The sequence below is a fragment of the Salvia splendens genome, chromosome 2 (assembly GCF_004379255.2).
Source record: "Salvia splendens isolate huo1 chromosome 2, SspV2, whole genome shotgun sequence".
NCBI classification, from domain to species: Eukaryota; Viridiplantae; Streptophyta; class Magnoliopsida; order Lamiales; family Lamiaceae; genus Salvia; species Salvia splendens.
The window spans coordinates 31,094,728-31,166,816 of record NC_056033.1 but is presented as its reverse complement, the minus strand read 5'-3'; the positions used below and the strand labels follow the sequence as shown (position 1 = coordinate 31,166,816).

Genomic DNA, 72,089 nt, shown 5'->3' with positions numbered 1-72,089 from the left:
AATTAATGTCTAACAAAATTCAAATATTTAGACACTTTTTCATTTATACGTGGAGTGCTATGATATAAGTATATGTTCTATACACGGAATTGAAGTGGAAGTGGAATTGGAATTAAAATTCCACATACTTGAATTAGAAGGAATTGAATTATAATTCAATTTCAAATCCTTTGTTCGGTAAAAATGATATGCATAATTGAATGTGAAGGAATTGATATGAAGTGTGTGTGCAATGTATGTATATGTGTAGTATGTAGCGTACGTGTGGATGCGCGCGCACGCTGTGTAGTGTGTGTGGTGTATGTGTATGTGCAGTGTGTGCAATGTTTGTAGTGTGTGTAATATATGTAATGTGTGTTTGTGCATGTGATGTGTTTGTGTTGTAGTATGTGAAGCTACTCAATTTATAATTTTATAATTAACTATTTGGAATCTTAATTGTTTATTTTTGATATAAAATTTAAATAGTGAAATTATAAGGAATTGTGATTTGATTCCAAATCTAAATATTTTCTATAGTAACACACGCTTAGATTTCAAATTCAAGACTAAAATTCTAATTCCACATCCTCAGTTCCATTATACTGGAAAGAGCCTAAGTTAAGTAACAATCTTAATTTTCTCGAAACTTTCGACAGAATGATTCCAAAAAAATAATAATAACACGAGTAAATCTCATAATAGTGTCATGATTATCTTATTATTCCATTGTTGGGAATCACAATTACCGCTTCCGTCGGATATGCACCAAATAAACACATTACAGTAACATACTCCCTCCGTCCCGGGCTACTCGCCCCTTTCCTTTTCGGCACGGAGATTAAGGAATGAGTGTATAGGAAAGTCAAAAATGACGGCTGTAGGTGAAAATTTTTACTAAAAATGGAAAGAGTGCAAGTAACTTGGGACGCCCAAAAAGGAAATAAGTGCGAGTAGTGCGGGACGGAGGGAGTAGTAAAGAAAGAATCTTCGATAGTTTCTTGTCTTATATGATGTAGACAAAATCTTTGACAACTTTATATATATATTTTTTTTCATTTTCATCGACATGAGTCTCCAATTTGCAATAATTAAATTGCATTGACCCCAAAAATTCGTAGCTTCCACATCTGTGAATCTGAATCAGATTTGGAAAAATTATTACTTAAAATCAATTTCCACCAAGCAGCAAATGACATAACAACATGTCAAGATTAATTTTTGGATCGAGCCTACATGACTTTGGCTCGTATATGTTTATTTCTATTTTATACTATTTTGATTGATCAATAAAAGATAGCTACGTCACATTTAATTCTGACAATAAATTTAGGTACCCTTGCTGGGGTTGTTTTAAACGTTAAGACATCGTAGTAATTAAGTTGTCATGTTGTTTAGACATTAATTCTGACAATAAATTTAGGTATTCCCTCTGTTCCATAGTAATGAATGCGTTTTTTTCGACACAGAGATTAAGAAAATTGTGTTAGGTGAGTTAAGTAATGAGAGAATAAAGTGAAAAATGAAAAAGTAGAGAGATGAAGATAGAATAAAGTAAGAGAGAGTAAAGTAGATGTGGAGAAATGTGTTGACTTATACTAAAAAGGAAATGACTCTATTACTATGAATGTATCAAAATGGCAAAATGACTCTATTACTATGTAAATGAGAGAGTACATAACATGTGCAAACATCTAATTAGTAGTATCTGATTAAACATTTCCTAGTGATTTAATTTCACATCTATTTTTTCTGAGATAGATTCGCAACCTCAAATTCGATTTTCCTGTTTTTCAAAGTTATGTATAATTAGCTGTCTGTGCAAGATCACATAAACCAAAAAGAAGAAATAATTAATTAATATGCAAAGCGAGAATCCTCAACTACTATTCTGGATTAATGAGCAGACAGAAAATTAAGATACACATAATTAAAGTGTGTCTAATTTGTTAACTACGTAACTGTATGCTGGTTCCAAATGGGGATAGGATCCCCTGCTGTGGTGAAATACACAGCAAGGGCTGCTGCCTCTCCCATAAAAATTAAAATAATATTATATTTATTTAATTTATTTATTTAATTTATTTGATTATTTTAATTTTATGGGAGAGGTAGCAGCCCCTGCTGTGTATTTCACCACAGCAGGGGATCCTATCCCTTCGAAATGTGGCTATTGAATTGAAGGAAAAAGAATAATATAGGACTTTTACAAAAATAGTTTCGAAATAGATAAATTTGCCCGGTTGTTAGTGGTTATGTATGTCAGAAAATCTACAAACATGATTACATATTTACATGTTGTCTTGTTGATTTATTTCATTCACGGTCGAATTGTTCAGCTTTTAACCTTCAAAGTCCAAACCACTAAGCATAATATATAGCAATTAATTGACCATCAATAACAATTTTAAGATGCAAGTCAATATTATGCCAAAAAACATACTCCACAAATTTAGTACTATCGTGATTGACAATCATAACAAAATATTGGAATATTTACAAAAATCTTCCACCAAATATTCCTAAATTGTTATTTAAATAATAAAATCACAGATGACATCTGAATTTGATGGGCTCGATTCGAGATACATCCCCCTATTCAGATACTATTATTCTTTCTACGTATCATCACCCCATTCCATAAAAGGAAATTAGAATGAAACCAAAAACTTGAGTAATAACTAGTAATACTCAAATTATGAACACTGCCAAAAAATAAAATACTACTAATTAATACCGCCGCATGTAGTGCATTGCTAATGCAGTGCATGTACAATATGTATATATCGACAATAATCCTATCTAACATATATTCATAAAAAAAAGGCAATGGCTTTTCCGAATCGAGTGTTCGAACAACAAATGCCCACGGATGTTGGTAGTCTATTTAGCCTCAGACAAAAGAAAAAATAAAAATGTGGAAAGTGATAATCTATAAGAAAAGTGATGGGTGGTTGTGAATCGTGATGATGTGTATTTATTTTGCACACGTGGATGAGTAGTGCAACCCATCCATTGATGTACACATTGGATACCATGCCCGTGACCTTTTTTTTCTTGTCTTATTCTATACTAGTAGTACTATTAATATAGTACTCCCTCCGCTCCGATCCTCTATAGCTGAGTCATTTCCTATTTTGGCAAAATGCATCAACTTTTCTTCTCTTTTACTTTATTCTCTCTTACTTTATTCTCTCTTCATCTTTCTATTTTTTTCCTTTTCTACTTTATTCTTCATTCACTTAACTCACTTTTAACATAATTTCTTAAATTCTGTACCGAAAAGAAACACCTCTACTACAGAGAGGGACGGAGGGAGTATCAAAATTATACTAATATGCATGCTTATGATTTAAAATTGTAAAAATCATAAAACTGGTTCTATCACATATTTTCTTATTCACAATTGAAGAGAGGGTGGGTGGATGTCTCCTATTAGCTGAAGTTATAATTAATTTGTCACCAATAATTACTTTTTTAGCCTACATTATTGCCCTTATGGAATATTTTAGTTAATTCATAAGAACGAATTTATTGAATCTACCTAATATTAGGGCTGACAATTTTCGACACGACACGATAATCCGACACGAATTCGCATGAAATTATTGGGTTGGGGTCAAGTCTTATTGGGTGCGGTCCTTATTGGGTTGACCCATTAAGAACCCGATAATTTCGGGTTGGGTTGGGTTTGGGTTGGATGCGGGTCGGATACGGATAACCCATTAAGATATAATAATATTATTTTTATTACTATTTTAAAAAATATATATTACTTTACTTTTTTAATTTCTTGTAAATTAGGTTTAATTAGTATAAAACGAATTTTAATCGTGTAAATTAGGTTGAAAAATAAGGTTTAATCGTGTAATATCAGGTTTTAATCGTGTAATATTAGGTTCGGGTCGTTATCGTGTCGTGTCAACTCATATTATATCGTGTCGATAACGGGTTCGTGTCGGGTGCGGGTCGTGTTCGGATTTGAAGGTAACAGGTCGGGTTCGTATTCGGATTTACAGTTTCCTTAACAGGTCGGGTTCGGGTTTGGCCTTATTGAGTTGGATCGTAATTAGATTGACCCGATAACGACCCAATCCGTACGATTTTCCAGCCTTACCTAATATAGCTACCCTCAGTTTCATTTAGGGATGTTAGTTAAGTCAGTTCATCAGATTTCAGATCGAATTAATCTTGTGCAGGATGATTGAGTTGTTAAACGATACAATTAACATGTGATCAGTCGAAATTGAAAATTAGTCAAATTTTTTAACTATGAGAATTTTGGGATATATTATACATTCAATCACTTACCAGCTTGTACCTATAGAGTGCCCTCAAATTTCTTTTAAATGCAAATATATTTATCCAAACTATTACTCCACCCGTCCCACAAAAAATATCACATTTTCCTATTTAGTTTGCCTCACAAAAGATGTTGGAAAAAGTTCTTTCTCTCACATTAATATAAATTATTTTCTCATTCTACTTAACATACAAAACACCATTTTTTCAAATCTCGTGTCATTGCCCAAGTGTGTCATACGGATGGAGTACTATATTAGTCAAATTGCATGTGTGACCAACATCGATTAGGTGGATACCAAATAGTAATATAGTGGACGATTTGTATAACCTTTTTCGCTTTGTCACTTCTACTTGGTAGAAGAAAATCAGCCTTAAGGTTTTGTCGTAAATCTTTACTGAACAAATCGAAATTGACATTTATTTTTCTGAAATAAGACAGCCACATCAAATTCACACGAAAAGGGGGGGGGGGGGGGGGGGATAAAAACAAGAGAGTTGTCTCGTTTCATGCTTTCCCCAAAGCCCTTTTTCACAAACTAACAAAATAATCATCAAAATAAAAATTCATATTCATATTTGTGTATATTTTGTAGTATATGTATGCATACTATCGATGTCATTTTCACTAAGGGGAAACAAAACAAACGACAAACACTTTTAAGACATGCTAACTCTGTCATTTGTGGTTATATTTGTCGATTATCAAGAAAAAAATAATTTCCCTCTAAATACGAATAAGATAGCTAGAGACAATGGTGGATAGATACAAAAGGCAATAAATTTTTAACGAATTCAATTAGGAATTTTGCAAAGCTTATGATTTGGCGATGAGTAACATATCGAAGCGTGAAGATACGGAGAGAATTTCGTTCACACATTATTATGATGTCTAGTCTTTATTTCCAATTGATTTGGGTCCAACTTATACGACAAAAATTGAGAGGAAAAGATTAATTTAAATAAGAAACAAAAATATTAATGCTCCGAAAATATATACTAGTAAGAATATCTCATTTTGGCTTTAGACGGTAACAAAAAAATCTCGTTTATAAATTCAAATATAAGGTATTTATGGAAGCCCATAAAACACAAGTATTTAATGTAGCCCAGTGTGGTTAGTTTGGGCCGCCAATTCATGCAAAATAATTGCACTGCATCAATTTATTCACTCAACTTTATACTCCATCCGTCCAATTAAATATGCAATATGTGAGAATCGGTATGAGATTTTATGTAGTGTTGTTTTATGTGTTAATGAATAAAGAGTAAAGTAAGAAAGATGAAAAAGTAGAGATAGAGCTGTTTTCATTTCAAGAAATGTTTCATTTTTAATGAGACAATCCAAAAAGGAAAACGTTTCATTTTTAATAGGACATGCGTTAAACAAAAATGATCGGCATTCCATCATTTCTAAATATAATTAGGTTTATCATAACAGAACCACCATCTTTCTTGGATACGCAGATTTTGAGAAATTCCTTCACGTTTCTTTTATAATATGGCTATGTTTGATAGTAGTATCATGATGAGTATGGCATGATAGAAAACTTGTTAAGGGTGGGAATACGGGTATCAGTGGATACCCGATCCGAAAAAATCGGGTATCCAAACCTGAAAATCATCTAAATTGTCTACCCAAAACCCAACGATATATTTTCGGGTACTCCAATACCCGCTCCGGGTATCTATACCCGACTCTTTACATGTGTTAATAATAACTAGAGTAAACTTCAAAAACAGTCCGTGGACTATGGGTTTATCTCGCCCATAGTCCTTGGACTTTAAAAATATCCCCAGACAACCCTGGACTAAGGCTTTATCTCGAAATTGGTACTTTTGGCCATTTTTGGTACGAAAATGCCCTTTCGAGTGGTTTGGGCATTTTGGACTTTTCAACATTGTGCACTATTCATTGATGTCAGCCTCATAATTGTTTTTGCAGGTGTGTAATTAATTGTGTCACTTTTTATCTCTCTCTCTCTAAGAGCATCCACAGCGGTGAGCAGGGTCCGTCCGTCCGTCCGTGTCGCTGGCAAGGAGACCCCTGTCCGCCGCTGCGCTCTTGCCGCTGGCACGGACGTGCCAGCGAGCAGGACGACGTGGCACATTTCTATTGGTCGTTGGCATTTTCTTTTTCTTTTTTTTAAAAAAATTGAAAATAATACCAAAATTTTTTTAAAATTCGGATTCCCAAAAATATATAGATTTTATTACCATTTTTTTGAAAATTTTTTGAAATTTTTTTAAATAAATTTAATCCCAAAATTATCTATAAATACACGCATTCATAATCCATTTGGGCGAAATTCGGCCACGAGTAGTGGGTTTTTTTTTTAATTTTATGAATTTAATTATGTAATTTTTAATTTTTAGGATTTAAATTATGTAATTTTTAATTTTTAAGACTTTAATTATGAAATTTTTAATTTTTAGGATTTTAATTATTTAGTTTTTAATTTTTTTAGTAATTAGTAATAGTATTTTGGGTATTTTTAATGCATTTTAATATTGTGAAAATATTTTTATTTAAATTGAATAATAGAATGGTGGGACCCTTGAGCATGTCCTTGCGGAAGAGCACGGATGTGGGTATTGTGCTCTTGCCTAAGAGCAGGGAGTAAAAGTGGGTCCGGGCCCACATCAGTGCTCGTTGGCAAGAGCACGGATGTGGATGCTCTAACACCCTTTTAAATACATATACTCAATTCTCTCTCCTTTCTCACTTCTCTTCTTCTTCCTCACTTCTCTTCTTCTTCCTCTGCTTCCTTCTTCTTCCCTCCGCAAAATCTCGACTGAATTATTCTTCTTGCTTCCCTCGAAATGCCGAGAGACGTGTCATATCTTCGTTGTCTGTTAAAAAATTGGGTGATGGAGGAGGAGGGAATGGTTGTAGGTGGCTCCGATTTGAGTACGTAAATTGTATGTGCCGGCAAAGAGCGATTCTCAAAATCGTTGTCGATGCAAGAAAGGAATCAAATGGAATGTTGTATTTCGTTTGTGAGAAAAATGGTAAGGTTGGAGGCTGCAATTATTTTCAGTGGTGTCATCCGAAGTGTGTGGATTTTGAAGGCTGCAATTACTTGGTTGGGCACAGTGGACGTGAAGAAGTTAGATGAGAAGACGAAGTTGAATCTGAAGTATCTCCAAATTGTTGTGAAGGTGGAAGTAAAGTGAAAGATTGTGTTTTTGTGTTAATTGCTGGGTTTTCCTTGTTAGTTTCGTTTGTAGCCATTACGGTGAATCTGACTTGGCTATAAAATGAAATATGGCGAAATGGTTTTTCTTTTCTGCGAAGGGTATGACATGGGTATTCCTTCGACAAAAAAACTGGGTGGTAGGAGCACTACATTGGGTTGGAAATATGAATCTTGTTGTATACGATACCTAAAATAATATCATATCGGGCTGGTAATGTTAGTGTAATGAATCTTGTTGTATACAATACCTGAAATAATATCACATCGGGTTGGAAATGTTAGCTGTATACAAAAATAATATCATGTTTGATACCTAATAGTAATATCGGTTGTAGTCCCGAAAATAATATCATGTTCGATACCTAATAGTAATATCAGTTGTAGTCCCTAATATCATATCGGGTTTAAAATAATATCATATCCAGTCCCTGGCAGAGTAATGGACATTTTGGACTTTTGAAAATTTGGACTTTTTTAAGCTGTCAACCTCACTCGGATTTTGCATGTACTAGCATATATACACATAAAGGTAGGTAATGGGGTGATGACACGTAGAGAGAGAGAGAGAGAGCAAAATTTGAGTGACTTTCGAGAAACCCTTCCATCTTCCCACCATTTTCAACCTTTCATCTTCCTTACCTCACACAAACCCTTCATTTTCCCTCTCAGCTCACTCTCTCTCATCTCAGCTCACTCTCTCAGCATCTCGCCTTCATATTTCCACTCTCACTCCTCTCTCTCGTGACTGTTTAACAAGAAAATCGCCGGTGCTCACTCTCCGAGAAGGTCGTATCATCGGCTAGAAAGTCGAAGGGGACGAAACCGCAATCGTGATGCCCCCGAAAAAAGGGGACGAAAGAAGAAGAACGATAATGGTGCTGGGCCGAGTCGAAATACAAGGAACAATGATTGTGCTGGCCCTAGCCATCATCCTCAGGTGATAATAGACATTGATGAGGAGACATGACAACTCTGTGGTCGAAATATCTCCATCTTCCACCCGAAGCGTGAATATGGTACACATTTTATCCTTTAAAAGTGTTCGACTATATCCTTGAAAAAATTAAGAATCTGTAATTATGTAATGTTGAGGTTAGGGTTTTGTGAAAAGTTTTCGATTTTATGCACCAGAAAAAGGTAGACATTTTTTAAATTAATGGATTTTGTTGGTTTGCGTGACTTTGAACAGAGAGTAGGCCCGATTGTCTTACGATTGCCCTTCATCACCATGGTGTGTTCTGCACTGGAGATTACATTACGGGAATGTTAAACTACATCGACTACGTGAGCATATTGGAGTTTGACCTGTTCGAATTGGCAACTATGATGGTCAGAGTTGGGTATGCAAGATACGCTATATGTGAGTCTTATTATTTTCATCCCACGTTCAATGATGGTTGCGTGGGTATTCAAATTGGGCATCCTCCTGATGCGCTTATCGAAGAAGACGATGTCCCTCGATTTAAGAAGGTTGCTTCTACCTCGAAATCAAGGCTCATTCACGTTTACGTGGTTGAGATCACACCTGCAGATGCTCGGGCACGACAACAGGAGGACCAAGCTGAGTTGTTTAAACAATATATGTACCAAAAATCGACTAGTGTTGTGATTGAAGAAATAGAGGAGCTGACTTTGGTTGTACCGAAACCGGCTAGGAAGAAGGCAAAGGTTAATCCACAAATACCTATGTTAGGGTGGTATGAACATGACGTCGAGTTTGAGGACTACTTCGTTGATAACTTGGTGAAAGCACGTGAGAGATGGAAGGCGAAACAAATGGAAAATGAAACCGTTATAAAAAATCTGATGGATGAGTTTGCTGTGGTTCAGGTACTGCCTGACTTTTTTTTTTGTTGTGTTATATAATATATATATATAACTACCATATCTAAATGTGGATATTACCTTGTAAGATGATGTTGGTGATGTTAATATTGGTGATGCTATGGAGGAAGATAGTGTTGATGTTGTACAACAGGTATTAAATGTGGTATTTTTCCATATAAGTTAACTGCATATTGATTGCTATGCATGTTGTAGGTTGACAAAGTCCATGGGGTAGGAGGATTACAAGAACACGTAGACCATGCAGTTGGACAAGCTAATGAAGTTCAAACTGCATCTGATGTAGCACAAGCCCATGTTTATGAGGTACTGTGATTTTAGTTTGAAATTGAATTGAATATTGATTTGTTTGTGTGAATCACTGACTTTGTATGTAATTTTATATTACTTTTCATGCAAATTGATTTTGACATTATGTACTTCTAAGGAGGATATTGATTGATGTGTTTAACAAATGCATTTTTGTTGTTGTTGACTTTGTAGCCAACTAAAGTAGTTGAAGAAGTTGTTGTTGAAGTTCAAACTTCATCTGTTGTAGATGTGTGTCATGTTGATGAGGTACTGTCATTGATATTGAGATTTAATTTTAGGATTGCATAGTTACTAATTTGGCTATTATGTTGTGCGGGTATGCGTGTTGTAGGTTGATAAAGTGGTTGGAGTAGAAGAGCTCCAAGCTGAAGTTGGAGCTACAGTTGGAGATGAGGTTCAATCTGTTCATAGTGCATCTGATGAAGCCCAATATAATGTTGATGAGGTAATGTTACTGCCTCTCTCATTGATATTGAGATTTGTTTTGGAATTGACTACATTATGATATGATGTTACTAATGCAGAATGTTGTTGAAATTATTTTGTATGCATAGTAATTTGGCTATTATGTTGTGTTGGTATGCTTGTTGTAGGTTGAGAAAGTGTTTGGAGTGGGAGGACTACAAGATTAGGTTGGACCTTCGGTTGGAGATGAGGTTCAGGTTGGAGATGAGGTTCAGGTTGGAGATGAGGTTGAAAAAACATCTGATGAAGCCCAATATCATGTTGATGAGGTTGTTTTGAAATTGAATTGTATTTTGTTTTGTTTGTGAATCAATGACTTTGTATTTATTTTTATATTAGTTTTAATGCATATTGATTTTGACTTTGCAGCCAACAATAGGAGTTCAACCAACTGATGAAGTTCAAACTGCATCTGATGTAGATGTGTCTCATGTTGATGAGGTACTATCATTGATATTGAGATTTGATGTTTGGATTGAATTGAATACATTATGATTGTTATGGTTGCATAGTTACTATTTTGGCTATTATGTTGTGTTGGTATGCATGTTGTAGATGGAAAAAGTACCTGGAGTGGGTGGACTATAAGCTCAAGTTGGACCATCGGTTGGAGTTGAGGTTCAAAATGCATCTCATGAAGCCCAACCTAATGTTGATCAGGTATTGTTACTGGCCTATGATTGACTTTGATATTAGTTTCGCAATGATATTGTATTAATTTTGATATTAGTTTTCATGCATGACATATTGATTATGATATTATGTACTTATGGGTTTTGGTTGTGTTTGCAGCCAACTGAAGTAGTTGAACAAGTAGATGAACCAGAATCAGTAGAATGTGTGGGTAATGGACAAACAAAGGATGATTTGTACATGCTAATTATGGATGGTTTGGAAGATTACGGGCCATTTAAATCACACTAAGAAGGGTAGTTTGTGCCAGACTTTGTTGAAGCAGCTGCTGTGTTTGAGGAGTATCTTGGGCGGCTAAATGAGTTGGATGTGGAAAACCAGGTTGGAGAAACCGCAAATTGGTCTGAGGTTGGGGAGATTAACACAGATCTCAACCTGGGTGGACAAACCACAACTTAGCCTGAGGAGGTGAACAATGTAGGAAGAAGCTTTGCGCCTGTGGTTGAGGAGTTTACTACCAAAGAGGCAAACCAGGGAGGAGAAAGCAAATGAGAAACCAATAATAGGGCTGAGAAGGTGGATGTCAACAATGGAGGAAATATAAACTTGCAACTCGGCCAGGACGACGACGTAGACATAGGCGACTGCCCTCTGCATAACAAGGGTTATGATATGCATAGTGATGATGACTGCGAAGACTACGACCAGTTCATTTCTCTGGCAAGCATGTGTCGTGATGAACAAATGTTTTCATCTTACTACGATGAAATGCAAAGGCAACGAGCCGCAGCCGCAGCCGCAGCGAATGCTTCCTCAAATCAGAGTGCGGGCAGTAGAACATCAAAGACAACTAAACGCCGTAAATTCTCTCATGTGGTTGATGTTCACAATAAAGATGACAGGCGACTGGCTGATGAGGTTGACATGCTAGAGGATGTGGCCAATGCCGAGGTGAGGGATATATATTCCGACGATGAAGATGAAGAACCTAGGCGCAGGCATGCTCCTGTGGTTAATCGGCTATTCATACTCACTGTTGAGTTGCCACAGTTTAGTGTGGGGAGATATATTCACTAGAAGAGACTTCTTTAGAGAGGTCCTCCAACAGTACGGTGTGATGTCGAAGAGGCCCATTCATATCAAAGTAAATGATGATACAAGATTGAGAGCTATGTGCCGTGGGGCTGATGGTGAGTGTACTTGGTTTGTGTACATGCATAAGAGCATCCGCAAAAGGGCGGACGATAGGCCGCCCGATGCCTCGGACGTGCCATCGTCAGCGCCCTATAGATCGTCCCCGGACGATAGGGCATCGTCCCCGCCATCGTTCGCCCACTGTGGGAGACGCAGATGATGACGCGGACGATGCAACACATTTAGGGCGGCTTATAGGGCGCCCCACTACAGGTGGAAGGGTAGGAGGATAAAATGCTGACGTGGAGGTGCATAGGGCGTCCCTTAGGGCACCCCACTGCTAATGTTCTAAGGGAAAAAATGGGGACTATGTGTTGCAAACTTTGAATAGGAAGTATATTCACACTTGTTCAGAGGTTCAAGAAAATAAATGGATCACGTCTAAGTGGTTGGGGAAATAGTTCACAAAGAAGATCAAAGCAAATCCGCATATTCCGTTGGTTGCAATCAGACAATGTGTTGATGAGCAGTTTGGTTCCAGACTAAGTCGGATGAAGGCCTACAGGGCTAAGGGACACGCACTCGAAGGCATATTTAGGGACATCGAAAAGCAATACAAGAAGCTCTTCTACTATAAGAATGAGCTGCTTCGAAAGCACTATGGCTCCAATGTTCAGATACACTATGAGAATCATAGACGCATACCAACCTCTAGTTCGAGGTTCCTCAGAATTTATATCTGTCTCGGGCCACTGAAGATCGGATGGATTCGGTTCTGTTAACCAATCATCTTCCTTGACGCATGTTTTTTGCGAGAAGTATCCCCAGAGTGAACACCGGTTCTGTGTACAACATATGTACAACAATTTTAAAAAGAGGTTCTTAGGTAAAGAGTTGAAGAAAAGGATGTGGCAGATATTTGATAGCACAACGGATGAGGTTTTTGAGAAGCATACAGATGAGCTGCAGGTGTACAACCAAGCTGCTTATCAGCATTTGGTGGGTGCGGCTTCAAAAGAAAATGGTGTAAGGCGTACTTCTCTGGACATGCAAAATGTGACACACATGTGAATAACCTTTTAAGTTTATTGCACTGTTTTGGGTATTGAATCTTTAATCAAATGGTTTTAATTGTGGACATTATTGTGCAGCTGAACAATATGTGTGAGACGTTTAATGCTAAGATCGTCAAAGCACGGGAAAAACCAATTCTCACGTTATTGGAGGAAATTCGAAACAACCAACTCGAGCGGATCCAGATAAGAGGGCAGTGGGTGAAGAACTACAACTATCCCGTACCACCAGTCATAAAAGAGCTTCTTGACAAGGCGACATCCAACTCTACTTCATGGAGAGCCTTGTGGAATGGCGAGAATGAGTACCAGGTCTCAGGGCCTGCTGGTCAGTTTGTGGTGAACATGCTCAATAAGACATGCACATGTAGGCTTTGGAAAATAAGTGGGATCTCGTGCGTGCATGCTGCAGCATCAATTCTGAAGTGTAAACACCCTCTGACTGATTATGTTTCATCATATTACTCAAGGTCCACCATGGCGGCGCTATATGGGCATGTCTTGTACCCTATCAACGGTATGGAAATTGGTCCAGGTGTTCGGAGGTTGCTTTTGAGCTGGACTCTCCAAACACAAAAAAGGCAACGTGGGCGCCCAAGGAAGCTGAGGAGAGAACAACCGCATGTAACAAAACTTTTTCCGCTTATATGTATCATATGTGGTGTTCGACATTGAGTAAGAATGCAAGTTTTATTTGCTGACAGGTACGTCTTCATGAGAATGGGGTTGAATCGCTACAGCGAACTGCAGTGCTCTCCTGCGGCCGGTGTAGTCAAGTTGGGCATAATAGGCGAACATGTCAGAACGACCCTTCAGTACCCAACAGCCGAGGTAGTCAAGAAAATGCTCAACCAGGTGTTCAGGAGCCAGCCGCGTGGACTAACCGACCTTGTGGCCCTACTACGGAGACACCTGCTGGTCCTAGCCATCCTACTTCGTCATCAACACATGTTCGGAAAGCTCAGAGATGTGGTCGTCGGAAGGCGGCTGATTGAATTGAATTGGCAGACTTTATGAAACTGTGTTTTTTGTGAATGGCATTGCAAACTTAATCGTATTTTTTTTGCAAATCACATACAGTCTGTGTCTCTACCCTTTACTACTTGTGTTGCTACTCCTTTTTGTTTGTTTTTGCCCATGGACTAGTAAAGGGATGTGCAGACTGATGATGATTTTGGTATGCATTTACGTAGGATTGCATACATAAATTAGGAGTACCCTTGTATGTACTTAAACCTGCTACTTGATGTGATATTATTTTGTACGAAGTATGATATTATTTTGAGCTATCCACCACCTCTCAGATTACTATTTGTACGAAGTATGATATTATTTTGTTGCCAACAACTGCATCTGATATTACTATTAGTACACAATTTGTTATTATTTTTTGTATTATATACTATTTCTGCATTAGCTTTGAGATTAGTTTCATATGACATGTGATATTAACTATCACTACCCAATTTGGTTTGGTTTTACTTTCATACTGTATCTGAAATTATTTCGTATGTTACAATCAACAGTTAACATGCATTGAATTCATCTGTCTTCTTGCTTCCAACTTCCAACTAACTCAGTTAATGATATGATACATTATCAACCAATATAAAAACCTGTACAACCAAGTACATACGCATAAACACAACACAATGGGGACAAGCGGGAATCCAAATCCAGTCATTGGTGGAAAATTGTCTGAGGAAAAGTTGAGAAGTATATTTGCAAGATTAAAACGACCTCAAAATGCAAACGAAACGAAGCCGTCACCATCCAAAACCGAGATTCGTTTCTCAGCACTTGTCTCAGAAACTGCTGCCAATGTCACAGTTGTCTCTAGCTCAACTATGACAGCGACGTCGAACAATCAACACCCATTCTAATGAGTAGTGGAATGGGAACAATGGGTGGAAGATGTCGAACAAGATTCATTCGAGTAGATGTCCAGCAACATCAATTTAAGTAGGATTTCCAACATTACCCATTTCAGTAGCCACTATATTATTACTAGGTACGATGGGTTGTATTTCTAGAATTCGTGTATTACCACACGTCGGACCTTTCAAATGAAAATTTAAATGCTCATTTCATTCTTCTACTTCCGACAACGTTAATTTCATATTCTTCAAAAAAATTTCAAATCAATTTTTCATTCACTACAACATCAGAAACTTCAAAGTTCATAAAATTTAGACCTTACACCTTGCAAACACATAATCAAATTAAATTCACGCCATTTCAAATTTTCGCCAAAAATCACATACTGCAATCTACTTATCAAACCTACTTGCTCAAACTTTCGTCCTCTCCTCAAAAATTAAACCCAGCCAGCGAAGCGTGCCGATTTTTCCCAGCCCCACTTTCGTCCTCTTCTCCAAGCCCACTTTTGCTCCGATTCTGCCCAACAAAGTAAAAAACCGCACACTTCGGATAAACACCACCATAAATAAACCTTGCAACATTTCATGTCATTTTCTTGTTTCCGTCGATTTTTTGCGGAGGAAACCAGACCAGAGGAACGAAGAAGAGAATGGAAGAGAGATAGAGGAGACAGGGTGTTAAAGAGAGTGAAATAAAAAGTGACACAATTAATTACACACCTGCAAAAACAATTATGAGGCTGACATCAATGAACAGTGCACAATGTTGAAAAGTCCAAATGCCCAAACTTGTCAAAAGGGCATTTTCGTACCAAAAAAATGTCAAAATGACGAATTTCGAGATAAAGGCTTAGTCCAGGGTTGTCTAGGGACATTTTTAAAGTCTAGGGACTATGGGCGAGATAAACCCATAGTCCAGGGACTGTTTTTGACGTTCACTCTAATAACTATAAAAAACATCAAATTTTATATTATTAATATAAATATATAAATATTTAAATTGACTAATATATTTAATGTTGCATTTATTTTATAGTATAAAACTACAAAAAAAATGGGTCCGTTTTATTTTAATTATACGATTATATTCATGGGGATTGGTCATGCTATATGTAAATAAAATAATAAAAGTTATGCATTTAATTAAATTGCAGAAACAACCAATAATATATTTCAAAAGTCAAAATAATTAACTAAAATATAAAAACCGCATGAGTTGGTTATGCAATACGTAAAAGTCATTAAACATCTAAACAAGCAAAATACAGAAGCAGTCATTGCTAAATATAGAAACCCAAAATGGCTAAACCTAATTTTAAAAATGCTTTAAATAATAAATTAGATATTCGGGTAATATTGATACCCATTCAGGTAACCCAATTCCCGATTTATCTTAAATTTCAATACCCAATCCCATAAAAATAGATATTGGGAATCCAATACCCGACGGGTATTGGGTCGGGTACAGGTAAACCCAATACCCGATATCTGTATTCCCACCCCTAAATTAAATTGTATGCTATCTTAGTTGTTGATCATACCTGAAATGAGAATTAGGTTTGGTAGCAAATTATACCTCATTTCCTATAAACAGAAAATTTGAAAATAGCACAAGTTTTAATGCAAACTTGATAAAATAAGAAAGAGAAAAAGAAAAAATTGGTAAAATAAGAGGAAGTAAGAGAAAAATAGTGAAATTAGTGTGTTAGGGAATTGTGGAATCAATTTTCTAAAATTAAGATTTTCTATTTTTAGGAAATATAACAGATTAAATCCAATAGAAAGTCACTCCTATTTCAATTTTTAAAAATGGAGATTAAATCCAATAGAAAGTCACTCCTATTTGAATTTTTTTAAAATGGAGATTTTCTTTTAATGATGATTAAAAGAAAGATGTGGGGGTGGGGGTCAGCAGTATGCGTGTCAGTGGACAGTGGGTCGAAGTTTTTTTAAACCAGAGCTTTCAGTGAAACAATCATTTTATGAATATTCTATTTTAGTAATCTGGGCAACTAAATGAAATCCTAATTAAAGGACAAATTAAACATACAAACGTGGAATTTATTAGGGTACAGATTGCATTTTTATATGGGCACCATGTAATTAGTGGAAGACTCACTTCGAAATTTCCAAGTCAAATCCCACTTTATGCGTGAGGTAGGGAACATTCAGAATTCAAATTTTAACGAGGAAGGGATACTTGTTATTTAGAAGGAATACGATTACAAAACTAAATTACTAATAATCTTTTTTCATTTAAATCGTGGGACTTACCCAAAAGTGACTACTAATAAAATTATAATAGTGTTGCTACTGTAGATTCAATAAATGGATGCAGCTAGACATGCACAAACCGAACTGGATTGCCGGTTAATCGGCGGTTCGGAACCGGAACCGACACTGGCTGTTCGAACCGGATGGCGGTTCGGCGGTTCAAGCGGGTCGGTTCAGATTCAAAAAAAGAGTGAACCGTAACCGGCGGTTCGCCGGTTTGAACTTCCAACGGTAGGATTCCGGCTAGAGCGTAGGTTTTCAGGCTAGGTGTGCAGAAAAACCGGCGGTTTCCGACGGTTCAACACCTTTTTCAGGTGGCAGCGTATAGGTGGTAGTGTATAGGCCTGAAAACCAGTCAGAAACCGCCGGTTTTCGGCCAGAAAAAGTGGACTGAACCGGTTCAGTCCGAAACCGCCGGTTCAGGCGGTAAACCGGCCGAAATTTAAAATTTAATTTTTTTTATTTTTTCCAATTTTACTCCTATAAATACCCCACTTCCCCCATCATTTTTACTCATCCATTTTTGTGTTAACAAGGATTTCCTTCTCAATCTCAATTTCTCTATTCTCTATCCTCACTCTCTCCAATTGTTCAAGTTGTTTACTACTATATTTGTTGTTGTGTTCGTAATTTACCATTTATTCAATACTCCATATTCCATACTACTTTCATTTTGCATTATGTCTTCTCTCGTGGCGGACCGGGACGTGGTGATCGGGGCAAAGGAATTGCCCAAGATCAAAGTAGTCGTCCCCAAATATCAAAGCGACCTAGTCGTCGAGAAGTTATGGGAGAGGTTTCCCGAGTGGCGGCTGAACGCATGCAAGTAAGTTCTAAAAAATAAAATTATTTTTACAATTCATAATTTCATAAGATTGAGTTTTTTAATTTTTTTTGTGTTCCTAATTAAAACTTCAACTTATATAATATTTATAAATAGAAGAAGATCATATCATGGCCATGCTACTCGCTGAAATGCATCAAGGTGGGGGGAGGGGCACCCAACAACAAGATGACGAGTACGACGTGTCTATATCGTCGGACTCGGACACCAATGATGATAGATCTCATTCTCATATTCCGTCTAGCACCGGCGGAAATGAGGACATGCCTCCCCCTCCACCCACTAAAAAAGCATTGAAATCTGATATTTTTGTTAAACACTACAAGAAGGTCCCGGTGGTAATTCTAAGTCCTAATGATCCGCTCTCTCAAGAAGAGACATCGGCGTTTCATGCATATTGTAACTATTGTGATAAAGTCAACAAATTTGTTAGTGGTCGGGGATATGGCACCCTCCATTGTCATTTTGTGACAAAGCATCCGGTAGAATGTGGCACTGCCTCTACCCAAACCCAACTAAACTTCCAACCCGGTGGCTCAGATTCGTCAGGTACGCCTCTTTTTAAATATGATCCTAAAAATTTTGCTGAGCTTATGACTAGATGGGTTGCAATGAAGCATTTTCCTTTTAATGTTTATGATGACAAAAAATTTGAGGTTACTATGCAAAGTGGTTTGAACGTAGATGTCAAAAGAATAGGTCGAATGACCGTTCAACGATATACCGTTCGATAATGTTTGGAGAAAAAAGTTGAATTATCACGTTATTTACTCAACTTGGGACACAAAGTGAACATTTGCTCAGATGTGTGGACTGATTGTTTTAATAGACATTCATACATGGGCATTACGGTTCACTTTGTAGACATTAGTTGGACTTTGAATAAGCGTTTGATTGGTTTAAGAGAATTTGAGACGCCGCACACTGCACCCGAAATTGCTTATTTAATTATTAAAGTTTTGAATGAATTTCAATTATGCAATAAGATATTTTCTGTTGGTTTTAATAATGTAACTGCTAACACTGCAAGTATTAATGACTTGATTGCGGCTTTTGCTCCGGTTATTGGTGGTAAGTATTTTCATCAAAGATGCATATGTCATATTTTGAATTTATGTGCACAAGATGCGCTTGAATTATGACAAAAGCATGTTAGTCCTATTAGAACTGCAGTTAGATTAATCCATCAAAAGCCGCCTATTGGCAAAGCTTGGAAGAAGTATTGCAATCAAAAGAAGGTAAGATATACGAATTTTACCATGGATGTGTCTCATAGATGGAATTCGACATATGATTGTTTGAATTATACTTGGACGCATAAAGATTCTTTGTGTTGTTTTTTTAGAACCTATCCCGTTTCTGATTTATATCTGTCGCATAGTTGTTGGGATCATATCGTGACTTTATTTAAATTGTTCAAATATTTCAAAAATGTGACTGTTGAATTATCGAGTGTTTATTATTGCACTGTTGTTCGTGTTTTAGAGCATTGCATGTATATATCACTTGGTTTTAAAACTGCGATGAAAAATGCTTCATCTGCTCCTGAATTAATGTGTGTTTTATATTATATGTTTGAAAAATGGCTTAAGTATTTTAGTGAGATTCCAACGGTGTTTTTTATGGCAAAGGTCTTGGATCCAAAATGGAAATTAGCTGGTACCTCCAGGATTTTAGATTTTTATTATAACAATTTGAGTTCTATTGATCTTGTTCCACTTTAAGCATTGCAAGCGGATACCAATGACCAATTTAAGCGAAACATTTCAAATAAACCTCCCGGACTGGTCAATTAACCAACAAACCTTCGAGTTTAACTTGCGTGCTTTCTACACCGAATATGAAACAAAGTATAACAGTACCCACCAAGTCAGAAGACCTACCCCTTCTCAACAACATAACTTTGGCTTTGAAATTTCAAACCGATTATGATGACCCCGAAGCGCAATCCCAATTAGCCGACCTATACAACTACAGCACCGGCGGAAGGTCGTCCTCAGGTATGGTAAGTGAGTTAGATTTATATTTCGATTCACACTTTTCCTTGGTGATGAAGGTCCTACTCATCCCGCCCAAATCGACGTCCTCGATTGGTGGGGAACACACGAGAAAGATTTTCCCATACTTGCGTCAATGGCCAAGGAGATTTTTTCGGTTCCGGTTTCCACTGTCGCCGTCGAGTCCGCTTTCAGTGTTGGATCATGTGTGATGGATGAATCAAGACGTAAGCTCTCCGCGAAAAATATGGAAGCCGTGATGTTACTTGATGATTGGGTCAAAGCTGGCGTCAGAGAACAAGAAAATGATTGCGATGATCGTCAGGAGGAATCACAAGAAGAATTCACCGGGAATCAATCATAGGCCAACCGTCAACCGCCGGCCAACCCAAATAAGTAAGTAAGGTAAGAGAACTACGTGGGCTTTGATTCCCTAATGCAAATGAGCATTGGGGATACGTAGGCACCTCAACTTAAATTTTAAATTTAAGTTGAGCTCAAGTCCTTTTTCCTTTATATCTTTTTTTCCATTTGTTTCTACTTTAAAAATATGCAAATATAATTAAATAATTATATTTGTATATACTCTAGTCAATTAAATAGATTTCTCTATAAGAGCATCCGCAATGGCGCCCGTCGGGGCGAAATTCCCACCGGTGTGCGGGAATTCCGACGCTGACGTCCGCCATTGTGCATGCCCGCAACGGATACGGAATTCCCCCGAGGACGTAGCAGGTCTGCGGTGTTAAGCGGAATTCCGTGGGGAATTTCGCCATTGCGTCGACTCTCGCGGAATCCCGCTTTATTTTATTTTTTTTGTAATGTTTATATATACTGCTCGTTGAACTTCATTTCATTCGCACCACTTGTTTTAACAAGTTACTCTCTCTCTAAATTTCTTTTATAAAATAGTAATGGCTGGTAGTGGTAGTGGCCATCCTGAAGACATAATGGCTCCGATTTAGGCACGTGTGCGGGAGGCCGCGGCGAGGGAGGAACAAGCGGCCTCGGCGCTGGCGGTGCCTCGACCCATCCATCGTCGCACTATAGTACCCCGCGACCACCTCGCTGCCCACCGTCGGTTGTACGAGGAATACTTTGCGCCGGAGCCACGGTTTGGGGAGACCCTATTCCGACGACGGTTTAGGATGCAACGACCGCTGTTTATGCATATCGTTGGCGCTTTGGAGCGTCGATACGAGTATTTCAGGGTGCGGGAGGATGCAGCTTGTAAACCCGGTCACACGCCGATTCAGAAGTGCACTGCCGCAATCAGGCAGTTGGCGTACGGAGGTGCGGCGGACATGTTCGACGAGTACCTCCACATCGGCGAGTCGACAGCCCGCGATTGCCTGAAGTATTTTTGTCAGGGCGTTAGGGAGATATTCGGGGATAGGTATCTTCAGAAGCCTACCCCCGAAGATTGTCAGGCTCTACTGGATATGCACGGGTCTCAGCACTACTTCCCGGGGATGCTGGGTAGCATATATTGTATGCACTGGGAATGGAAGAACTGCCCCGCTGCCTGGAAAGGGATGTACACTACCGGTTTAAAGGCCAAGAATCTCACGATGATCCTTGAAGCGGTAGCTGACTATCGGTTGTGGATTTAGCATGTCTATTTTGGAGTAGCCCGGGCGAACAACGACATCAACGTCCTCCAGTCGTCGCCCCTTTTCAACGACAAGTGCATGGGCATCGGTCCGGTCGTCAACTTCGTCGCCAACGACAACCAACACAACATGGGCTATTATTTGGCGGATGGGATCTACCTGATGTGGCCCGTCTTTGTGAAGACGATCAGATGCCCAACGGATGCGAAGAAGGTATACTTTGCGCAACGCCAGGAGGCAGCGCGCAAGGATGTGGAGTAGGCATTTGGTGTGCTACAGGCTCGATGGGCGGCAGTGAAGGGTTCATCACGGGTGTGGTATGTTGACAGCATCGCCGACATTATGTATGCATGTATTATCATGCACAACATGATCGTCGAAGATGAAGGTCCAACACTGACCGATTGTCTCAATGATGATGCTGATGCTGCGGGTCCAAGCCACGACATGGCCACTAGCAATGTACGCATGGGGATACCCCATGACGACGTCGATCGAGTCCGTGCATTTGCCGACATGCGCCAAAAACAAGCTCACGTTCGACTCCAGAACTATATTATTGAAGAAGTGTGGCAGCGTATGGGTCGTCGTTGATGTAGTTTTTAATTATTGAAATGTATTTGTTTTAATTTGGTGAAATGTACTTTTCTTTTTTAATGGAATTTTTTCCCTATTTGTGTTGAAATTTTAATTACGTAAATTGTTTACTTCCGGAAATTATTTAATTTGTGAATTTGTGAATTTTTTTATTGTGGGAATTCCGCGGGGAATTCCGCCATTGTTCAGTGGGAATTCCGTATGACGTGGCAGTGCAGTGGGAAGTCCTTATGACGTGGCGGGAGGTGTTTTTGGGAATTCCGCGGAGAATTCCGCCGGGACATCCGCGCCACTGCGGATGCCCTAAGGCTAAATCCGGGAAACTTTTGACAATTCTACTATAATTGTTGATTATTATACTAAACTCAACATTTAAGGTTGAATTGCTAAATGTGTCCTCAATTTAGTTATGTAGAAACATCTCCTTCGCCGACTAAGAGTATATATACTTATAAATTTATTATTCAAAACTTCAAGTCTTTTTTGTAATTTATAATTAGCTTCGTTATAGACTAGTAGTCTCGTTGTATTTAAATTTTTGTTTAGATTTCAAGTTTTTTGTGATTTGTAATTGTCGTAACTTGTAATCTCAAAAAAATTGCAATTTTCATTGTGATTTTTTAAACTTTATTTACGCACATTTCATAGATAAATAAAATAAAAAAAATTACAAACCGCCGAATCGGCCCGGAACCGCCGGGGACCTTGGCGAGCCGGTTCAGGTTCAAGGAAATCTTGAACCGTGAACCGCCGGTTCCAAACCAGAACCGGCAGTTTTCGAACCGTGTGCATGCCTAGATGCAGCTATCATTATTGCAGAAGTGAATCCAAAGAATTAACTACTGCCGAAAACTTAGCCGATTTGGAAGGTTGATTAGCACCACTTTCCTCTCAATTTAATTAATGGATCATCATTTTGTTCCAGAAATGTCGGCAAGTATTTCTATTTAGATAATCCCTCCATTACATGTTAAAGAAATGCCTCTGTTAACAAGGAATGGAGGGAGGACATTGGAATGCACAAGATATATTATAAAGAAGACATTTTCAAGCACCTGCTAATAAAATCAGATGGAGTGAAATCCAATTCAATTGGAAAATTAGGTCACCTAAACACAAGGAAAAAATAAAGTCAAGATTCATGTGAACAGAGAAACATAGGATTCCAAGATTAATGAAATGTATTGTTTCTGGGGAATCCAAGGCTTGCAGTGAAACTACTTACATACAACTCTGAACAGAAACAAAAGAGAGAGAAGAAGAATACATAGTTTTTCAGACATGTTTTAGTTACAAACCTGTTTAAGGAATTAAACTTTCCTAAAATTAGAACACCTTCCATCAACATGCACAATTAAAAAAACCTTTAGAATACAACCACACCCAACAAACACCAAAACACATTAAACAGGACAGACATTTTATCTAAAACATATATATCACACAAGATCCAAATCAGAGATGAGAGGGGTCAAACTGCATTAGGCGATGTGTATTGTTTCTATGTTCTTGCTCAGCTCCTCCAGCTTCTTCAGCCTCATACGCTCGCTTTCACTCACCAGCTGCGCAGAGAAAGCATTCCATATTTATGTGTGATTAAAGGATTACAAGATTAGATTAAGGATTCCCCTCACCTCCATCAATCTAGTGATTAGCTGCACTTTCTCTTTGTTCTTATCATTGAATGCTTCTAGAGCTTCTTTGTACTCCCTCTCCTGCGATAACACAGTGAAGCCATACTAATCAATCTACTTTTCACCTAATAAACGGAAGAACTATGTTACTCCATTCACAAATATATCACCTTCTTCTGGCATGTCTGCCCCAATGGCTTTAATTCTTTGTTAATGGAGTCGATTTTCTTACGAACACCTGAGACTTCCTTCTTCATTGGATCTGAGAGGGCATCTAATTCCTGATAATCCATTAGAATGTGGTGTTAGTGATCAATTATGGTGACATAATGGTACTATTTCAAATGGCTGCATAGCTTTTACCTGTGCTACATCAACTTCTACAACAGTTTTCAATCTATATAGTAAAAGTCTACTACTTTTTCTCGAGAAAATATGCAGAGATATGATTAATGATCAATCAATTTTTATGCATATAAAAAATAATTAAAGAAGGCAGTTCTAATTTGTGAAGAATTAATGCAGAGGATCGTATAAAAAAAGTTTTCAAGAATTTTTTCTTGGTGAGTCTACTGATCTAGGATATGCATATACTCTAAACTAATAATCTAAAAACACAAAATTGAAATTAAAGAAGAAGAAGAGACAGAGAGGGCGAAAACCAGCTTAAAAATGAACATAGATCTGAGTTTGAGTTTATTAAAACAAAAAGGGATAAGAAACAAAAACAAAACAAAACAAAACAGCAAAACTGAAAATAACCGACCGTTAAAAACCCCTAATAAAGGGGAATATTAAAGAAGACGAAAATCCGATGGAAAACCTAAATTAGTAGTAAAATTGTAACCAAATTCATGGATCGTAAACACATTAAAAGGGAATTTTGAGGAAAAACAGGAAATTGAAGAAAAGAGTGAAACCCTAGGGCGTGAATTTTAGTCCCAAAGTTTACCTAGAGAGAGAGAGATAGACCTCACGAATGACGGCCAAACGCTTGGTTTCTTCTTCAATTCTGCCGAGCTGAGCTTGAACTTTCTCCTTAACTTCCATCTTCTTTTTCTCAATTTCCTCCTCCTTAGCCCTGAAAGTGGAGAGAGCGGATTTGGACATCTCCTCGTCTTCCTTGGTGAGAGTGCCGTTGAAGCTAATGCTCCCCGAAATCTGGCCCGACTGCATTGATTGCTGGTTCTCAAGAGTCCTCTGCATCATTGCTCTTCTCCTTCAAAAATCCTTCTCCTCTTTCCTTTTTTCTTCTCTCTTTCGCCCTTTTACTTTTGCTTTTGGAGTGATGAGAGAGAGAGGTTTTTCTCTTTGGTTTCGGCCTTTGCTAGCTTATTATGATTATTGAACAATGCGTGGGTGGATTTTTATCTCTATTTTTAATTCATTCAAATTCATTTTTTCTATAATCATAAGAGGCTCTGTAATTTTTCTAGTGAGATTAAATTATTGTTTTTTTTATTACGGATTTCACGTTTGACTTTGGTGATGGATCCAGATATCCATATTAAAATTCGGATTAATTAATAATTATTCATTTCATATACACGGATTCGTCTAAAACTGTAGGTTGATATAAAATTGCACGGCTCAGTTTGATTGGTATGTTAGTCCTTGATAGTTCTACTTATTCATGCTTTCATATGTTTGATTGTCATGTTACCACTATCTCTAAGCTCAAAAAAAGTGAAAAGTCCGTAGGTGGACTATCCATAAAATGGAGATTAGACTATACCACTAAAATGATGTGATAGTCAACTATTTCTTCCAGATAGTCAATATTGCCCACTTTCTCTTTCTCTCTAAGGGTATCCGCAACGCGTCTCGTTGCGGTCCCTATCTCGTCTCGGAGAGATGAGACGGCAGCGAGACAGCGTTGCGGGCTCCGTCTCATCCCCAACCCGTTCCGTAACTCGTCTCGGAGAGACACTCGGCGAGTTGTCTCGCCACGCGCGTTGGCGACGTGGCGAGCTGCAGTTTGTCCGTGACACCCACTCGCCGGCCCGCGAGTGGGCGTCGTTTATTTCTGTTGAAAATATATTTTTTTTTTTAATTCAGAAAAAATTTGAAAAATAAAAAAATCCCAAAATTATACTAGTCATTTATAGCCGTTTTTTACAATTTTTTTATTTTTTTTTTAAATTTTTTTTCAGTCCCCAATCACTTCTATAAATATCAAATCATTCCCACAAATTAATCCACAAAAAAAAACTCTCTATTCTCTCTCAAACACTCTACATTCTTCATCTCAAAACATTATTCTTCTCCCAAATTTAATCTATTCATGGATCCATTTGAGCAAATGCGTCGAATAATAGAAGAATCGCTAGAAGAAGATCGACGTAGGGAGGCGGAGGAAGTCGGGCCGCCCCAAAGGCGATCCCGGACTTACATCCATCGTAACTGGGAGGAAGTCGCCGCAAGGTTGGTACGTGACTACTTCTGTGAGAACCTGGTATGGGGAGAGACCTACTTCCGTCTTCATTTCCGCATGCGAAAATGGCTATTTATGCACATCGCAAATACGTTGGCAGCCCGGGAAGAGTTCTTGCAAGAAGGGTTCGACGCCGTTGGCCGTCCCAGTCACACGACGCTGCAGAAATGTACTGCAGCAATCCGTCAGCTTGCTACTGGACAAACGGCGGATGTGTTCGACGAATATCTGCACATTGGGGAAAGCACGGGGAGAATGTGTCTGATAAACTTCTGCAAAGGCGTCCGGGCAGCCTTCACCGACGAATTTCTCCTGAGGCCAAGCACGGCAAAATTGTCAGTTTCTGCTCCGACTTCACGACGAAGTACACGGATTCCCCGGGATGCTTGGCAGCGTCGATTGCATGGATTGGCAATGGAAGAATTGCCCTGTGGCGTGGAGGGGGTCATACACGAGCGGCCACAAAAGCACCCAACCCACCGTTATACTCGACGCCGTTGCCGACTACCGGCTATGGATTTGGCATGCGTATTTCGGGGTCCCCGGATCAAACAACGACGCCAACGTGCTCAACCAATCCGACCTCTTCACCGAAGTTTTGAATGGTAAAGCGCCGGCCATCAACTTCATCGCTAACAACCGGCAGTATAAAATGGGGTACTATCTTGCCGGCGACATCTACCCGAAGTGGCCAACCTTCGGGAAGACGTTCAACAGGCCGGTGAACGAAAAACATGCTCTTTTTGCGCAGAAGCAAGAGGTTGCTCGCAAGGATGTGGAGAGAGAGTTCGGGGTTCTCCAAGCTCGATTCAACATTATCAAAGCCCCCGCTCGTACGTGGTTTATGGAGAATATGGTCGACATCATGTATACGTGCATAATCTTGCACAACATGATTGTCGCCGACGAAGGACCTGAGGCGGGCAATTGGTTCAACCCTGAAACCCCGGGAAGCTCTACCGCAAGTAGTCCGCCTCGCAGTGGAGTGCATCCGTCTATGCAAGATCGGTTGTCTATTCGGGCAAGGAAACGTGATCCTACCGCCCACGCCCAACTCCAAGATGATCTAATGGAGCACATTTGGGCAAACTTTGGCAACTAGTAGAGTGCGCGGAAGAAATTAAATTATGTATTTTTAATATTTTTTAGGATTTTAATTATGGGTTTTTTTTTATTTTTTGAATTTTAAGTTGTAATTTTATTTTATTTAATGAAGTGTGTTTTTATTAATTGAATTTGTTGGAAATAAAAATAAAAAATGAAATTGAATGAATAGTTAAGGGATGAGATGGTTAAGAGACGGTTAAGAGATGAAGGGTTGCAGATGTTGTCTTTTAGTTAAGAGATGGAGTGAAAAGTACAGTTGAGCCCATGAATATTTAAGAGATGAGACGGTTAAGAGACGGTGTTGCGGATGGCCTGACTACTCATCTCTCTTCACCCTCACTTTCTCTATCTTCTGCAACAATTCTCTTCCTCCTCCTCCCGCCTTCCACATCCACGTTCTCCCCCTACCTTTCCTCGACGACGTTTCTTCTCAACTACCAAAACATTATAACAACTTTCAAAAAAAAATTCTGCACCCCTTACACCCCTTTTGAATTCCCCGTCGCCCCCGTCTCTCTCTTCTACAATTTCCTCCTCCGCAGCCCCTTCCCCAATCACAATCTCGAAGACGCGCACCTCTTCTTCGTCCCCTTCTCCCCACATCTCACGCTCTCTATGGCTCGTGTCGTTGGAGACCTCGCACCGACTTTCCCTATTGAACCGAAACCTAGGCGCCGATCATTTCTTCGTCTTGCCTGCCTGCCAGAATTGACTACTCATCCGACCGGAATATTCTCGAGCTCAAGAAGAATTCCGTCCAAATTTCTGTTTTTCCCATCGTCTCCAGCTAATATTTCATCTCACACAAGAACATCCATTTCCGCGTCGCTGCCTCCTTCCGGCGGATCACCGCTCGACCTCTTCCACGAAGGCTTCGATTTTAGGCTACTTGCGATGGGACGGGAAGATGGAGCTGAATTTGGTCATCGAGTTGAAATTGGATTCTGATTTTGTAATAGAGGAGATGACGGAGGAGATTGATTATAATTAAACTTGTGTGCCTTAATGAAAAAAATTATCACAATTTTGCTGTAATGATAATGGCAATAGTAATATTTAGTAATCAATCATAAGTTATCAAATTTATTTAATAAACCAATAATATAGTTAATTTAATTAAAATTTATATGGAGTATTTAAGATCTATAAAACAAATTAAATACATAAGGCTATTTTTGTCCTTATTATTTTTATCTATAAAAACTATCTTGTTAATCAAACAACATCATAAAAATACTATCACTATCTGACACTATCTCACTTTCCGCCCGAAAATACTATCTTAAGATAACTATCTTGTTATTTCCTAACATGGCAATCAAACGAGAGCCCTACCAGTACTATATATTTCATCAATTAATTTCAATTTCCTCATAACGAATATCGTGCTACTTTCTCTTGGAAATAGGCCAGTTTTTATTGAGAAATTTTTACCCTCTTCTTGGCAAATAAAAGAGTCGCTAGAAATTTTATCTTCTGGTTTATGAGTCTCATTTTATGATCTTCAAACTTTTCAATATTCCTTTTACTGTTTTACAAATTAAAAGCATAACAGTGAAATTACCCAACAACCGTAATTTTTTCAAATGAATTGACGCTTCTGTCAAATTCTTGAAAATACGGCCCAAATTTAAATCTCAACTGGCTGAACCTACAAAATATACCAAAGAAATTTATTAAATAGTGAGGTGGATGTTAGGATTAGGATTCCATTTATGCAATGCCCAAAGATTTTTTTTTTGGGATTCCATTTATGCAGTGCCCAAAGAAATTTATTAATATGGTACATGGGTATCATATTAGAGGTCCTTTTTTTATATTGTGATATTTTTGTACTTTTTAAAATTTTGTCTCAATTGATATTTTTGTCCATTGACTATATTTACTAGCATGCGTCATTTAAATGATACCTGAAATAGTATTAAATAGTAATTCGTTGGGTACATTTTTTTATTTTGATTTTTGTCGATTTCTCTTTTTGTCTATGTCTTTTTTATTTTTCTTGGCTTTTGAAAATATAATTAAATTTGATGAGAGAGTAATTTAGATGATTAGTGCATAGCTAGTTAAACAATGCAAAAGCCCATGTAATAAGAATAAAATTTGGTGAGAGAGTAATTTAGTTAATTGGGTAATAGGAGTAATAAAATAAAGGTGCATTAGTTAATCAATGCAAAAGCCCATGACTAATTCAATCATTTGAAGCCCATCTTCTGTTTTGGTTTTAAACCGCCGCTTTGTTTTAGTTTTAAACCGCCGATTCCTTGAATAATTCTTTTTTAATATTCTAACTAATCTATTTGAAATATTTGTCTTCCTTAAAAAAATAGATTAGTTTTATTATTTTAAGCTATCCTCTAAAATTAGATCAATCTAAATATATTACAGTAATTTATTTTTATAATTACACATTGCTAATAATATGGATCTCACAATTTATTAACATTAATTCCACTATCTTTTACTTATTTCTTTCTTACATTTTCATCTCTCATTTTATAAATTACAAATTAAAAAGTAATATATACAAGTTTGTCTATATTTTTTAAGAACGGAAGTGTAATTACAAACCACTCCCATATCTATTTGTGAAGAAACGTAAAGTTATGTAAGAGAAAAGAGATAAAAAGAAGAAAATCTTCTCTATTTTTTTGTGGTCGTATAAAAAAACATCTTATTTAGGGACGTCATCTGCTATAATTGCATCAAAGAGTAAGAGTGTCCACGATGGGGGAGCCGCGGCCCGCGGCTCGGTGCGCGGCCCGGTGCGCGGCCCCCCATTGCAGAGAGCCGAGAGCCGGGGCGCAGCCGGGAGCCGAGGGTAAGCCGCGGCCGCGGCCTTCACGCGGCTGAGCCGTGGGAGCCGCGGCCCTCCACTGCAGCGGGCCGCGTTTCGCGGCTAGGCCGCGGGATTTTTTTTTTTTTTTAAGTTTCGAAAATTACTTTAGAGCATCCGCAGCGGTAGCGGTTGGCGCCACCGCCGTCCGTGCCAGCGGCAAGGCGAAGGACCGCCACCGCTGGCACGGCGCTGCTCGATGTATCGAGCACGTCCGTGCCAGCGGACGCACACGTGGCGGTCTCCCATTCGCCAACGGCATAGCCGTTGGTTTCAAACATTTTTTTATTTTTATTTTTAAAAAATCGGATTTTTATTAAAAAAATCGATAAAAAATAAAAAAAAAATTTTCACTTCCCCAAAAAATTATATCCGTTTATAACCGTTTTTCCCCACTTTTTAATTTTTTTTTATTTTTTTTACCCCAAAAATACACACTTTCATCTATAAATACCCCCAATTTCACTCCAAAAAATTCACACTTTCACTACACAATTCTCATCATCAATCTCTCATATCCATTTTCATCTTCCTCTCACACCCTACAACACCACTATGTCCGGTAACGACGACAACCCAAGCGGCTCTCACGGTTGGAACCCCGAATGGTTCGGTTCGCAACCGTTTCATAGTCCGGAAACGGAATATTCGGCCCCTCCTCTCACCCAAGATTCGGGCGTTCCGAGTGGCTACCGGCCATACCCAATCGACGATCAAGGTGCCTCCGATGGGCGCTACGGGTGGACACCGGAGCCTAGGCCTCGCGCCCCTTCCCAAATGCCGAATCCTCCATCTCGCGCCGGTGTCCGCACACCGTACTCACCGGCGGAGATGGAAAGATTGTTCAAGGCGTACTTGGAAATCTCCGAAGATGCGGTGGTTGGAACGAACCAATCCGGCGATCACTTTTGGTGGCGCGTCTCTAGCCGGTACAATGCACACCGGCCACCGGGAACGATCGAGCGCAACGAGAGTATGGTGCGCAACTGCATCGGCCGAGCCAACGAAGAAATTGGCAAGTTCAACGGCTATTTCATCCAGGAGTCCCGGAATGCCGGGAGCGGCCGAAGCGAGGTCGACATCATCACCGCCTCGCTGAGCACCTACCAATCCATGAACGGTAAGTCGTTCAAATATCTTAACGTTTGGCAGGAGACGCGGACGCACCCGAAGTATAAGGGAGGCATAACATCCTCCTCTAGCGGCTCCTCCAAACGCTCACGGTCGGCATCCCTATCCGACGCCGGCGAAGAAGTGGCTAGCCAACTCGCCGAAGCTAACTTGGGTAGCCCCGATGCCCAACCAAGCGGTTCCCGACGCCGACCGCAAGGTAGGAAGAACGCGGCGGCCGAACGACGTCGCGCCGCGACTTCATCTGCCCCTGCTCCCGAACCCGCACCCTATGTTCCACCTCCACCCCCGAACAACTCGTTGTGGGCCCTTTTGGCCCAACTCAATATGGCCGATAGGTCAACTATGACCCCCACGCAACTTCAAACGCACGAGTCCATGATATTGGGTCTCCAAAAACAATTGGGGTTGGTGCCGCCGGATGCGTAGTCTTCCTCGGGTTATATTAGCCAATAATTATGTAATTTTTAATTTTTAGGAGTTTAATTATGTAATTTTTAATTTTTAGTATTTTAATTATGTAATTTTTAATTTTTAGGATTTTAATTATGTCTTTTTATTTTATTTGTAATTTGTTATTTTTATTGTGGTTTTTTTAATGAATTTTAGTATTATGAAAATGTTTTTGTGTAATTGAATTTTATATTAATTGTGCTCGTCCTTGCGGAAGAGCACAGTTGTGGGTGTTGTGCTCTTGCCAGAGAGCAGGCATGAATAGTACCGCCCGGGCCCACAACCGTGCCGCTGGCAAGAGCATGGTTGTGGATGCTCTTATAAATATACACTCCCATTTCCATTTTTTCAACTCCATTTTACTTCCATTTTGCTCCAATCTTTCCTTCCAATTTCTACAACCTTGGAACTATGGATTCCGACGATGAACAATTCCAACAAGCGGTAGATCTGGAGTTCCAAAATCTTGTTGCAGCGGTGCAACGTGAAGCCGACGAGGCGGAAGATGCGGCGGAGGCCGCGGCTGAGGCGGCAGTCCCTCGGCCATTCTATCATCGGCGATTTTTCGACCGTGATCATACCGGGGCTGACCGTCGGTTGATGGGGGACTACTTCAACGAGAACGCCCGTTATCCGGCAGAAATTTTCCGTCGGAGATTCAGAATGTCGCAACGTCTCTTCGTCCATATAGCGACGTGTTTGGCGCAGCAGTTCAGGTGCTTCAACTTGCGATATGATACCTCCGGCCGACCCGGCTTGTCGACATACCAGAAGTGTACCATGGCAATTAGACAGCTTGCATATGTCGGGCCCGCTGACATGTTCGACGAATACCTACAGATGGGCGAAACAACTGCCCTACAGACGTTGAGGCAGTTTTGTAGGGGCATTAAGGATATCTTCAAAGGGGAGTATCTACGGAAGCCATCGGCTGATGATTGCCAACGTCTGATGGATATGCACGGGACTGTACATCATTTTCCAGGGATGTTGGGGAGCATCGATTGCATGCACTGGGAGTGGAGGAACTGCCCGGTGGCTTGGAAGGGGCAATTCACTTCTGGTTTCAAAGGCCGACATCCGACGATGATTCTTGAAGCAATTGCTGATTACCGCTTGCGAATCTGGCACGCGTATTTTGGGGTCGCTGGATCGAACAAAGACATCAACGTTTTACGATCGTCCCACCTGTTCAATGACGAGAGCCGGGGTGAGGGTCCTCAAGTTAGATTCATGGCCAACGGCACTCAGTACAACAGGGGGTACTATTTGGCCGATGGGATATACCCTCGCTGGCCCGTGTTTGTGAAGACGATCCGACAACCCGTTGGACCGAAGCACACCTACTTCGCGAAAAAACAAGAGGGTGCTAGGAAGGATGTGGAGCGAGCTTTTGGTGTACTCCAAGCGCGATGGGCAATTATACGGTGTCCGGCTCGACAATGGCACGAAAATGATGTCGCAGACATCATGACTGCATGTATCATATTGCACAATATGATAATAGATGACGAAGAATTTGCTGCAGAGCGGTGGACACCGGAAGATGGTGCTAGTTCGAGCTCGGGTACTGCCTTGGAGCCCCTGCAGATGGGTGTACCACGTAGTAATGAATACTTGATCCAGCTGTACACCGACATGCGGAGCCAAATATCGCATTCATCACTGCAGGCTGATATGATTGAAGAGGTCTGGAACCGTAGAAGTAGCGTCGTAGAGTGATTTGGGTTTCCCCCAGTGTTTTTAAACTAGATCACTTTCGTTGTATAATTTTCCTATTTTAATATAATACAACGAAATTATTGTTACATTTTTTTTAGGTTGTGAATTTTTTTTGTTTACAATCCAAATTATTTTATTTTAATTAAATTTATAAATATCATAAATTTAAAGACTAATAAAATTTATTAGACATAAATTAAAAAATATTATTACAAAAGCAAACAAATTAATTTTATTTTTTGGAGAGGGCCACATTTCGTGGCCCTATTGTTTTTATACATTTCGTGGCCTTTACCATTGTGAAGGCTACAAGGGAGCCACGAATGATGGTCGGGCCACATTTGGTGGCCTTCAAGGGCCACCATTGTGGACACTCTAAGACTAGGACATCTGAGCGCCAAATTTCACTCTTTTGCATCTATTTCACTACCACGTGCTAAACGTTCAAAACAATGATATTAATATACACGTGAATTTCGTTAACGATATAAAACATGTGATTAAAAGGTTCCGATCACGATCCATGGGAAAATTCACTAATTAATAGTAGAAAACATATAGTAGACTCTATTATCTTACTCTCTACGTACAAGAAATTCATTTATGAAATAAATTAGGAGATTTTAAATTTTGAAGTTTATTTTAAAATAAAATACTAGGTCAAATTTCAAGTTACAAAAGTGTGATATAAGATATTCGAGTTCTAAATTTTACTAGTTAGCATTATTTTATGACCATGTGTTAAACTTTCAAATCAATGATATTAATGTTCACGTGAAATTCGTTAATAATGTAAAACATGTGATTGAAAGGTTTTGATCACTATCTACGTAAAATTCACTAATTAACAAAAAAACACGTAAGAAATTGAATTATATCTTACTAACTACATGAAATTCATTGGTGAAATAAAATAGGAGATTAAAATTTTATTTTGTGATACAAGATATTTTTATGACCACGTGCTAACGTTTACTCACATTAAATGTATTCATAAAATAAAATATATTTCATGACCAACGAATGATAAATGTTAGTATTATTTTTTTCATATATTATGACCACGTGTTAAATGTTCAAAATGAGATTATTATTACGTGAAAATTCACTAATTAGATAAATATGAGAGTATATTATTTTTCTATTCATGTGAAATTCATTAGTGAAGTATAAATTAAATTTTAGATATTATACACGCTAAATCCATTTACGAATATCTACACGAGATTCATTAATTAATAAAATTGAACATGAGATTAAATTATCGCACTTATAGATTCTTCGTGTATTTTTTTTTATCTTAATAAACTTGGGTGAGTTGTGGATATTGGCGGACGAGCATAAAAATATCATAATAGGGGCTGAATGATATACTTACTTCGTCAGCAAATAATGGTCTCATTAACTATTTTACTTCAATAAGTGATCTACACATTCCATTAACTCGTCTCAATCACGATTTATTATTAAATTATAACTCATATTCAACTAACGTTCTTTATTCATCGCTAATATAATTCTTAAAACTCAGACTAAGTCAAAGTAAGATAACTAATCACAGATAAAGAATATATTTTTTAAGTACTATGAACATCCACAGTGGGGCGGACGATAGCGCGCCCGACGCTTAGTCCGCGGACGAAGCACGGACGATAGGGCATCGTCCGCGCCATCGTCCGCCCACTGTGGACGACGCGGACGATGCAACGCGTTTTAGATTTTTTTTTTAATTCGAAAAATTTGTTATATATATACCCCAGCTTCACCATTCATTTATAACTTTTTGATTAACTTTTAAACTCTCAAATTACGCTATAAAATGGATTCTGGTGGGTCCTCAAGTCCTAGTAGCCCGATGATTGGAGATGGCGCACGATGGCTGGGTACACAGCCAGGCGAATATCGGTTGTTCGACGCCAGCACGCAGTACGATCCGGAGTTCAGTACGGATTCGTACGGTCTCTCCGACATGAAGCCGTCTCCAACTCACCCTGCCGCCACTTCCCGTTGCGTCGCCGCCCCTTCCCCCACCAGAAAGAAGCGGACCAAACACCCGGCGCACAAGTTGCCACCTCCGACAACTTGTGAAGAGTACGCCCCTGGCCGTACGAACTACCAGCCGGATGAAACCCTCGTCTTGGCGTGGTGTTGGGTAGATATATCGGAGGACCCGATATTCACGAACAACCAAAGGCAGCTTGCGTACTGGGAGCGCATCGTCGAGCGCTACAATGAGGCGAAACCGCCGAGCGCGTACAAGCGCCAACGGGAGTAGCTCCGCAAGCACTGGGATCAGGTGAAGAAGCAAGTCAACCTGTTCGCGGCGGAGTACGAGAAGTGCTCGAGGGATCAGGGAAGCGGCGAGAGCTTGAGCGACGTGCGCGATAGAGCGTTGTTCTCGTACCAGTCCATGTACGGCGACTTCAAGCATTTCAACATCTGGGCGCTCTTGAGGGACAAGTAGAAGTTCCAAGGCGGGATTCTGCACACATGTGCGGCGAAGAGGACGAAGACCACCGACACTGGTGGTTACACGACCAGCGAAAGCGGAACTCGTCCGGTGGACCTCAACCAAACGTGCACGGAGGAAGAGACTTCCGGCACACCGATGTCCTCCCGGCGGCGTCCCATAAGCGTCAAGGCTGCGAAGAACAAGGGGAAGGCAAATGCGATATCCTCCTCGGCCGCCGCCCCCCCATCGTCGATCCCGACCCCGACCCCTACCCCGACCCCGACGACACTTGCCTACGCGGATTTGGCAACGGCCTCGATGGCACGGACGTTGTTGGATACGCACAACGCCCTTATGAAGTGTACGGATCCGGCCAGAGCCGAATTCCTCCAGAGGTTGATCGATGAGTTGAGCCGGAAGTTGGGGATTTTGTTGGATAGTCAATTTTTTTTATTTCTAACCCGTGTAACTTTTTTTTTATAATCAATGAATTTTTTGCCGTTCTTAGTTAATCGTTATGTTTTTTTCTAAGTTTGCATTTATATATTTGAAAACATTTAAATTAATTAACAAAACAATAGTAAAATGCTTAGGGCGCGCTTTAGGGCGCCCCACTGCAGGTAGAAGGGGAGGAGGATAAAATGCTGACGTGGCGGTGCATAGGACGGGCTTTAGGGCGCCCCTTAAAGCGCCCCATTGTGGATGCTCTAATAGCTCAAAATATTGTTATATATAGTGGTAAAAAAAGGTTAAAATATTACTTGAGACAACTACAAATTATTCAATGTGAGCACGTCAAATTCTAATTCCAGGATAAAAACTCTAAGCCAACATCTTAAACTTAAACAAACTATATGTAGAATCCTATATGAATTAAACTACACGGTCAATGCATGACATGTTTTTTCATATTTTCATTCTAATTTTTATAATAAAGTGTATATTAAAAGTCAGATTTTTAAAATAAATATTTGTATAATAGAATTGTAAAGAAATAAAGGAAAAGAAAAGAAAATTTAAAAAGCAAAATTTGGAATTTACAATATTAAAGCCACAAAACCTTTTTTCCACATAGGTAATTAAAGAATATATAAAGTACTTAATTTATACTCACTACTCCAATAATCAAACTGACGCTACTTTCAAGGAATACAATTATTGCTACTAGAATTAACTTCCTATATAAATGTATAATTAATATAAATATTTTAGGTTGGGATAGGTCATCTTCTTCCCCAAGCCTGCTGTGAAAGCCATATATTTCCTAATTTGCATCTGTAAATTTTGAATTCTCAGATTCAATTCAGTGATTTCAGGTTTTCAGCCCCTTGTTAACATTAATCTAACACGATTTAGCCTTCAATAGCATAGATTTAGGAAGGGCTAGAGACCGTTTCTTTGAAAATTTCAAAAGATTTTAGCATAGGATGAAAGGAAATTTTTTTTGGGGAAGGGTTTAAGCCCCTCCTTGGCTCTTACTGTGTCATATTGTGACTTATGTCTTGCGAAAATATTTTAATTGCACAACATGCCAAATAATCAACTTATTTGACGATTTAAATGGTAGTATCAATTAAATAAATCTTCGAAAACAGAAAGTCAGAAGTAAAGCGTGAATTCAATAGCCAAATAATTGTTAATTCATGCATTTTTTTTTTCTTTCCCCCCTGTTTGCTTCACATTTTCATTAAACTTTTTGAAATTGAGGTCGTAAAGCTCGTGAATATCTGGCACCTAATGATTAAGGATTTCGTGTTGCTAAACTGTCTTTGGGCACAACTATAGTGTGAAACAAACTACTCAATAAAAGAAAATATTACTTCATCCGTTCATAAAAAATGATCTTATTTGTGGATGGTATGACTTTTAATGAAAAATTAGTTAAGTAAGAGAGAATGAAAAAATAGGTAAGGTAAGAGAGATTTAGAGAAAAATTAGCTAAATACTATTACTTCTATAAGATAGTGAAAAAAAAGTAAGTAAAGTATGAGAGAGAAATTTTTCATATTTTGAAATTAGACTATTTTAATTTAATGGACATTTTGAGATGACAAAATGGAACTATATTTTATGGATGGATGGAGTATTTATTTTTAAATACTAGAAATTAACCATTTTATTAATGAATTATAATCTTTCAAATTAAAACTCTGACCCGTCAAAATTTTGAAACTCAATGTTGATTAATTTAACTTACTATCATCAACATTATTTCGTTCTCTATAAAACTTAATTCTCTCTCTCACTGTAGCTAGATTTCTCAACACCTTAGCACGTTCTCCGCCACACCTTTCCTAGCGCCGCCACACAGCCCCGCCGTGTTGCACCCTTCTGTCGCCTCTTGCGTGTCGCCGCGCCTATATGTAGCACTCCGATATGATAATACATACGCAAAAAGGGGGAAAAATCAAATTTATTTTTTAACAAGAATCAAGTTACAGTTGCTTGTCTATTTCTCTAACAACTAGATTCCTTTATCAATACTTTTAATCTTATTCCATGTAATAAGTAGATTAATAAATTGGCATTATAATTAATCAGTTTATACCAAATCAAGTATATTAAACCATTTTATTCAATAATACCATACCAGTTTGCATGAATAATTTGCAAATAAATAAATTACTAATTATTAAGTGTATTTTTTCAAGCATGTGGGAGTTGATAGCCAACAACAATAGGAAAGATCGAGTCCATTTGAGAGACAATAATTAATAGTGATAAAACTAAATATTCATTTCCAAATCATAATCCGATTGACAAACCACAACAACATAAGAAAACAACTTAGAACTGAGACCCTTTTATCTAATTGAGACATACGGAAACTAAATGTTGATGATGAGCAAAACAAAACATGTTGGTGTGGCCTCCAATTCCATCTCACTTGTTGGATTTGTTGTTGGCCTTTGAGGAGCTGGTGGTGGACCTATTGAGATCATGAGGGATGGGGATTCCAGCTGCAGCAGCGATGGCGAGGAGGTGGTTGAGCTCGTTGAGAAGAGCCTTATTCTCTTGGCTTATAAACTCAGCCAACATCTTCAACTTCTCATTTTCCTGCATGATTAGGAAGTTCTCCATCTCCAATTCCGAGTTCAAGTCTTTCATTTTCTGTTCAAAGTGAGTGCACAAGTAATGTTAATTAATGAAAGAGAGAAACATTCTTGAAAAGTTTTGATAAGAATTAAAAAAGAGAGCAAAGTAGCTTTTATTAAAGATGGAAAGAGTAAATCCTAACACCTAAACCCTCTTGTTATAGCTTTTCTAAAAAGATCACCTTTTAGAATTAAGGAGGGGAAGAAGTGTTATTGGACTTGAAGAGCCTTTTCCTCTTGAAAGGAACTTTTGTGTAAGTGTGAGAAATGAGTCACATCGGCTCCATATATATAATGTGAAAAAGTTGGAAGAAAGGGAAAATCTTCTCTATTCACGTAGAAAGAGAGGGAGAGATAGAAAGGATACACCCAAAATAGAGAATGAGAGAGAGTGCCACGATAAGAATGCGAAGATGGGAAGTGAGTGTTTGCGTGGGTAGAGAAAGAGAGAGAATTTGAATGTTGTTGTTAACATTTTTCCATTATTAATATTATGATGATTAAAGATAAACAACATATAATCCTTAAATGGAAAATGACATAAATATAAAAAGTTGAGACAAAATAAAAATGAACTAATTACATCCTAATAAATTACTTATCTTGTGTTTGAAAATATCAAAGAAAGTTGTTATGATTTGAACTTATATTAATTAATTAATTTTAATTGAGTAATTGAAACAATACTCAATTTATGTAACAATGATTAAATTTTTATTAATACAATAACTATAATTTAATAAATAATTTAAAAATTACTATATATTAAGATTTTATTAATAAACTATGAATTAGAAAGATAAAATTAATAATTATTATAATATTATTATAACGCATAGTTAAATAATTAGATTAAAATTCGTTTAATAACTTATTAGTTTGTAAACTAATAATAATAATAATAATAATAATAATAATAATAATAATAATAATAATAATAATAATAATAATAACTGCTGTGAAAAATAAATAAAATTATATTAAATTTCCAAATATATAAGTGTCCTAAATTGGAAAAAAAGAATATCTAGAAAAAGCTGGGGAATCAAAATCCTGGAAAACTCTAGTATTATTTTTCTTGTTTTCAAGATTTTATTTACTTTTCCAGTTTCATTAAAATTCAAACAATCATCAGAATTTAAAAATTTACTCACAAATAGAAACATGCAAACAAACATGGCCTAAGAGTTTGCAATTAGGTGAAAGTATGGTACATACATATAATACATTTAAATTGGGTGAAAGTATGATACATATAATACATTTATATATGACCAAAGATTTCTCATTAAAAGCAGAAAACACACAGTGAATCCTCAATATAACTAATTGGTGCAAGGTGGCAATGCTTACCCGAAAAATTGATAGACGGTTTGGTAAAGCCATTAGATGATAATATTCAGTCTTTTTAATTGCATATTTTTCACTGTCAACTACCACTGGCTATTTCCAAATTCAAAATTCTAGTGTCTTGCTTTATTTAGAAATAACGATGATTAATGATTGCTTTGCATTTATTTTGAGATTGTAAAATTATGATGACTTGAACGTCCCAATTATTATTGAAAGGGGAGTGTGTTATAAATTAAGTTGTATTTTGTCGTTGTGCCTATTCTTAGTTGAAAGAAACGTGTGTTACTAATTAAGTTGTTTTTTGTCGTCATGCCTATTCTTATTTAAAAGGGAAGTGTGTTACTAATTAAGTTGTGTTTTGTCGTTGTACCTACTCTTAGTTAAAATGGAATTGTATTATTAATTAATTTGTATTTGTCGTCGTACCTATTCTTAGTTAAGATGGAAGTATGTTACTAATTAAGTTGTCTTTTGTTGTCGTACCTGCCCTATAATTGAATGCAAATAGCACGGTATTGCATGGTTACTTACCATATGCAAAAATAGTAAATGTGTAGACAAGCCCGCACGGGCTTAACTCAGTTGGTTCCTGGGTGGTAGATTGTCCCTAAGCAGACAGGATCGAATGCTGGCAGCCGCAGTGTGGGAGTTTCACCACTGTGGTGGCTCCTTGTGTGCTGGTTACCAGTGTAAGTTCCTCCCACCTAATGGGCCGCTGAGGTACCGTGTTTGAACCCCTCCATAGCGATGTCGGGCCGGGTTATGGGGGCGCCTGGGGTGAGCAAATCACCTTTTGTCCCCAAGTAAATGTGTAGACAATATAGGGATAGGCGGATAGCATATAATTAATTTAAATGATTGTACTTATCACATACGTATATTTTGATTTTATAAGTTTAGTTCTGATAGGTGACGTAACACAATCATGTGCGACGGTTACATAGATCTTATGACTAGAATTGGTGGGATGTTATTAATTCAAAATGGATTATTTTTTAAATATTTCCCTATAAGGATGTAAATATGTAATCAATTGCAAGTTGAATCTTTACTACAAACTAAATCTTGTCCATTAAATATAGGGAAAGGCGCACAAGATGAGCTAATTATTGGTAATTGGCAATGTCGACAAACCACGTGAAAATGTCAACTGGGGGCATATTGGGAAAATACATATTTTACACGTGAATGCCAATAAACCCTATGAAAGTGTTAACCGAGGCATATATACATATGATTGTCAACAAACCCTATGAAAGTATCAATAGCGTGTATGTATATGCCTCGGTTGACATTATCATATGATTTGTTACACACTAATGTCAACAGACCATATGAAAATGTCAACCGCGTGTATATATATGTCTGGATTGACATTATTATAGGGTTTATTGATGTAATATATTGCAGGCGAATGTCAGCAAACCCTTTGCAAATATCCACCGAGTGTATATATGTCGGGGTTGACATTTTCATAGGGTTTGTTTGTCCCACCTCAACCCTTATGACGTATACATCTATAATAAACAAATACAGCTTAAAGTAATTATATATCCAAAATAAGTCCACCCAAATACTGAAATTTCCAAAACCAACGTTTATCAGTACATATTTTAAAATATTTTGGAGTATAATGCGACCCTCTCATAATTGTATATGCTATACATTTTTCTATATGCAAATTGATGAGGATAAAAGATTGTCAAAATGCGTCAGCCGCCGACCCTAATAATACGTAGAGTTTGTGTAACTCACGCCTACCAAAACATCATTGATATCTTATTCTGAAAGTTATTTTTTATTTATATGAGACACCAATCAACATATATAAATTCCACCTTTTTTCACACAAATATTAACATATTCTTTAAGCAATACATGTAACATGAACAGTAAACATCATAAACTAATTAATATAAATATGCATATGCCTCTCTATTCAATTTATTATTCTATGACGAATCAAGCATGGTATCTAGCCGGAATTTTCAATATGCCAATATAATTTGAACTAATTAATATCAATATGCATATGCCTCTCTATTCAATTTATTATTCTATGACGGATCAAGCATGGTATCTAGCCGGAATTTTCAATATGCCAATATAATTTGACCTGAAGGTCCCAATATAATTAACCCGAAGGTCACATTGTGATTGACCAGAAAGTCCCAATGTGTTACATGTCAATCAAATAATTTAATCTTCAATACTGACAACTTATAAAACATCCACAGTTCCATTCTTAAACCATTCATTAACTACATTATTTATGGATTTCACATTACTTTTTACCTTATTTCTTCTCCATTCTTAAACCGTTCATTCACTGCGTTATTTATGGATTTCATATTACTCTTTACCTTATTTCTTAATAAAGTAATAACACTCAAAATCACTATTCATCCACTTAATTATTCATGTGTCTCACTTTTTTTTATTTTTTTATTTGAACCAATTTAATTAAAATTAAACAAGATTATGAAATCCTAAAAATGTCATTTTATTGAAAATCGAAAAATACATAAATGAACTCGTCAAAGTCGAAGATATATTTAGTAGCCTAGTGTGAGTTGTCAGAGTGCAGATATACACTTCTTCAATGTCATAAGACTCGGTCGACCGAAAGCTTCTGGTCATTGTTGGAAGTATTCATCAGGGACCACCAATGTATTTGCAATGCGCCAACATAACTCTCGGCGCATATGGCAACGGTGTCAGAAGGCGTCCTCTCCCTACCGTGATGGCTCAACAATATTATCTTCAATGAATCTTTCGGCGGCTTCCTCCTGATCACGATGGATGTGTTTGAGATATAGCTATAAAACACTAACCGGGCGTAATACAACCCGAGAGAGGATCGAAGAAAGAAAAAACAGAAACGAAAATTACAATTGAAAATCGAAACTGTAAAGATGAACTTAACTGAGTTGAGGAAGGCCTCTTTCCGCAAGACAAGATACGTCCCAGTAGTGTTCTCAGTTTTGGCGCGTCGTCCCTGATAAGGCTAATTTCATGCATCGGTCTAGGGGTTTTATTTCGTGAAATTACTGGGTCTAACGCACGATTTAAGCCAGGTGTGTGAAGATTTTCGCTAGATCCAGGAAAAGAAGAGGACGCTAGCATGGTCCTAGGAAACTGGCGAAAAAGTGGACATTATGAAGGAAATTGCTTGACGGAGGAAGCCTCGGAGTTGAAGGGTAGAATAGGGATTTCTACGAAGACTCTAGAAGGCTATGTCCGCATCTATAAAAGGAAGAAGCATGCAAGCTGGAGGGATCTTCTCGGTGGAGACCTTACTAACAGCCTGTAGCTTAGTCCATTCTCTTCACACTCTTGGGTTCTTTCGGTGGGAAATTCAGGGCACACTAGGGGGTTCACCTCTAGCTTTCATACATTTTCGATCTGGTTGTAACACCGTCCTTCTTTAGGGCGAAGAAACAATTTATTTTCCGCTTTCGTTTCTGCTGAATTCGCCGAGCTTCGCTGTTCGAAGCTCAGACCTCTTTTGTTTCTGGATATTTCTTACTTTTATGCAAGTTTCGTTTTCGTTTACGTCGATCGTGATGGTTCCTGTTGTTTGATTGTGTTTACTTGAATTCTGGAGTTGGATTGTTGGAGTTGGTTGATTTCTGGATTATTGCAGGTTAATGGTTGAATCTGGGAGAATGGAGCGGGTTTGTGAATGAATCGGGGTTTTGTCTGGTTAATGTTGTGGAGTTGTTCGTGATTGTTGGAATTTGGCGGTGATCGGAGCAGATCTGTTAAAATCGGAGTTATGGAGTTGATTTTGTTGATTGTTGAGTTTGGATTGCTTAGATCCGGAGTGGATTAAGCGTCCGACGTGATTCTGAGCAGGAGTGTTTAATTTTATGCCGCGCTTACGTGTTTTCATTTCATTTCGCCTAGTTTACGTAGATCTGGTGTATTTCCGATTCGTAGCAAGTTTCCGGCGTCCAAATTTCTATATTCTGTTCGAATCCAGGAGTATGCTCTGTTTTCTGCATTTACGCGTTTGAGTTGGTTAGGAAATTGCATGGGTTGGTTGTCTGCAGCTTTTACCGTACTTGCTATTTCTGGAAACATGGTCCCCACTGTTAGTTGCTTTCTGTTTAGCTAGATTAGGTAATTGTTTACTTAGTCTAGGGAGTAATTGTATCTTTCGGATTTGATGTCTGATTCTAGTAAGTTTTCTGTGTCCTAGGTCTAGCGTTTACATTTCTTGCCTAGATCTAGTGATAGTTAAAATCTCAACCCCTTTGCGTGGCAGCAGCCGTTTGTTTCCATAGTCTCTTAGCACTACTTTGCGAATCCATCTCTGTGGGATCAACCCCACTTCCCTATACTAATTCATAGTATTCGGGTTGAGGGATTTATTTTTGAAGGGGAGTCGAGTGTGTCCAACGACAAAAACACTGTAGTTCTCTTGAGTTCCTGGACCCAGTGATCCAGTGGATTTAAGGAGCGTTGTGTCTGGACCGAGCTTTGCATTAATTCTCATATGTGCACACTTGCTTACTCCTGAGTCTAGTCATTCGACATTAGAGTCGAGTGAGAGGACCACCACTTCAGTCCCCAAAGATAAAACGGCTACGTCTCGTTCGTTGCAACACTGCAGTTGGAACGAGCTCCGGTGAACTGGAAGAGGAAGAGGGCAGAGATTCGAAAAGACTATGCAGAGAGGAAGTATGCTTGTGATGGATATTCAGTGTGTGAAATGCAGTGGAATGGCTAGCCTATTTATAGGCCAATCCACCATGCAGGGTCAACCAAGCCATGAAGGCTCATCATGGCGCATTCGTAACCGTCGGCGGTTACAAGCTTGTGGCAGGAGTGTGCCTTTCGCGTGTGGAGAGTGTCGATTTTTCACGTGGCAGCTTTGACTGTGCCACGCTTGACGATGTTGCTGACTCAGCGGTGGTCTAAAAAGATTACTACAGGTTCAGACCCGAGCCCAAAGACCACCCAAAGACCAATTGCCAAGAGCCAAGATCCAAGTCCAAGTCCAAGTCCAAGTCCGAGTCCGAGACCGAGACTGAGCCCGGGCACGGGCCCGAGGCACGTGAGCGTGATCGCGATCACGAGCACGGGCTCAGGCGGGCGGGCGGCGGCGCGCACGTGCGCGTGTGGGCTCTTTCACCCATCTTGGTCCACTATAATTATTAAGTAACATAAAGTCACTTAATTTAAGCACATTAAAAGATGTGTCACTTCTCCTATGTGGATAATTAACACTAGTTAATTATTCCCTAAGCTCAAACTCCAAGCTTTAATTAAAAGCTAATTATGCCAAACTTTAATTCACTATTTCTCACTCACCGGAAATCGGATTTGAGAATGTGAATATACTACATTTATCTACGTAAAATGTAGATCAACGCTATATTATTTAATTTCACAAAACTAGATGTCTCATCACTTTTATTATTTGGTCAAAATCCATTGACCGAGCATATTTTATTCCATGATTTCTACAATCCCCCACATGAGTGGAAATAGCAAAATGCATATGTATGCAGACACAAGCGCAACCCTCGAGAGGTATATAAGCATAATGATATGTAGTTGTTGGTTTTGAACCCTCCATAGTTGACACCATCGGATACACAGGCGGCTTAGTAGCGCGATTCTTTGAACTAATCCCCCACGGCGTGCACCGAGACAATGGTGTTAACGCTTAAACACCTCAACCTCATCCATTCTCACGTTTTGTGTCCTTTGCGGCATTGGACACCACTTTGGGTTCATAAGTGTGTTATTTGAAGCGGCCTCACTTCACACTTATATAGGTGATTCCTAATCGAGTATCTTGCCCTACTCGGTCTCCTTGAGAACTCAATCTCCTCGAGATCCTTTAGGAGTCATTAAAAGTCATAGACTTAGCCTCACTACTAGGCAAGCTTTCCGACACTCTATTGCTCTCTAGGGAATAGATATAGTTGAGTGTTTCTCGTGAACTCTCATAGCTTAGTTGTCCCTTTGAACCAAGTTCTTGGGATCTCCAGTCATCATGGTTGGGTTACCACTATGACAATTCTTTAGTTTGTGGATTTCAAACTCATTCCCTCTAGCAACTTATTCATTTGATCACGGTTTAACCCTTGGTTAGCGGATCCGCTAGATTATCTATTGACTTCACATAGTCAATTGTAATCACCCCTGTTGTGATCAAATGTCTCACGGTGTTATGTCGTCGACGAATGTGTCGAGACTTCCTGTTGTACAAGCCATTATTCGCCCTTCTAATAGCGGCTTGGCTATCGCAGTGAATCATCACCGGAGGCACAGGTTTAGACCAACATGGAATGTCCTCGAGGAAATTCTTAAGCCACTCGGCTTCCTCACCAGCTTTGTCTAAAACTATGAACTCGGATTCCATAGTTGATCGGGCTATACAAGTCTGTTTTGTGGATTTCCACGAGACGGCAGCACCCCTAGTAGTAAAGACATATCCACTAGTGGAAAGTGAGTCTTTATTATCGGATATCCAGTTCGCATCACAGTACCTTTCAAGTACCGGGGGGTATCTTGCAAAATGCAGCCCATGATTTTGAGTATGTTTTAAGTATCTCAAAACCCTTACAAGAGCTTTCCAATTTTCTTTGCTTGGATTACTCGTGTATCATGCTAACTTGTTCACGGCGCAAGCAATATCGGGTCTCGTACAATTAGTCAAGTACATAATGCACCCTATAACCTTCGCATAATCTTTTTGTGCGACAGGTTCGCCTTTGTTCTTACTAAGGTGAACATTTAGCTCTATTGGCGTCTTAGCCGGCGTGCTGTCATAAGCATTGAATCTTTTTAGCACTTTTTCCACATAGTGAGATTGTGTTAAGGTGATTCCCTCAGATGTTCTTAGAATCTTCATTCCAAGAATTACATCGGCTAGACCCATGTCCTTCATGTCAAAATTTCTTTTCAACATGGCTTTAGTTTCGTTAATTATTCGGGTACTACTGTCCATGATTAACATGTCATCAACGTAGAGACATACTATAACATATCTGTTATTAGTATTCTTAATATAGACACACTTGTCAAACTCGTTGATTTTAAATTCATTTGATAACATTACATTATCAAATTTTAAGTGTCATTGGAGCGGCGCTTGTTTTAATCTATATAAGGACTTAACCAGTTTGCAGACCTTATTCTTTTGTCCAGGTACTACAAAACATTCAGGTTGTTCCATATAGATCTCATTTTCGAATTCACCATTTAGAAACGCAGTTTTTACGTCCATTTGGTGAATCTCAAGATTGTGCAATGCAGTAATCGCGAGAAGCACTCTTATAGAAGTAATTCTCGTTACAGGTGAGTACGTATCAAAGAAGTCATGTCCTTCCTTTGTTTAAAACCATTAACTACTAATCAGGCTTTATATTTATCAACTGTTCCATCGGCCTTAAATTTCCTTTTAAGGACCCATTTACATCCTAGAGGTTTAGCACCTTCGGGAAGATCAACCAACACCCAAGTGTGGTTTAGCAAAATTGAGTCAATTTCGCTTTGAACAGCTTCTCTCCAATGCAGCCCGTCTGGGCCTGCATAAACTACTTTCAAAGACGCTGGTTCTTCATCCAACATGAAGGCAATGTAGTCGGGACCAAAAGATTTTGGTGTTCTAACCCTATTGCTTCGTCTCGTTAGTGCCTCATTTGGATCAGGCCTAGCATGCTTGCGAGATTCGGGCTCTTTATCTAATGACTTAGAGCTCGTTATTTCATCATCAATTCTTGCTTCAGAATTATGTGCTACATTTTCTTGTTTTTTACAAGGAAATGTATTTTCAAGAAATACAACACTTCTTGATTCAATTGTTGTTCCAACAGTCACAGTCGATATTTCAGACTTATGAACAACAAATCTATATGCACTACTGTTAAGTGCATATCCAATGAAGATGCAATCAACCGTTTTAGGTCCGATTGAAACTTCTTTGGGCGGAGGAACCGGCACCTTTGCCAAACACCCCCACACTTTGAGGTATTTGTAGGATGACTTCCTTCCTTTCCACAACTCATAAGAAGTAATATCTTTTCCTTTGAGAGGGATTTTATTCAAGATATAGTTGGCTGTCAAAACAGCTTCCCCCCACATGTTATGTGGTAATCCTGAAGTCAGAAGCAGTGCATTCATCATCTCTTTTAGAGTTCGATTTTTGCGTTCTGCAACCCCATTAGATTGGGGTGAATAGGGAGCAGTTGTTTGATGAATTATGCCACTTGCGTTGCATAATTCTTCAAACGGAGCTACATATTCGCCTCCTCTATCGCTTCGAATCGTTTTGATTTTACAACCAAGTTGATTCTCATCTTCGTTCTTATAATTTTCGAACGCTTCTATTGCTTCATCTTTACTTCTTAAATGATAAATGTAGCAATACCTTGTGCAATCATATATGAAAGTGATAAAGTACTTTTTACCACCTCTAGTTTGCACCATCTTTAAATCACATACGTCCGTGTGAATTAATTCAATGGGTTTTGTGCTTCGTTCAACCGAGTGAAACGGCAACTTAGTCATTTTTGCTTCAAGCCAGATTTCACATTTATATTGGGTATCCACTTCATTAGCCTTTAGTAAATCTAAATTCACTAATCTTTTAATGGCTTTTGAATTAACATGTCCAAATCTACAATGCCACAAATTTGAACACTCAGTCAAGTAAGAGGAAGTATATGCTTTATTGTTATTAGCCAACGGCTTTGCAGCACTTCGAATTGCCACGCTAAGCTTGAAAAGTCCATCGGTTACATAACCTTTTCCGAGTGACTTTCCAAACTTGTACAATGCAAACCTATCAGACTCAAATACTAGTTTAAACCCCTTATTAACTAGCATTGATCCTGACACTAGGTTCTTGCGGATGTCTGGGACATACAACACATCCTTCAAAGTGATAATGACGCCAGGCGTCATAATGAGAATCACGTTGCCAACGCTGAGGATTTCGGACGATGCTTGATTCCCCATGTTGATCTTCCTCCCTTCAACAGCAGTGTAGGAGGCAAACTTGCTTCTATATGAGCAGACATGAGCAGTAGCGCCGGTGTCGATGTACCAGCCACCCTTGTTATCAACAAGGTTAACTTCCTCAGTGACCACAGCAATGAGGTCGTTTTCATCCCAGTCTTTGAACTCCTTCTCAACGACATGTGCTGTCGGCTTCTTCTTCTTGCTGCGGCAGTCTTTGGCAAAGTGGCCCGGTTTGCCACATTTGTAGCAGTCGCCTCCAAACTTCTTTGTAGGCTGCTTTCCCTTTCCTTTGTCACTTGGACGACTTGGGCGAGGGCATTTGTTGGAGGGATCGCCCCGCTCCAACAGGTTGTCCTTTGCATCAAAAGAGCCCTTAGCCTTTTGATCGATTTTTCGCACGTCTGCCTCAATGCGCAGCTTCACGATCATGTCTTCAAAAGTCATCTCCTTTCTCTTATGCTTGAGGTAGCTTTTGAAGTCCCTCAAGCTAGGTGGAAGCTTCTCAATGGTCGTGCCCATTGTAAAGTTTTCGGGCAACGCCATTCCTTCGGCAGCAAGTTCATGGATGATCATATGGAACTCCTGAACTTGTTCCATGACTGGTCTTGTATCGACCATTTTGTAGTCTTGGAACTTAGCTATTACAAACTTCTTATTACCCGCATTATCACTGCGGTACTTTCTCTCTAGGTTTTCCCACACTTGCCTAGAGGTGTTTACAACTGAGTATACATTGTACAAACTATCATCTAAAGCATTTAGAATAAAGTTTTTACAAAGGTAATCTCCTCTGCGCCATGTATCATAGTGGTCCATGACCTCGATGTTCGTCTCTTGGTCACTTGGCGCGGGCGGCTCGTCTTCTTTGAGGAAGTTCACGACGCCCAATGTTGTCAAGTAGAACAACATCTTTTTGTGCCACCTCTTGAAGTCCGAACCTCCAAACTTTGGCGGCTTCTCGGTGGGTGGCATCATTCTTGGTGCCAATGGTGACAGATTGACCCCATGGAAGGAGCCTATCCCGTTGCCCCCGTAGGAGCCAGTAGTTGGGTTGGGCATAGAACCCCCCAGGTTCGTGTTGGGCATAGTGTCCCCCACATTCGTGTTGGGCATAGTGCCCCCCGCATTCGTGTTGATCCCGAAAGATTCAACACTAGTATTGAACCTGAAGGCACCAACACTCGATCCATTAAAGGATCCGAAGGAACCACTAAAAGTGGAACCAACCCAACCACCAAAGGTGGAACCAGTGGACGCCCCAAAAGGGTTGTCCCAAACCCATGGGACAGTTGAAGAGGCGGCTGGGAAGCCAGGGGTCGGCATCATCGAGATGGTGGATGCATTGGCAGATGCACCGGTTGATGGAGTGGAGAAAGGGACGGCGGCGTTGGTGGCAGGAATATTGGATGCGGCGGAGGCCGGAGTGGTGGCAGCGGTGGTGTTGACGTTGGTCGACATTTCCAGCAAAGGATTAAGTTTCGAAAGTTTTATTTCATTTTCTGAAAGTCTAAGGTCTTCTGTTGTGTCTATCTCGTCTTGCGATTGTTGGAGATATAGCTATAAAACACTAACCGGGCGTAATACAACCCGAGAGAAGATCGAAGAAAGAAAAAACAGAAACGAAAATTACAATTGAAATTCAAAACTGTAAAGATGAACTTAGCCGAGTCGAGGAAGGCCTCTTTCAGCAAGACGAGATACGCCCCGGTAGTGTTGTTGATTTTGGCGCGTCATCCCCAAAGATAAAACAGCTACGTCTCGTTCGTTGCAACACCGCAGTTGGAACGAGCTCCGGTGAACTGGAAGAGGAAGAGGGCAGAGCTTCGAAAAGACTATGCAGAGATGAAGTATGCTTGTGATGGATATTCAGTGTGTGAAATGCAGTGGAATGACTAACCTATTTATAGGCCAAGCCACCATGCAAGGTCAACCAAGCCATGAAGGCTCATCATGGCGCATTAGTAACCGTCGGCGGTTACAAGCTTGTGCCAGGACGAGCCCAAAGACCACACAAAGACCAATTGCCAAGATTCAAGTCCAAGTCTAAGACCGAGACCGAGACCGAGACCCGGCCTGAGGCCCGTGAGCACAAGCTCGGGCGGGCGGCGCGCGTGTGCGCGTGTGTGGGCTCTTTCACCCATCTTGGTCCACTATAATTATTAAGTACTCCCTCCGTCCGGCAATAGGAGTCCCGTTTTTCCGTTTTGGGATGTCCGGGAATAGGAGTCCCGGTTCTACTTACCATATTTAGATAAATAAATCACTCTCCCTCAATTCATAATTTACCAAAAATGCCATTAAAAAAACACCCCCTATACACCAATTATTGTCGGCACTCTCTCAATTACACTCTCTCACTCTCTCAATTACACGCTCTCACTCTCTGACTCTCTCACTCACAACCGCGTTCCCCTTTCTTCCTCCGTGGAAACCCTAATCCACGCCTCCTCTTCCTCCTCCAAATCGCCGCCTCCTCTTCCTCTTCCCCAGTCGAGCGTCCATGGATAATGCACCCTCTCCACCCCGATCCCCCATCTATGGGTTGGATTCGGCCGGAAATCGCATCCAACTTCCACGTTGGCATCGTCCGAATCCGGCACCGGAGTGGACGTTCGACCCGTCGGAGGGGTCGATCCCGACGCCAATTGCGTCGCACCTGTCGCCTATCCCTACATACTCGTGGGAGGCGGGTGATTCGATGTCTACGGTTGTTCCTGAAATTCCGACGGTCGACGTACCTCCCTGGACCGATTCCCAGCCCCCAATGTACCTTGAAACCCCAGATCTTGAAGGTATGCCGTCGATGGTGGGTGGTTCCACCGTGATTCCCAGCCCCCAATGTACCTTGAAACCCCAGATCTTTAAATTCAGTTTTCCATGTCTTATTCCCACTCATAATTTTGGCAGCCAATGACCCAACAATTGCATTCCATGAAATGATCCTCAACGTGCTGCATTAATTGACAAATTCAAATTTGGCAGCCATCAATTTAATTGGCTATCTTGAATTCCATTGGCAATGCTCATTTTTTATTTAAAGTAAATTAGGTGGGTCCCAAATTCCACTGCCACACCCCATTTATTACACACTCCAAAACTTTCTTAAAATCCGTGCCCGGGAGAAATGGGACTCCTATTGCTGGACGGAGGGAGTAACATATAGTCACTTAATTTAAGCACATTAAAAGATGTGTCACTTTTCCTATGTGGGATAATTAATACTAGTTAATTATTCCCTAAGCTCAAACTCCAAGCTTTAATTAAAAGCTAATTATGCCAACTTTAATTCACTATTTCTCACTCACCGGAAATCGGATTTGAGAATGTGAATATACTACATTTATCTATGTAAAATGTAGATCGACGCTATATCATTTAATTTCACAAAATTAGATGTCTCGTCACTTTTATTATTTGGTCAAAATCCATTGACCGGGCATATTTTATTCCATGATTTCTACATGATGTATCGCCGAGTTCATGGTGCAGGAGAAAAGAAAAGTATGGTACTCTCTAAAATGTTCCGTAAACTCTATCAAATTATATAACTCGTTATCGGATGAATTGTTACCATCAGAACCATCCTTGAATTGAAAGAAAAAAAGGTATTTTAGATGAGTGAAAGATAGAGGTTTTGAGTATGAAAATATCTATAGATTAAATGAGATATTTATAGATGAGTTTAAAATCTAGTCTATAAATAGCTTGTTTAAGGTTCAAATTTCATTGCTTTTACTACCTCAATATGGGAAAAAGAAAATGTTATTTTATTCATGAATTACAAATTAACCATGTATTAATGGATTATAATCTTTCAAGTTTAACTCTGACCCTTCAAATTTTTTGAAACTCAATCTTGATTAACATAACTTACTACCTTAGTTATCAGTGGCGGATCCAGGATTTTCGATCTGAAGGTGCAATAATAGTTAACGATTTAGAGTTTCAAAATTCGACCGATGCTTTAATCATTTGATATCTTTTTTTCGATAATAAACTTCATTATTTATAAAAATGAGAATATTTATAGTATTATATGAATGATTTATTTAAGGTTGGCAACATATATTTTTTTATGAAGAATCATATTTTCAATTATATAAGCAAATTTTAGTCATTTTTCAAAATAAAAAAATAAAAAATTTAAATACATTAAAAATAGTAAAATATTTAAAAATGCATTAAAATAAATTATTTTTTTTTTGCAATGGATCGAGAAATAATAGAGATAAAATAAATGCATGATAAGAGAATATTAAATAAATTAATTAGAAGTTTTTGAAGGTATAATAAGAAAAAGATAAACAAAATTAGATGCATTCAAAATATTAAAATATTTAACAAGACAAAAGATGGAAAATTTTATTCATTAGCAAAAATATCATATATATACAAGAGATGTTATAACACATAAAGAGATAATAAAAGAAAGAAGACAGTGAATAGGACGAAAAAGAAACGGTCGTCCATGGGAGTCAACCCCAAGTGTACTGGATGGCAAGTTAAAATGTGTACCACTGCACCAGTACTAGCTAGCAATTTGTTTCAAGGGTTGTTCACTTAAATCAGCCACTGCCAGTTACTAGCATCAACATAATTGGTTTACTTATTAGTTAATTATTTCTTAATTCTCTAAAAAACCTAATTCTCTCTCTCACCATAGCTAGGTTTCTCAAACCCCTAGCACATTCTCCGCCACGCCTTCCTCGCGTCGCGTCTTTCTGTACCCCTCCAATATGATAACACATACTTCTGCATGTTTCTCTAATAAGAATTGAAGTTACATCTGCATGTTTCTCTAATAACTAGATCCTTAAATAAATACCAAATATAAGTAGATTCGTAAATCAATACTTCTAATCTTACACCAAACATAAGTAGATTAAAAAATTGGCATAATCAGTTTATACCAAAAGTATATTGGACCGTTATTCAATAATACTAGTATATCAGTGTGCGTGAATAAATAATTTGTAGAAATAATAAATTAATTACTACGGGGATTTTTTTCTAGTAACTGGTAGTTGGCTGCCAACATCAATAGGAAAGATCGAATCTATTTGAGAGACAATAATTAATTACTCCATAATACTCATTATTCATCAATAGGAAAGATCGAATCTATTTGAGAGACAATAATTAATTACTCCATAATACTCATTATTCATCAATAGGAAAGATCGAATCTATTTGAGAGACAATAATTAATTACTCCATAATACTCATTATTCATCAATAGGAAAGATCGAATCTATTTGAGAGACAATAATTAATTACTCCATAACACTCATTATTCATCGATAGGAAAGATCGAATCTATTTGACATTATATATTACAAGCTAATGTCAATGAATACTATTAAAATATAACCGCGTGTATGTATATGTTCAGGTTGATATTTTCATAGGATTTGTTGCCACTATATATTACAAGCGAAAGTCAATAAACCCTACGAAAATCTCCACCGAGTGTATATATGTCGGGGTTGACATTTTCATAGGGTTTGTTGACCTTATATATTAGAGTACACGCAAATGAACAAATCCTATGAAAATGGATCAATCGTGTGTATATATATGCCCCGGTTGAGATTTTCATAGGAGTTTTTTCATATTTGCGTGTATATATGCCCCAATATACTCTCGGTTGATATTTTCATAGGGTTTATTGACAGTAAGTACCAATAATCAGCTCATCTTGTGCGTTATATTTAATGGATGAGATTTAGTTTTTAAGTTATAGTAAATATGCAGTTTTATGTATAGTAGCACTCTACATGTATATTGCTTATTGATGGTGCGTTACATTGCTAGCTCACTCTTAAATTACTAACTGCAACTAAATGATAGGCATTGAATCATTAAATCAAGGCTCAAGATCATTCAACAATGAATATCAATATATTGTAGTATCAATTGGGGGTATTAATGTCAATTAATAAAAAGTTATTTATGATTAACTTTTAAAAAATATCTCCAAACTTTAAATTATTATAACTATCTTAATCTAAATTATTTTTCTACCCTACATATATCAAATTAAAGATACTTTTATAAGGATTCTAACGAGATCTCACTTGCATATGTTCTGATGTCAAAATTTAAAAAATTCCTTGAATTTCAAATTTTTCTAAAAGCAGCATAATAATGTAAATATAAGTATCATAATATGACAATGTAATACAGATACAATGTCAATGCTAAATTATGTTGACATATTCAATTAATCGTATTGATATGTTCAATACACTTTATTGACAATTTGATAAAAACCCTAATTTTGGTAGTTTTCTTATCTTTTTAAATTTGAATAATAATAAAATGAAATTACATATGACAATTAATAAATGATTAGATTTCTATAAATCTTATGATTTTAAATTAATTAGCAATTAAAAATTGAGATAGCAAGTCAATTCATATGCTTCTTGTTATATAGTACTAGTATAACTATTTAGGCCAACTAAAACAGGTAACCACCTTTCGAAATTGAGACCAACTAGCTTAATATTATGGATGAGGAGTCCAGTGATTCAAATCTTCTTTTTTGTATATTGCCTAATGCCTATATCTGATTCAGATTTTGTAAACAAATAGTGATATACTTAAATGTTTCATTATAAGATATGAGATTTATAGGAGCCATCAAAAGGGAGTATGTAGAATTCTAATGGAGCAACATGATGCTAATTAAGAGAATTATAGTCTAACTTATGGTATGTATAATGTATTTATGTTTAAACATGATGCTAATTAAGAGAATTATAGTAGTACTATAATTTATGGTATGTATGCTGCAATGTTTAATATATTCGTAAGTCTCCAAAAGTAGGGGTGGGTCGGTACGGTATACTGTACCAAGAACGACATATTGCATACCGTACCAATTACTGCGGTATGATAAAATATAATATCGATACCATATTGAATTTTTGGTATACAACAATCCGGTATACCGAAAATTCCGTATGTTTAATTTTTTTAATACTATTACCTTACCATTATTGCGGTATACCACACTTTTATGGTATACCGAAGTATGGTACGGGATACCATAAAACCGTTATGCAAAATAAATCTAATTTATACATAAAATATTTAAGTAGGATTTTTGGAGATTTTTTTTGTTAATTCTATTTTATATATAAATATAATATACTAATATTTATATAACATTTTAACATATACCAATTTTTCGGTATGCACCAAGAATTCGGTATACCGCGGTATATAGAATCTATGGTATATACCGAATATTCGGTACACCACGGTATACCGCGGTATATACTGTAACTGTACCGAAATCTTTCGATACTGTATCATACCGTACTGAAAACTGGGGTACAACGAAAAAATGGTATTTTTTGTATTTTTTTCGATACGATAAGTGAGGTATTTTTCATATTTTTTCTCACCCCTATCCAAAAGTTACTCTTTTCTGCCCAATGACATGTTTTTAAATAGCTGAAATTACTAAATTAGACAAACTTTTAGACAACAGTTTGGGTGAATTATGCATCTGAAATTTGTAACTTTCAAGAAAGGGATTCTTTAACCAGAAAATACTTAGATAATCTCCGACCATTTATACTAAACCCAAATCCAATTTTTAAGTATACATCACATTATAAATTAATTTTACTCCAATCATTTATATTAAATTAAAATTTCACACCATTTTGAGCATATGTAACACAAAATTATTGTAGTGGCTCCAATACACACTCATATTATTTGGTGCTGTTCCATAGAAACAAAAATAGATTTATGTTAGTGTTATTAAAAAAGTTTTCTGCACAAAAAAACCAATGAGATTTGGTAGTATATAGCTAGAGATGGTCTTACAACTAAGATTTTTCAATGCATCCTTTTGGTGCTTTTAGCTTAATATACATACTCTAACTTATTGTATGTGTTCAAAGTTTGATTTGGTATTCATTCAACTTGTGTCTTTGATTACAATATGCACGCCTCCTTTAATAGGCTTGAGGAAGATATATACATGGAAGATTTACCCTAGACATAGAATTAAGAATTATACTAATTCCCTAATTTATGTGATCTTGGTCAATCTTTCCTTCTTCACTTGATTTCTTTCCAACACTCCCCCCAAGTTAAGTAATGGAATCACCCATTCTTAACTTGCCCAATACTTCATGGAAGCTTCTAGCATCGACTACCTTCGTGAGAATATCTGCCAATTGGTCTTCGGATCTCACAAAAGGAAGTTCTACTGTCTTGGCTTCTATGTTGTCTTTGATGAAATGCCAATCCACCTCCACATGCTTTGTACGGTCATGCTGAACTGGATTTTCAGATATATTGATTGGCGCCTTATTGTTATAGAACAACTTACACGACTTCTGTGAGTTTAGGTCCAGTTTTATCATCAACTTCTTCAACCAGAGAATCTCAGTCAATCCACTCTTGATTCCTCAGAATTCTGCTTCAGCACTTGACAATGCTACTACCTTCTGTTTCTTGCTTCGCCATGTCACAAGGTTTCCCCCTACAAAAGTGAAATAACCAGCTGTAAATTTCCTGTCATTCGGGTTTCCTGCCCAGTCAGCATCGGTAAACCCATGAATCTCTAAATGTCCATGATTTTCGAACAAAATTCCATGGCCTGCCGTTCCCTTCAGGTATCGAACAATCCTGAGCGTTGCTTCCCATTGAGCTACTTGAGGTGCATGCATGAACTGGCTTACTACTCCAACTGCATAAGCTATGCCGGGTCTTGTGTGGGACAAGTATATGAGTTTCCCAACTAGACGTTGATATCTCGTGCGGTGAGTAGCTTCAGCTCCTTCTACTATCTGCAAACCATGGTTCTGGACCATATGGGTGTCGGCTGGCTTACAGTCCAACAGTCATGTTTCGGTCAGTAAATCAAGAACATACTTCCTCTGATTGATGAAGATTCCTTTTTTTCGATCTCAATACTTCTATACCCAGAAAGTACTTCAACAATATCAAGTCCTTAATCTCAAATTCTGCAAACAGGTTCTTCCTTAGCTGCCCTATCTCTTCTTCATCATCGCCAGTAAGGCTCATATATATCATCGACGTAAATTATTAGGCATGTAATCTTTCCCTCCATTTTCTTTAGGAACAATGTATGATCAGAGTTGCTTTGCTTGTACCCATACTTTTTCATCACCTCTGTAAACCTCCCAAACCAAGCTCTAGGTGATTGTTTCAGCCCGTACAGTGTCCTTCTCAATTTGCAGATTTTCCCTCATTCAAATTCCCCAGCAAATCAAGGAGGTGCTTCCATATAGATTGGTTTTTTCAGTTCCCCATGCAGAAAAGTATTCGTCACGTCGAACTGATGAAGTGGCCACTCCTTGGCCGCTCTATCGAGAGAAGCACTCGAATAGTACTCATCTTCGCCACAGGGGAAAAAGTCTCAGCATAATCAATCCCATACGTCTGAGTGTACCCCTTTGCTACTAGCCCCACCTTGTATCTTTCAATTGACACATCTGGTCTTCGTTTGATAGAGAAGACCCATCTGCATCCCACAGTTCCAACTCCATCAGGTTTCAGGCATACTTCCCATGTATTGTTCTTCATTAAGGCCCGCATCTCCACTAGCATTGCCTCTCTCCAGTGGGAAATTTTCATGGCCTCCTTAGCCGTGTATGGGATCTCTTCTTCTTCATAGAGGGCTGTCTCGAACGCCCTTGTCATCTCGGTCAGATTTGCTTTATCCAAGTTCGCCATAGAGTATCTACTTTTCTTGCCAATCTTCTCAGGAGTGTATCTCTTTGCCGGGATTCCACGAGTACTCCTAGAAGGGAGTATGTATCGGCCGGTATCACCATCAATTGTTGCGTTCTCATTCTCATCTACACCCGAATTATCAGTCTAAACAACTGTATTATCTAAGCTAGTTTCAGGAATTACCTCAGATATCACTGGAGGAGGACTGGATTGGGGCGTAGGCGGTTGAGGAAGCTCTACGGCAGACGTGACTGGCTCGGCGATGACGCTAGCTTGCTCTGTTGGTTCGACGGTCGAGATGCTTGGGTATGGCACAGGCAAACTGAGGGGTCGAATTATTTCACACTCCCCCTGACCCCGAGGTTGGGTGTAATAAAAATATTCACTTTATAGAAAATTACAATTCATGGTTGTTATAACTTTTCTAGACCCCGGGTGATAACACCGATAACCTTTCCGATTTACCCCATACCCCAAGAAAACACACTTTAAAGCACATGCAGAAAATTTACCCCTTTCGTGTTTTGGTATATGTACATAAACTGAACAGCCAAAGATTTTGAGCGGAAGAGTAAGAGGTGGAGGAATATCAGTCAAGGATGAGAGAATCTGAACAGGGGTTTTCATACCTAATATTTTAGTAGGCAGCCTATTAATTAGGTAAACAGCAGTAGCAACGACTTCGGGCTAGAGAAACTTAGGAACATTTGAGTCAAAGAAAAGGGCTCTTGTGACTTCTAAGATTATCCTATTTTTCCGTTCCGCTACCCCATTTTGTTCAGGAGTGTGAGGGCAAGTAGTTCGATGGACTAACCCCTTTCCCTTAAAAAACTCTGTCATATCTTTGTTAACAAATTCACTACCATTATCAGATCTAAGGATTTTGACATTGGTTTGGAACTGTGTCTGAATCATCGTAAAAAACTGAGTAAATTTTTCAAAAACTTCAAATTTATGTTTTAGAAAATATACCCAAGTTAATCTTGTGCAATCATGTCCAGAGCCTTTGTCCTAGCGGCAAGGAGCTTAGAGATTATTGTATGAGATGTCAAGTTCGAGCCCTCTTGACATCAATTGTAATTTCCTCCTTTTTATAGGAGTTTATTTTTTTTTAAAAAATCTTGTGCAATCATCCTCAAAAATAAGAAAATACTTAAAGCCATGATTATCCAAAATAGGAGCTGGACCCCAAACATCAGCATGCACCAAAGAAAAGATAGTTATGACACGAGTATCATTTGATCTAAAAGACTGTCTGTGGCTTTTTGCCAAAAATACAAGACTCACAAGTAATATCTTTAACATGAGAAAACTTCAGAAAAAGTAATTTTAGATAACCCATGGATGGATCTCCAGTCTGCGGTGCCACAGCCAAGCTTCCCGATTTGCATATCCGTGAGCAAGCATCGCGTTGCCACCTTGTTGAGCAATCTCATCCACATAATAGAGGCATTGACGCTCAGTGCCACGCCCAATTATTCTCCTCGTCTTGATATCCTGTAATACACAGAAGTTTGGATGCATCAGTAATATACAGTTTAACTCTTTCGTCACATGGCTAATAGACATGAGTTTATGGGATAGTTTGGGCACATAGAGACAATTTTTGTGTTTCAAAGTCGGGGAAATTTCAACGGTTCTGCTCCCACTCACAACAGTCAATTCTCCATCAGCAGTTTGTATATGACTTTTGGTTGCCCCATCAAATTCAAAAAAATCATTTTTATCATAGGACATCGTATCAGTTGCCCCACAATAAAAAAAATCCAACAACTCTCCTTAGGGTCATTTTTACTCTGGGCAACACAAGCAATTGGAATACATTCTAAAGGTGCAAAACGATTAGGACTCAAAATGGATTTTTCAGATAATTTTGGGGTCCTATTTCGAATTTCATGATTTTGGGGTTTAAATTGCACACAGCTAGAATTATAAAGGGTGGAAGTCAAATATATCATGCCATGGGGTCTAATTTCAGAATCACAAATATTTGAAGGACTAAGGAGTAAATTAATTTGGGGATTAGGATTATTCAATCCTAATCCGATACCTCCAAATTCGGCGCCTCATTTCCTCTCTGCAAACGCCGCCTCCCCAATTCCTCCCCCGTCACCAGCTCTGCCACCTCCACCTGGTTGTTGGACCACCTCCCCCGTTCTCCCTCGGGTGAAGGCAACCTCTCGGTTGTCCGTTCCTTGCGGGAACATTCCGCTGCCATCCTCGACTCCGACCGTCAATCGAGCTTTTGCCTTTTGATTTTCATCTACCACTCCGGGAATCCGACGAGGAGAAAGCATGTTTCCCTGGTAAGCTTGTTCTTTCCACAGTGTGAACACCACATCTTCGATTTGTCGGGTTTGAAATTTCCTCGTCGGTTGGGCGGTTGAGCGGCAGTCCGCGACGGCGGTTGATTTTGGCATTGTTGTGGTTGATTTCGGGCTGTGAATCTAAGTCCCCACCTGGCCCGATGATGAGTCGTCGCTGATTGCACCGGTCTGGTGATCGGAGTCTGTTGCAGGTATCATTTTGAGCTGTGTAGCCTCTCTTTTCACCATGCTGTATGCGGTCTCGGCTGAGGGCAGTGGGACTTCCTTGAGAATGTCCCTCCGAATTCCGTCATACCTTGAGTTCAGTCCGGTCAGGAATTTGAACAACCGCCGGGTTCCCACATAGGTTCGGAGTTGGCTTATTCCTTTATCGCAGCAATCCACCGGCTGGTATTGACATCGATTGATCTCGACCCAGATGCCATGAAGGTGTCGCCAGTACGTCTTGAGCCCTTTCTCTCCATGTACAATTCGACATGCCTTCTCTTCTAGATCGTACAGTAGGTACGGATATGCGGTGCTTTCGAAGGTTGTTTGTAGGCTCTCCCACAGGGCCTTTGCAGTTTGATGGTGTGCAAAATCGACGACGATTTCAGTTTCAACGTTGTCGATTATCCACGAGAATATGATCATGTCGGCTTCCTCCCAATCTGAGTAGCCTCGCATTCCAGGTTCCGGTAGCGGCGGGGTACCGGTGATATATCGGTTTGCCCGCCTCCCTACAATCGCTACCCTCATCAGCCGTTTCCATAAGGGGTAATTCGTCCCGTTGAGTTTAACGGCTAGAGTAACGTTCTTACTCATCTTCAATCGTGCATCTTCAATGTTTGGTTTTTCTTCCTTGTTGTTTAACATCTTTCTGTGTAGGTTGAAACACTCGCCTTCTTGGCTGGGAAAGGTATTTAGGCTATGATGATATTTTTCTGAGCCTTTGCTCTAGTACCATGTTGAAAGTTTGATTTGGTATTCATTCAACTTGTGTCTTTGATTACAATATGCACGTCTCCTTTAATAGGCTTGAGGAAGATTTATACATGGAAGATTTACCCTAGACATAGAATCAAGAATTATACTAATTTCCTAATTTATGTGATCTTGGTCAATCTTTCCTTCTTCACTTGATTTCTTTCCAACAGTAAGCCCAAAATAAAAATCTTAATACTATCTGTTTCGATCTTCAATTATTATTACATACTCGGCCTAACATATAGTATTACCGATCTTCAACATATACATCTAAAATCAGAGTATTTCCAATTATTAATTCCACCGTAGCTACACATATGTGATATGTCACTCCAAAAATTTAATCTCTAATGTTGGCAACTAAAGACTACGTTTATCGGTCAAATAAGGTCGACCGCCATATCATTAGCATATTAAAAAAAATTCTTCCATGCGGTCTCTCTCTCTTTGACATAGGTTGGGTGGTGGGCAAACACAGACCGAACGGTCTCTCCATTTATTTCACCGTTCAGCCGTCAATGAACAATGTCATTGGTTGATATATTTATATATATATATATATAGATGTATTCATTTCCTTTTTGTATCTTTTGTTCTTTGTTCTTTTTAATCTCAGCCCCACGATTTTGTCATCCGACGGTTAGATTGATGCCATGTGTAATTTAATAATGCAGATTTTCAGTTGAATAATGCACACCGACTAATAATGCACCATTATAGTGTAATAATGCAGATCATCACAACCATCCAATTCAAGGATCCAAGGGTTGTGATTAAAAAGAACATTGGACTGAAAAGCTGCGAAGGACCTTAACACACCCCTATATATATATATATATATATATATAGAGGTGTGATCAAATACAAACCTCTATCTATAATACAAACTACAAACTTTAATCCTACACACTCAGTGTAAGTAATCAATGGTTAGCAATGAGATTCATATGTCAATGTCAACGCCTAATACAAATTCTGTCATTAGGGGGAATGTCAATGTCAACACCTACTACAAATTCTGTCACTGGGGGGAATGTCAACAATGTCAACGCCTAAAGTTTGTATAGTTTGTATTATAGAGGGTTTGTAGATTATCATGACCATATATATATATATATATATATATATAGAGGTATTTGATCAAAACAAAAATGTCCTTAAACCAAGAATTGCAGAACAAATTATGGCCATTGGATTAGATAATCTAATCTTAAGATTAGATTAATTAACGGCCTGATTTAATATTGAGATATTAATATTTTAATTATTTATAATCGATAAAGGCTAATTAAGTAAATTACTTTATATAGGTAGTTATACTAATTCCTATAATCTTGCATCGTATTCTCTCCTCTAACTGCTCTCTAGTTGATTTTAATAGCCCATAATTATTATTATTCAATACTCCGTTAAATTTGTATAACATATTACACTGAATGTAGTTATGCATATTCTTAACAGTTGAAGATAAGCAAAAATTCTCTGTCGATGTAATCATTTTGGCGTCGTCTGATTCGTTGTCAACATTTGTGTTTCCAGTCCAAAAACTAGATGCTTGCCATTTCCTTTTAAATTGTTATCTTCCATACATTTATTCAATTTATGGTTCTTGTATCGCTGTCAAATATATACGGTGTGTTCCTCAGTTTTGCAATATACTACAAAAGTTATGACCTACTTATGCACTCTATTATGCCTCAATATAAGGTGTACTGTTTACAGCACCACATTTCGAAAAAACACTTTTAATAAGAAAACCGTAAGATGGAATTACTATAAAAACACATTATATGACCATGACCTATTTTTGGTTTGTTATGACACATTAGAATACCATTGATCTTTTGAGTTATAAAACATAATCATGTGTTATGAATTGAATGTAGTTATAAATTCACCCTATTTTAACATACTCTTGTTATGACACATAACATTAATTAGTATTACCCAAATGGTTGTCTATAATTCTACATAATTTTTGTGGATTGCTTGAAATCTATTCCACTTTTAAAAAGCCAAGGTTGTTGTACTGCATTTGTTACACACCAAATTATTTTTGTGTGGATCGTACTGTTGTTTAGGTACTTCGTTTGGGTCCCAATAGTGTTAGATATTGATTTATGGTGTCATTATTATTATGAAATATTGTATACTACAAAATTTATGACCTACTTATGCACTCTATTATGCCTCAATATACGGTTAACTGTTTACAGCACCACATTTCGAAAAAGCACTTTTTATAAGAAAACAGTAAGATGGAATTACTCTAAAAAAATTCATAACTTTTAGGAGAAACAGACTAACGTTGTGTTTGATATCCGTGAGCTGTATAAAACACAATTCCAAAAAAAGGGTAACAGTGTCATCAAAGAAACGAACAAAATGAAAAACTTATTTAACCTACGCAATATACATTTGCACCGATCCGTAGTTTGCTATCATGTGTTCTACGTTGATCTTGGTTTTCTTGTTTTCCTTCGCATAATGTTTATATGCCGCATCTTTATTCAGTAACGCGCTGTGATTAATTCCTGCCAACATCAACACACGGTTGTATTTAGCTCTTAAAAACTGTAGCACACCTTCGTTCTTTGTCGTTAGCCCACAATTCCATTTTCCCTCTCTTTCACCCATGTAGACTTCAAGGTGTCTAAGCAAATAAATGCCACTGTCTTCCGCATTGTCTCTTGTTCTCCAACTCATCTTCATCCTCTGAATAGGAACATTTATAACCGATTTGCATTGATTGTGACATCCTATTCTAGATAAATACTTGCAAAAGATGTCCTCTGTAATGCATGCAAAGTGTTAGTTTCAGTAACTATTTTGTAGTACTGTGAGTTGTAGTTTGAATTCGTACCAATGCCTCTGGAATACTTCCGTAGGTGAATCGCAAGTCATTGTCTTCTCCATCTTTACAAGCATCTATAATCACCACTGATTTTCGTTTGAAACAAAAGCACATAGTGTAGTACCTTTTTGAAACGCAGAATGCAAAGAATACCTATTTTGTGTAATGGGTTAGTCCTGAAGGGTAGAATGAGTGATATTTTTTTTCATAGTAACGTAGTAGAATGATTATGACTATGCAGCAACATACCATGTCTATGTCACCCCATGCGAAGTGTGGTATTTCGCTGACCTCTTTGTCAATGTTTGAGGCAAATTCATCTAGTTTGTCTGCATCATCATCCCGTCCATTACTCATAACAACCGTGTATAGCTGCACATATTTGTATAAGCAGTGTTAGTTTTTATGCTTAGGTTAACAAAGCATCGAATAGGTTAACTCACGGCAGGGTAGGTTGTGAAAATTAGTCTTTTTGGAGAGGTGAAAGATTTCAATGCTTTCATAATAACATGTGGATGTGGCCATAATAAGAAGTTAATTCGGCTAAGGCTTATAATATAAATATTTATTTGATCACTGCTGGGTCATAATAGTGAAACAACCGAAGTCATAATAAACATATAGCGAAGTTCAGCCAGAACAAGCATTTACTTAGTAATACATTTTTCATATACACAATTTAACCACTAAATACATATCCACTACACGCTAGTCAAATGTATAATAAAATATAGTTAAAATTTGGTCATTGTAAGCGTCTAATACGTCATATGAGTATTACAAATAATAGGTAAATGAACACCGTAGGTAAGAATATGCGGTAATTTAGGTCATAATAATATATAGTCGAGTTTGGTCATGGTAATATTTTAATATGTCATAAGATTAAAATTTAGCTCGCGTATAAAAAGGCATATTATTCGTCTTACGCGTATACTGTAAATAGCTAAATGATCAGTTTTGTGTCATGTTATGCTCCAAACGAAGTCATAATAACATGGTGTCAATCTTGGCCATGGTACGCTTTTAATATGTCATATGCGTAAATAATAATAATAATAATAATATTATTAAAATGAACATTTTGATGTCAAAATATGCGCTAACATATGTCATAATAACATGGATAGATGTTAGGTCATAATCAGCATGAAACTATTAATACGCTTATAATACACATGCTTCAATCTTGGTCATGGTACGATTTTAATATGTCATATGAGTAAATAATAATAATAATAATATTAAAATGAACACTTTCATGTCAAAAGATGCGCTAATATATGTCATAATAACATATAAATATGTTAGGTCATAATAAGCATGAAACTATTAGTACGAACACTTTCATGTCAAAATATGCACTAATATATGTCATAATAACATATAAACATGTTAGGTCATAATAAGCATGATACTATTAATAATATGGATTTATGTCATGCATACACTCACAGACCAATTTGTTGTTGGTTTTGTTGCCGAATGGGCTTTTGCTTATGAAAAATATCACAATTACATACGTTGCTTCCAAAATTGCTACGGTATTAACTCATTAATTAAACAAGAAGGGGAAAACAATTTACCGGTATGACCTTTGGGGATCCGTGGTGGCTTATTTTTTGGGTTCCTCCGTTCATACACTAGTTGAACAAAAAAATACTTTTAGTTTTGATGTATTTGAAAGCGGTATAGGCTATGGGATACTACAAACATCTAACCTTTTCCGTCGGTCGTAGCTGATCCAGAAGCTCGAGTATTCACCATTGTCGTGGCTGATTGTTTGATTTTCCCGTTCGGTGCTTGGTCGGTTGGGGAAATATTATCTGGGCTGGAGCGCGTATTGTGGACGCCTCTTCGACTGAACTAAGAGTGGTTGGAGCTAGTAAATGTTGTGCCGCTTCAGAAATTACAGAAGTAATGTTTGATTTTGGTGATTAGGGTTTTTTGGGTGGCGTTAGATATATTTTGGGGGAGAGACGAAGTGAATAGGCGGGAACCGAACAATCAGCGTAATGGCGTGTGGAGTGGTGATTCCATGAAATCCGCGAAGAAATAACAGTTCGTCTGGGCATATTTTTTTCCTTTTTACCCTTTTATGACTCTATTATACCTTATTATGCCATAAATTTATGATGGTCAAGCCTAAATCATGGCCGCCCATAATCAGATCCAACGCTTCAGATTTAGTCTGTATTTTTGGACTTAAGGGTGTATTTTGGTAGATGAATACCCTATATATATATATTAACATATTATATAGAAAAATTATAAAAATTATACCAAAATTCATAATTTTTCATCTTCTATAAATAGAGACCACATTTGCTATAGTTTTGCAAAAAGAAAATATCATCTTTTCTCCTCCTATAATCCTTCTTATTTGATTCAATTTCATACAGTATTTTTTAGTTTCCTTTGTTGCTAACTATGGAGGATGATGAGATTAATATATTCTTCAGTTCCCTAAATTTCAAACATTCCCAAAACTTCAATCCTTCCCAAGATTATTTCCTTAGCTTTTGATGATGAGATTATTATTTTTAGTTTGTCATTTATTGTGTTTTTTTATAAATTTTACTGCACAATAATAAATATTTTGTGTATCAATATTATTATTAAAAATAATATAAAATAAATATATAATGGAGTAGTTGGGTGATCATTGATAAACCATCAAAAATAACGTGGTTGGGTTGGATGAATATTGATGATGTGTAAGATGATGTGTAGGTGATAGAAATTAATTAAATATTGAAAAGGTAGATGGTTGAGTTGGGTTGTGTGGTTGCTGATAAACATAGTGTAAAGAGCATCCACAGTCCGATTTCTTAAACGATCATTCGCTCATTATTTATGATTTTCTCCCTACTTTTAACCTTATTTTTTAATCAAAAAATAACACTCAAAATCCATTATTTCTTCACTTAATTATTCATGGATCTCACTTTTATTTCTTTTTTTTTTCTAATTTGAACCAATTTAATTCAAATTAAACATGTTATTAAAATATTAAAAATACATAATGAACTCGTTGAAGATATCTGAAGTTAATCTAGTACCATGTTGTCGGAGTGCAGACATGCATTTTTTTCAATGTCGTAAAACTCAGTCGATAGAGAACTTATGGTCATTGTTAAAAGTATTTGTCACGGACCGCCAATGTATTTGCGATGCGCCAAAATAACTCTAGATGCATACGAAAACAGCATCGTAAGTTGTCCTCTCCCCTCCTCTCGATCACGACGAATGTATCGCGGAGTTCTTGGTGCCAGAGGAGGGAAAAGGTTGGCATGGTATTCTATAAAGTGATCCATCGAAATAATGCTTAAATTGAAAGAGAAAAAAAAAGTATTTTGGATGAGTGAAAAATAAATGTGAAATATTTGTTGATTTAATGGGATATTTATTGATGAAGATTTGATCTCTTGAGCGCCACCATGTGAGTGATAGATAGGCGACCACTTACATGGCAGTGGAATAATTAATTTTCTTACTATTATTTTAATTAATCATCATTAATATTCACTGTCGGCTATAATGCACTTCATCTCTACCAAGTACCCACTACATCACTAAGTTTATCTAGCCGAGTTATGTTCAATATTCGGCGAAAAACTTTTTTTTCCAGTTGCGCCGACCACTGCCAATGGAATTTTGTATTGGGTCTTCTCTCTTCGTCTCAATCTTTCATTCGTTCTTGCCAAATTTCTTCCTTCTTGGCATGCAATACTCCCAAAATTTCTCCCCAAACTTCATCCCTGTGGATTTTATCACAACCGCATCAAATTTTTTTGATTGATTTCAAGCTTTGGCGGAGCTCAACAAAAATTAGGAAAGTGGAAATAAGAAATTTGTTGTGAGTTTTGTGTCTTACGCTCTTGCAATTTTTCTGAAATTTTGAGGAAAATAAAGAGAGTGGGAGGGTTTTTACATTTCTCGCTCTGCAATTTTGTGATTTCTGAAATTGTAGGAGAAGCAAGAAATCAAAAGCTGAGATGTGCTGTGGAATTTCAATTTAGAGAAAAAAATCATGAAAATGGAACAGATGGGTTACTTGAAGGAGAATTAGATCTGGAGAAAAAAGAATTGAGCAAAACTGTAAGCCTTTTTTGAATTCGACCTCGCCGATTTGGAGCTCGGTGAAGAGGTCTTTGACTTGGAAGGGGAGGTCCGGGTGATGCGTTTTAGTATATGCAACGGTGAGGTGAGATTTAATTTAGGAAAATATTGAACGGGGCTACTGTCATGGCAATGAAGAGGTTCACTAATGGGGAGAGAGAATTGCAGAAGGTAGAGAAAAATGATTAGAAAAAAATGCAGAAGAAAGAGAAAAGAAATTGCATAATTGAAAAACGGAAATAACTTCAAATCAGGCCTACGTGGCATGTAAGCGCCCACAGTCGCTCATATTTAGAGCATATCTCCGGTGGGCGGACATCTCACTAGGACATCCACTAGGACATCCCAAAACACCTCCTGCCACGTCACTAGGACATCTCATTCCACTGCCACATCACTAGGACATCCCAAAAAAACATACATTCACAAATAAAACAATTTACGTTTACGGAAATAAAATTTGACCGAGAATACGAACGGGAAAAATTAACTACTTCATCGGGAAAACATACATGATTCGAATAAAAAAAAATTACATACTAATAAAAAAAAATTACATACTAATAAAAAAAATTACATACTAATAAAAAAAATTCATTCATTATCGCTAAAGCGTCGCCGGAATAAGGCTTCCCCAAAACGCGGTTGCGGAGCGAAGTAGTCCGCATACAACCGAATATGTGCAGCGATGTGGTCACAGGGTACTTGAGTTCGACGATGGATCGGCCGAGGCACCGCCGCCTGCTGACGCTGCTGCAACCTCTGTTGTAGCAGCCTCTCTATTGCACCTTCAACAGCGACCTCCAACTCATTCTCGCTATCACTTTCACTAGGCATTCTATATATACTTGAAATTAGAGATGTAGAGAGAGAAACTTGTTAACACAAGCGGTGCGAATGAAATAAAATTCAACGAGCCGTATATATAGAGTTTTTTTAAAAAAATAAAATAAAATAAACGGGACGTCTGACCGGACGTCCGACTGGACGCCACAGTGGCGGACGTCCGCCCGCCCGTCGCCGGGACGTCCGAGGACACCCGACGTCCTCACGGGACGTCCGTATCCGACCTTAACCCCTCCAATGGTGTGACGAGTTGTGGTGTTGAGCCGTTGATGTTTATACCTTAGTCAATTAATACAAGAATAGATTTTGACTCAAAAGACTCTTGGGTCCAGAGTGGAAAGAAACTGAGGCTCTGATACCAAACTGTCACGACCGCCCTTTAGAGTTAATAAATACGAGCGATCGTGATTAAAAGAACTTAATAAACAGGCGAAGAAAACTAGGGTTTCAATAAAGAGTTTGACCAATAATTAATATTAAATAAAAAGGGGCCAAGAGGTTGACATTATCCAAATAATTAGGTTCAAAGCTAAAAGATTGATGAGAAAAAAATAATGTCTCAGCGGAAGCGTTCAAGAGAAAGAGTGACGTCATGTGTGGAGACACAACGACACTCGTAGTTCACAACTAACCAAACCTTGCTTCAATTTTAAATTGCTCAACACCACCAATTGCTCGCCACCGCTCAACCTGCACATAGGGAAAACACATGCAGGGCTGAGTACTTAATATACTCAGTGGGCTTATGCCGAAAACATTTGATTGAAAGTTATGTCATCCATACCATAGTGAACTCGAGTTTTACATTTAGAAAAGAAATATCATCGAGTATCACAAAACAATTTCATAGACTGGCCAGTCAAAATAATCTCCCCACTTTCTCAACAATCCATCAATCACAACATTTCCATAGTGCGACGAAAGTTTGGCCACACTATTCGCCCACGAGACCGGCCGACTAGCAAGGACAGCTCACGATCCCACCTGTGTACACTAGCCTGATAGGGTTTGCGGCCCTACTCAGACCCGAATTCGTTTAACATAGCCCTATAGCCTAATGGAGCGAACTCACAAACTAGGCATCAGGCAACAATCTCAAACATAGCCCTATAGCCTAATGGAGCGAACTCACAAACTAGGCATCAGGCAACAATCTCATTATCAAACAAACATGGCATGACATAACAGTTTAAACCACCCTTATTACACCATAATCATACTTTTGGAAACGTTAAAGAGATTCAGTAAAAGAAAGCCCACCTCGACTGCTTAATTCTCAAGTACTTTCTTCCCCTTGGTATCACGACTCACTTGCGATGACTCACCTTTAAGATTTAGATAGTACATAAATCAACACACCTTTCAAATAAATAGATAAAAATGCAAGCCTCCTAACTAAAGTTATTTATCTCGGTTTTTCTCAGTTTTCGATCATTCGGCGGCCACCCAAAATTCATCCGTTGGCTCCTCGTATTTTTCTCAATGATATCGAATTAAATCCTAAGATTAATTAAGCACATGAATTAATCGTCGAAAATATCTTCCCTCGCAAATATATTTATTTCGAAACTTGGGGTAAATTATTTGTACATCAAATTATTCCGAGAACTAAATAATTTCCCACCATTAATTTAATTATCAACTCAAAGATTTATTTAATTATCAGCCCAAACTAAATATCACCATCCATCTTATTTCTCCAAATTAAGCTTTTAAAAGTCCAAGACCAATTAAATGGAGCCCAACTAATAAAAGAAGCCCCACAAAAATATAGGAGAGCCCAAACTTACTCCCTAAACCATCCAATTTTATTCAATGAGGCCCAATCTCTTTTAAGACAAAAGCCCAAACTTACTCCTACCATCTCCTTCACGCCATCTCTCTTTCTCTCTCCCTATTTC

General features: G+C 38.2%; 1 protein-coding gene and 2 long non-coding RNA genes across 3 annotated transcripts; all 3 read right to left on the bottom strand.

Moving 5' to 3' along the window:
* Positions 1–23,354: 23,354 nt before the first annotated feature.
* On the bottom strand, positions 23,355–25,134 carry LOC121764482 (probable DNA double-strand break repair Rad50 ATPase). Its single transcript, XM_042160496.1, has 4 exons — positions 24,755–25,134; positions 23,953–24,063; positions 23,783–23,863; positions 23,355–23,710 (listed from the first exon to the last, which is right to left on the bottom strand). The coding sequence occupies exons 1-4, from the start codon at positions 24,989–24,991 to the stop codon at positions 23,630–23,632; spliced, it is 510 nt and encodes a 169-aa protein (XP_042016430.1). The 5' UTR covers positions 24,992–25,134; the 3' UTR covers positions 23,355–23,629.
* A 13,501-nt stretch (positions 25,135–38,635) lies between these two features.
* On the bottom strand, positions 38,636–39,259 carry LOC121780372. Its single transcript, XR_006046009.1, has 2 exons — positions 39,195–39,259; positions 38,636–39,028 (listed from the first exon to the last, which is right to left on the bottom strand). It is a non-coding gene; the product is annotated as an uncharacterized LOC121780372 (long non-coding RNA).
* A 29,329-nt stretch (positions 39,260–68,588) lies between these two features.
* On the bottom strand, positions 68,589–69,555 carry LOC121771629. The gene is made up of 2 exons (XR_006044118.1): positions 69,098–69,555; positions 68,589–68,981 (listed from the first exon to the last, which is right to left on the bottom strand). It is a non-coding gene; the product is annotated as an uncharacterized LOC121771629 (long non-coding RNA).
* Positions 69,556–72,089: the final 2,534 nt, after the last annotated feature.

What these genes read in the sequence shown, in the direction of transcription:
- LOC121764482 (XM_042160496.1), bottom strand. Translation starts at nt 24,991, where the DNA reads ATGATGCAGAGGACTCTTGAGAACCAGCAATCAATGCAGTCGGGCCAG. An exon ending in GTTTGGCCGTCATTCGTGAG is followed by an intron (nt 24,064 to 24,754) that starts GTCTATCTCTCT and finishes ATGGATTATCAG; the next exon opens with GAATTAGATGCCCTCTCAGA. An exon ending in GGCAGACATGCCAGAAGAAG is followed by an intron (nt 23,864 to 23,952) that starts GTGATATATTTG and finishes GTGTTATCGCAG; the next exon opens with GAGAGGGAGTACAAAGAAGC.